Source organism: Paramormyrops kingsleyae, unplaced genomic scaffold, assembly GCF_048594095.1.
Source record: "Paramormyrops kingsleyae isolate MSU_618 unplaced genomic scaffold, PKINGS_0.4 ups33, whole genome shotgun sequence".
Classification (NCBI taxonomy): domain Eukaryota; kingdom Metazoa; phylum Chordata; class Actinopteri; order Osteoglossiformes; family Mormyridae; genus Paramormyrops; species Paramormyrops kingsleyae.
In genome coordinates, this window is record NW_027325971.1 from 306799 (window position 1) to 378887 (window position 72089).

The 72089-nt window shown below is 41.2% G+C and overlaps 4 protein-coding genes across 7 annotated transcripts in view; 2 read left to right on the plus strand and 2 right to left on the minus strand.

Moving 5' to 3' along the window:
* Positions 1-146, plus strand: part of LOC140585578 (paraneoplastic antigen Ma1 homolog) — a 1812-nt gene extending 1666 nt beyond the window's left edge. Inside the window, exon 3 of the mRNA XM_072708031.1 lies at positions 105-146. Within this exon, the coding sequence (XP_072564132.1) occupies positions 105-146 (42 nt within the window). The remainder of the gene's footprint in view (positions 1-104) is intronic.
* LOC140585585 (uncharacterized) overlaps positions 1-2795 on the minus strand; it is an 11125-nt gene extending 8330 nt beyond the window's left edge. The window contains exon 1 of the mRNA XM_072708064.1: positions 2380-2795. The gene's annotated coding sequence lies outside the window, so the exon portion shown is untranslated. The remainder of the gene's footprint in view (positions 1-2379) is intronic.
* Positions 2796-22682: 19887 nt separating this feature from the next.
* Positions 22683-33557, plus strand: LOC140585583 (uncharacterized). 2 transcript variants are annotated; one of them, XM_072708060.1, is made up of 7 exons: positions 22683-23472; positions 29642-30441; positions 30566-30822; positions 31478-31668; positions 31775-31868; positions 32252-32445; positions 32873-33557. In XM_072708060.1, exons 2-7 carry the CDS (start codon positions 30355-30357, stop codon positions 33061-33063), a joined length of 1014 nt encoding a protein of 337 aa, XP_072564161.1. In that variant the 5' UTR covers positions 22683-23472; positions 29642-30354; the 3' UTR covers positions 33064-33557. The 2 variants fall into 2 exon arrangements, with proteins under 2 accessions (XP_072564161.1, XP_072564160.1); XM_072708059.1 differs by lacking the exon at positions 22683-23472 and having other exon boundaries at positions 28682-30441.
* LOC140585581 (uncharacterized) lies at positions 33543-41062 on the minus strand. 3 transcript variants are annotated; one of them, XM_072708055.1, is made up of 6 exons: positions 37358-41062; positions 37156-37260; positions 35877-36070; positions 35601-35748; positions 34255-34459; positions 33543-34156 (listed from the first exon to the last, which is right to left on the minus strand). In XM_072708055.1, the coding sequence occupies exons 1-6, from the start codon at positions 37568-37570 to the stop codon at positions 33852-33854; spliced, it is 1170 nt and encodes a 389-aa protein (XP_072564156.1). In that variant the 5' UTR covers positions 37571-41062; the 3' UTR covers positions 33543-33851. The 3 variants fall into 3 exon arrangements, with proteins under 3 accessions (XP_072564156.1, XP_072564155.1, XP_072564157.1); XM_072708054.1 differs by having other exon boundaries at positions 37156-37284; XM_072708056.1 differs by lacking the exon at positions 33543-34156 and adding an exon at positions 34640-34692 and having other exon boundaries at positions 34325-34459; positions 37156-37284.
* Between the last annotated feature and the right edge of the window lie 31027 nt (positions 41063-72089).

Here is a 72089-nt window from a genome sequence, read left to right on the forward strand (position 1 = left end):
CAGAAATGCTTATGAACAGGTCATTGCTGTTGGAAAGGGTGATCTTGACAACCGAAGAGGGACAGTCTGGTATCTTCATCCTAAGCCACTGAAATTGCCCCCAGGGAGAGGCCGAGCGCTTGGAGAAAGAAGCACAGACCGCTTAGTCCGACACCAGGATGACGAGCACTATGGCCGTGGAAGGTCTGGGCATTTTGGGCTTTTGAAAAACCGTGTTGCCGTAGAAGTGAAACACGGTGTCGAATGCGGGGCGAAGAGCTGTTTGGCTTTGCGCCTTTCCCGCTCCGGCCAGATGAGGAGTAAATAAAAGGTTGAATGCTGCGCCATGAAGAGAACGCTGCGCAGGGAGGAGGCCGGGTCAGCCTGGGGCACCCCCCCGACATCTCGGCGATGTAGTGCCCCCCCCCTCCCGGCCCAAGAAACTTGCCACCCACAAGTAGGCGCCCTTCAGATGGACCGCAACAAGCGCAACTCGATCGCCGGCTTCCCCACACGGGCCGAGCGGCTGGAAGACCAGGATGGCGGCAGAGGAGCAGGCGAGACAGGGCCTTCACAGGGCAGCCGTGTCTGCAGCTCGTCCTACCGCGCCCTCATCAGCGCCTTCTCCCGCCTCACGCACCTTGATGACTTCTTCTGTGAGTGGATTGGCTCCGGCTTCTTCTCCGAGGTCTACAAGGTGCGACACCGGACTTCTGACCAGGTGATGGCACTGAAGATGAACACGATGAGCAGCAACAGGGCCAATATGCTGAGGGAGGTGCAGCTGATGAACCGGCTATGTCACCCCAACATACTGAGGTTCATGGGTGTCTGTGTTCAGGAGGGGCAGCTCCACGCTCTGACTGAGTACATCAAAGGGGGAACCTGGAGCAGCTTCTGGACAGCAACAAGCAGCTGAGCTGGGGGGTGCGCGTGAAGCTGGCCAGGGATGTGGCCCTGGGCCTGGCCTACCTGCACTCCAAAGGCATCTTCCACCGAGACCTCACCTCCAAGAACTGCCTGATCAAGACGGACGAGCCCCCACAAATGTAGCCCTCTCCTGTTGAACAGCTGAAATAATAAATATGTCTAGGGAAAATTGCAATACAAATAAAATAAAATTCCGAAAGGAGAGTTACACATTACGTACCTTTAAATCACAAAGGACAGTTCACATCTAAGCATTAAAACATTTATCTACCACCCCGGATCTCAGATATCAGTATACAGTTTTTCAGAAGTAAATAGATTATTGAAGTGGTTTCTTACTGCCTTCTGTTACCTAGAGTAAATTAAAATCCCACTGAAATTACTCCCTAATTTTCCCTCACATGAAAATCACAAAGAAAACAGGTATTCGATAAACGTTTACATTTATTAAATGTTGACCCTTTTTATCTTTTGTTATTTTCCTAGGATTTAACTCCCTTTAGGGCAGGGGTATTCAACTAAAATTTAAAGAGGTCCAGTTAGAGAAAAAATCTTGAAGCAAAGGTCCAGAAGATCATAATGTCTAAATATTTAATAGTGTGATATATATTTAAGTAGCCTATTAGTTGCATCAACGTTGTATGTAATCAATACCTGACTGTCAAATCAAATTAATTCAATACAATTCAAAAACGCTTTGACATTATTTATTGTCACGTGACATAGAACTTCGGCCAGCTGGCTGGAGTGAGATTTTCAATTCGAGATGTCTGCACACATATAACAGTTCTTACCCTTGTAAATAGTCTGCTTTTGTATTTAACCGTGTAAATACACATTTGACGTAGCTAATTTTAGGTTTTATAATGGAATAATATAGATTTGCCGCAAGATTTCCAGCATGAGTCTGAAAGCGTTTCACGCCAGTTGCTTGAGATTTGGCAATATTTATATAACAGGTAACATTACTTTATACATATGTTAAAATGCAGAAACTTCAACGAACATGAAATCAACAATAAACTACGTCTATTTATCCAACGTGTTATATATTTACATATTGTATTTGAAAACTTTTCAGCTTTACGATTTCAGGTTCTACTGCTAAACCACTACCGAAAAGACTACAAACGCTGCGTCGGTTAAAATAAAAGCGCCCCGTCAGTTTTGAAACAATAACTAAATGTTTTGGCTGTCGGTCCGGGTCCGTATGGGACAGCTTCTGGGTCCGGACCCGGACCGCGGTCCGCCTGTTACAGTGTTAGTGACCGCTGCTTTAGGGCATATGACCCAATCTACAAATTATAAACAAAATCAACCTCAGTTGAAACACTCGTAATAAACAAAGTTTCACAACAACATAACATGAAAAATACCCAAATTAAAGTAATACCCAGCATGGGATTTTAGTCTTTCGATGGCGCGCAACGTTGGAGCTCACGTGAATATGCAACAGGTAGTAGTACTCACAAATTCCCATGAAACGACGAAGTTCAAAAACACAGCACCATTTCAGGAAACAAGATGAACTGATAAGCAAATCCGATCGTCACTGATATCCTCTTGTGGAACGGCAAAGAAGCATCGGGGTATCACGTCCACGCGTATCCTCAGTTCGCGACCACACAGGCCTCGTTGACCACCGGAACAGCCTCCATCTCACAGTCCATCTCCCCGTCTTCATGAGTTCCATCCGAGTTACTCACTCGCTCTCGCTGAACTCTCTATAACTCTATCAACCCTTTGTCGTTTGGTGAATGTAGAAAATAAAACAGCTTTCAGTTCTTAACTTTTTAAACCAAAAGATTGCGAGTATTTTAACTGTTATCTCCTCAAAAGAAAAAAAAACCCCACACGTCTCTTTCCCCTCCGTTGCCTCACCCCTCCCCTTCCGGGGTCATTTTCAAGACGTGTCATTGGTTAATGGATAACCTTTCTTTTAAAATAAAATACAAACTTAGATTTTTTTTTAAAGATCACATCAATTTTAAACCCATTTTTTCTTTATGTAAAACAACAAATATGAACTTGAAGTCAAACAATAATAAAATTAAATAAATAACCAAAAAAACTTTATTTTAATAGACCTTTTTAGTAGGGCTCTACAGTAAGATTCTGATAGGTTTATTTTTTTTCCATTACTGCAATATGTCACTCATGATTATATAACAGAATAGATGAAACCCTGCCTACATCTAGCTTTCCCCCAGGGGATTCACTATCCCAGTGTAATTCAATACAGTCAGTATCTACTGAGATGCTTGATATATTTTCTTTTTCATTGCATTTTTGATGGACATAGAGGACAGTATTTGGCTGAGACAGTATTAGCTTGAAATTTTTATTTTATAATAAATACAGTTTAAATACAGCTCAACCTCATGACAGTGAAAAAGTCTGCAGGCCATTGCAGAGGTCTTGGATGATGTTCTCATCTATGGAGGTCTTTGGTGGCTGTCGCAACCAGTGTCTCTGCCTAGGCCAGTGGTGGGTCTCATATTGAGGTACAGAGAATGGGTCCTTCCGCCTTGCGGATTCCCTCTTTCCCTGAGCAACAGCTTCCCTCCAAGATGATGGGGGGAGTGCGGTGGACAGAACTGGGGTTTCTTCCCTGTCATGCACTTTCTGGACCACTGGCTGAGGCAGGACACACAGATGAAGTTGCATCCTCAATGTTAGGCCTCTGGAGACCAATTTCTTTAGCTGGCCTGTTGCACAGAAACATTTCTCTTTATTGTAAACTGTAAGATGATTACAGCAACTATTCTGCTGTTATTCAATCAGTGAGAATAATTTACATAGTACCGACCAATTTTTTAAACTTCAATTAACATCAGACTGGCTCAAACTCATGTTAAAAAAAGTTCTGAAATACATACGTTTATATACGGGCTGATGATAATGTTCCACCGCCCCAGCATCCACGTCTCCAGTACAGGTGCCAGCCTGGTTAGAGGGAGGTGATGTGGGTGGAGATTCGTCATCTCCCCAATCAATCACCTCATCCTACTTATTCCAGGCTGCCCAGTACTCATTATCTGTCCAGCTCACGGCTTTTTCCAATCGCCTAGTGCTGAGAGGAGAAACAGGTTTCAGTCAGACAGGTTGCACTACAGCTCACCAGACAACAGTAAAAACCTCTTAAAGAGCAAATACATAAGCCGGTTCTATCTAATAATTGTATTTAATAATAAAACAGTACAATCATCAAAGTTTTATCAATGTAGATGGCCAGAAAATTTTACTGTCACATATATATGTACTTGTTACTGTGGCAGTACACTTGTTAACAATAATGCTAATATACTCACTGCAGCTACAGGATATATATATATATGGGGCATATGGCATACCGAGCATTCTCCGGTATGGTATTAATTCTAGTGGCACCCCCCTCCCCCAGTCAATAAAATGTATTGCTTGGCAAAAGTTATCCACTTAATGCCAACAAAGGGAAGGGTGAGTGCACTTGACCTTCTGAACATGATAACTGGTATTTGTTGCATCTTTTTATCACTTCACATAATGTCAAACGTTTAAATGCAGTTTTGGGTGTTTTTAGAAATCCATATTGCTCCCTCTCACGAGAGAGTAAAAACCACTATCTCTGTTGGGACCAGTGGTGGGTCTCGTACTGAGGCACAGAGAATGGGTCCTTCCACCCTGTGAATTCCCTCATTCCCTGAGCGACAGGTTCCTTCCACGCTAATGGGGTGACGGTGGTTTCCAGAACTGGGGCTTCTTGTTCCCTGTCATGCACTTGGCTTTGCTGGACCAATTGCTGAGGCTAAGAATGAAGTCGTATCCTCACCATTAAGCCTCTGGACAGCAGTTTCTTTTGCTGACCTGTTACATAGAAACACTTCTCTTTATAGTAACCTGCAAGATGATTACAGCAACCATTCTGCTGTTATTCAGTCAGTGAGAATCATCTCCCTGCTGGTCCATTCCCGGGTGGGGGGGGCTCTTTGTATGGGCCCCCCTTGGATCATCCTGCAGTGTCGGGGGGGAGGTGTGCCGGGTCGCTGCGGTGGGCGGCGGTCCGTCCTGCTGGGGGACGGGCTGGCCCCCCCCGGTGTGTGGGGGGCCGTCTGCCTGGGAGGGTGGGGTGGTGGTTCCGGTCCCTTCGGCCCTGGACCCGCCTGCCTCGGTGGGGGGGTTGCGGGTGGGGCTGGGGGGCTCGCCGCCCGTCCTCCCTCTGCGGGCCTCCCTGTACGGGGGTTGGTGCCCCTTTAGTCCCTCGCGGGCTGCTTCCTGGGTTGGGCGGGTGGTTATCTCCGGGGCACATGGCCGTGGGCCCTTGTGCTGGGGGGGCGGCAGGGTGGCCTCGGTTGCCTGGTTTCTCCTGCCTTCGCAATTATTATTATTATCACTGATGTTGTTATAATTTTTGTTGTTTGATGAGTGTTATGTTTCTTATGGTTGTTTGTATTCTGTATTCCCCTATACTTCATTTTTTTCCATCCCACCTACATTATTAGTGTTATTATTTCTGTATACCTTTTTGTTTCTTCTCTCCCCATGGTGATTGATGTCTGTTATTGTTACGCTTGTTGTTTCTATATCCCCCCCTGTTTTTTTTTTTTCCCCTTTTCCACGGTACTGGTGAGTTCGGAGCAGCCACACTCTTTGCTCTTGAATTTAGTGTAAAATAACGTTGTCCTCCGAAGAGGGGGGGTGGTGGTGGGCAATAAAAATAAAAAAAAAAGCAAGTACTATATTGATGGTAAAATGTATAAATAAAATTACATGAAAGCATGCATATAAGAAATAAGAAAATAAAAATTTATGGAAATGTAGTACAATAAGTAACAGATGTAAAGAGTAAGAGGTTAATTAAAATTAAATGAAATGTGTCATTAAAAACTTCATGACAAAAACCATAGGAGAACCTGGAAAGCAATAGAGAAGGTGGATCTTTAATTTAAGATTTATACTCTTCAATAGTAGTGCAGGGCTTAATGTGGAGACTATTCCAAAGTCAGGGGGCAGCTACAGAGAAAGACCGGGGGGGGTTGAATATGGAAATAGCAGATCTGAAATGTATTGTGGGGCTAATCCACTGAGTGCTTTAAAAGCAAATAGCAAAGTTGTAAGGAAAGCACTGCAGAGAGAGACCCTGGTATTCCAGTGAGGAATGGATACAGATTAAATAAAACCAAAATATGACACAGAAGGTGAGACTGAACTCAGACCTCAAGCTGATGAAGGAGGGATGTCTGCCTCTGAGCTGCACACTCAGCCCACTGAGCCAAGCGGCGGCCTGACTAAGGCAACATCAGACAGGGAAAAGGCACAGAGTACAGGGCCAGACGGGCACCGACCCTGACAAGTAATATTACAGTGTCAAACTCATGATGATGAACCATGAAAACCTGGATATAACTGAGGAGGACCAGGGACCCCATTGTGTACGAAACATCATTGTTGTTGCATCACTTCCTGTGTGATGTGTAAAGTGACCCTTCCCTCTTTACTGTGACTGCTGTATGTGAGCATAGAGAAGACAGAGAAACAGTGAAGTTACGGAAAATTGGGACGTGAGTGTCAGTCTCCACAGATCTGAGGTCAGTGAGACACATAAAAAGGCTCCTCTGATGCTCCTCTTCATCCTCTGATGGGCCACCAGGTGAGAATCACTTACTTTAGGATGGTTATTTTTTCACTTCCTGTTTATAATGACTAACAGCAGACATCCTAGGAAAATGTACAAATTCACTATAATTTGACATTAACTGTGTATGAGCCCTCTGATGGACGGGCATCTCCTATGGATTAATGTCAGGTAAGAGGTTATGCTCAGAGTAAAGACGTCTGGGCTGACTGACTGATTTTAGAATTGACTGCAGTCTTTTCTGTGTCCACCATGTGGCAGCAGTGCACAGAAATGTTCTAATTCTATCCTGTCTGAGTTGGGTGAAGTAAGATCTGTTTCGCTTCTGCTTATGCCCCCACCCCCCACAAAGCTCATTCTTCCTGGACCTCTGTAGCCATATCCTTAAACTCCATGATTATGAGTTCATTACAGGAACAGATGCTAATGTTGTCCATGACCCAGTCCTGGATAAATCCGATTCTCTCTTAGGTAGTCAGGTATCCCCTCTAGTCACCAGTATTGATCAATGAAGTATCTATTGTTAGAAGCTCCTTTTCTATCTGAGCATATCCTTGCTAAGTTTGCATGAGTGCTCTGCTCCCAAAAGCCACTGGTTTTCTGCATTGTATCACAGCTGCACCCAAACTGGTGTCTGAAGCATCACACTGGAGAATCAAGTCTTCCTTGGGATCATAATATTTCAGTACTGGTGCATTCACAATGGACTCTCTGATTTTGGAGAATGCAGCATCCTGAATGTCTGTCCACTCCCACAAACTGCCTTTATGGGTCGGCTGTCGCAGAGGCTCACACTGGTCTGAACGGTGGCTGCAAAACTTGGCTAAGAAATTTACCATTTTTAGGAGTCTTTGCCTCCCTTACCATGTGTTGGGCATCTGCTGGATTGCTTTGCCTTTTTCTGGATCAATTTGAAGTCCATCCACTGTCAGTAAATATCCTATGAATGGAACAGCGTCTGTCTCACTCTTACTTTGCATTTAGCCTGATGTTTTTCTCAGTACATCTGTTCATAAATTACGTCAGTCTTCTGTCACGATCTTTCTCTGCCAGTTCCATTGTGTCTCCCTCACCTGTGATCGAAATGCCGTCTGTAATCACATGACCTCCCTCCAAGCCGTTCCAGGGCTCAGTCATCATTGGAAAATCTCTGGTGCTGATGCCCATAGGTACTGTATGCACAGCCGCCTGTACCTGCCACAAGGGGGCGAGAAAGTGGTCGGGTAGCTGAAGTTTTCCTCCAGCTTGACAGGCCAACAGGCATTTCTGATGTCACACACTGAAAAGCTTCTTTAGATCTAGCAAGATGTCATCAATGGTAGGGAGAGGAAAATGGTTCCTCTTCAGTGCTTTATTCAGTGGTTTAGGGTCTGTACACACGCTGAGCTCACCGTTTGGCTTCTTTGTGAGGACTAGGCTGCTCCACTCCATGCTTTTGTCCACAGGTGTTACTATTCCCCTCCTCTTTAGGTGAAGCAGCTCTTCCTTTAAAGCAGACATGATGGAAAGCAGAACCTGTCTCTCTGATAGCTTGATTGGTGTTGCCCTCCTGTCTACTTCTATCTCATATTCTCCATCCAAGCAGCCATCGCCTTTGAAAACATCAGGATATGTAGCTTTAATGTGCTCCACTGTCCATGGCCCTTCTGTGGAATCTTCTGTCACAGCACTGTCTAGTGCCAGTATATTCTCTTATTGCACCTTCAACAGATTCATAGTCCATGAAGACTACATCATACCTTTTCATATTTTTAGGTTCTTCAGTACGTGTTTACATCAGACGAAGGCTACAGTGTACTTTTGTTATACATTGCTAGTAACTGATTTGTCTTTTCAGTCAGAATGTCAGGAATTACTATGTGTACAGAAACAATATTGCAATTGGCCCCACAGTCTACACTAGTGGCCAAAACTGTGGAAACACGTAACATTTTTGGAATTCCGCTCTAAAATAGCTGTTAATTACTATAGGAATTTTGGTGGTAATGTCTATTAAAGAATGTTTACAAATATCATACATTGGATTAAATTAGTAACTTGAGCAGTTGAATAGTTCTGCAATCTAAGCAGGATGATCCCCAGACTCTGTGACACCCCTTGTGCTGGGATTCGTGTCCTTTGCTCCTGCAGGTGACCCAGTGGTGATGGGGTCAGAGCCCCAGTCCTTGGTATCTGTTTTGGCCCCAGCACCCAGCCTCCTGCCTTGGCCCAAGCCACTGGCCTGCACACCTCAGTGGATCGTCAACAGTACACTAATTGATCCATGGAGCGATAGCGACTGGAGGAGCCCAAGGAAGAGGAAGACCTTACTGGGCTTCTAGTAGTGACGCAGACAACCTGCCCTTACTGCTCCCTCTTGTTGCCCAGAAGGTCCGGCTCCCTGGAACTCAGCCATGGAAGGCCACTCAACACATCACTTCTCTGCGACATGGTGCCTCGAAACTCTCCACAAATTCTTCCATTGACTCCCCAAAGCACACAGCTGCTTTGCTCGCTTTCACTGGACATTGAAAGAGGAGATGGCGGAAGGCAGCTGACCTGATATCACTGAACCCAGTTCAGTTAGTGCCCAGTCCCAGTGAAATTGCTGCAGCTTCGCCCTGTGGATGAATAATTAGTTAAAATTTACTGAACAGGTAATCAAAGTTCCCTTCAAATGACTCAATTTTTCTTGTACGTGATTGTGTAATCACCTGGGTTACTCCCTTAGATACTCCATCCCATAATTATCGTCACCCTGACCTTCTGTAGGTATTAATCCCATGTCAGATGTCTGCACAGCTATTCCCTACCATTCTCTCACACAAAGTGCATCACAGAGCCTCTTTTGTTCAAACCATGGCTACCTTGTTTAATACTACAAATTCTATTGTCATCATAAGCAAATATATATGCCTTGTGCATAGTAAATCTTTTAGTGTCCAAGCAGCATAAAGAAAAATTATGATGCATTTTATTATAAGTTTTACACTGTATATAGTAATAATAATAGAATGACTTGCTGAAGTATTTGGTGCTAAATATTCAGCCTTGTGGTTTTGTCACTTCCTGTTTAAAGTGTCCACTCCCCTTTCACTCTGCCTGCTGTGTGTGAGAATAGAAACGACAGAGTCAGTGAAGGTCCAGAGGATAAGGAAGTGAGGGTCAGTTTTCCTCAGATCTGGGCTCAGTGACACACACACGTATGGATCCTCTGATGCTTCTGTTTCTTCTCATTGCTGGGCTCACAGGTGAGTGTCTCTCATTACAGTGGTACTGAGTAGAGATCTCTCTCCTGCTCCTCACACACTGTCAGCTGCAGTTTGGAGATCATGGTGTCAGATGTGAATTATGGCAGTATTAATAAAAACATCTTTGTCTTGGAAATTGGAAATACATATTATATTCTTAGAAATGTACCCTGAATCAGGTAATTGAAACTATATACATAATATCTAAATATACTGCATGATATATACAGTATAAAGAACATAAGAACATAAGAACTATACAAATGAGAGGAGGCCATTCGGCCCATCGAGCTCACTTAACTGATAGCTCAGAGTTGTTAAAATCTTATCTAGCTCTGATTTAAAGAAACCCAAGGATTCAGCTTGCACTACGTTATCAGTATTCCATACTCTGACTACACGCTGTGTAAAGAAGTGCTTCCTCAAATTTGTTTTAAAATGTTCTCCTGCTAATTTCCACCTATGGCCACGAGTTCTTGTATTTGAACTAATGCTGAAGTAACTATTCGGTTGAACAGCATCTAAACCTGTTAGAATCTTATAGACCTGGATCATGTCCCCCCTCAGTCTCCTTTGCTTGAGGCTGAACAGATTTAGTTCAACTAACCTTTCCTCGTATGACATTCCTCTAAGACCAGGAATCATTCTTGTGGCCTTTTCTAAGGCCGCAATGTCCTTTTTAAGATATGGTGACCAAACCTGCACACAATATTCTAGGTGAGGTCTCACCAAGGAATTGTATAATCTTAGCATTACCTCCCTTGACTTAAACTCCACACACCTGGAGATATACCCCAACATCCTATTGGCCTTTTTTATTGCTTCCCCGCACTGGCGAGAATGAGACATGGAAGCATCAACATACACACCAAGGTCTTTCTCATAATCAGCTACCTTTATTTCAGTAGGTCCCATAAAATACCTGTACTTTATATTTCTGCTCCCTACATGGAGTACCTTACATTTGTCTATGTTAAATTTCATCTGCCAGGTATCGGCCCAGTCACTAATTAAATCAAGATCCCGCTGTAGCTGCTGAGCCGCTAGTTCAGTATCTGCTACACCACCCACCTTGGTGTCATCTGCAAATTTCACCAGTTTACTGTATATATTGGTGTCTATATCATTTATGTAAATTAGGAACAATAGTGGTCCTAAAATTGAACCCTGCGGTACCCCACTATGAACGCAGGCCCACTGTGACATTGTGCCTCTTATAACTACTCGCTGCTTCCTATCTGTTATCCAGTTATCAATCCAGGTCGCTACAGATCCTAAAATACCTGTCGCTTTGAGTTTAAGTAAGAGCCTCTTGTGGGGGACAACATCAAAAGCCTTTTGGAAATCTAAGTAGATGACATCATAGGCCTTCTTATCATCAACTTCCTGAGTAGCTTCCTCAAAAAACTCCAACAGATTTGTTAAACAGGATCTACCTCTCCTAAATCCATGCTGGCTATCCCTCAAAATGCTATTTGCGTCCAGGTAATCTACCATTTTCTCTTTGATTATAGCCTCCATAACTTTACCAGTTATACAAGTTAGACTGATTGGCCTATAGTTTGACAAATTACTTCTATCCCCTTTTTTGAAAATGGGTGTTATGTTGGCATGCTTCCAATCAGAAGGTACCACACCTTCAGATAAGGATTTTTGAAACAGTAAAATTAAGGGTCGGCAAATAATTTCCCTCATCTCTTTTAACACTATAGGTAAGATGCCATCAGGGCCCTGTGATTTATTTATTTTGAGTTTAGTTAGGCTTTGCAAAACATCAGCTTCAGTTATATATATATTAGTTATAGACGATGCTGGATTTGTAATAAGAACTGGTAAGTTACTAGTATCCTCAACAGTGAATACCCGTGCAAAACTATCATTGAACTCATTTACAATATCAATGTCGTTTTCAATTATAAGACCCTTACTATCCTGCAGATTAGTAATTTCAGCTTTTAGAGTTCTTTTAGAGTTAAAATACTGGAAGAAACTTTTAACGTCATCCTTAGCCTCCAATGCGATCTTCCTTTCGACATTCCTTTTAGCTCGTCTAATGGCATTTTTTAACTCAGCCTGTAGATTTAGATACTCTTGCTTTATTTTGTCGTCATCAGTTATTTTCCATTTCTGGAACAAAGCCCTTTTCCTCCTTACTTTATACTTTATTTCCCTAGTGAACCACCTAGGTTGCAATTTCCTAGATTTATTCTTGCTGGAAACAGGTATGAAGTCCTCTTGCACTTGCAATAATGTGCTTTTAAAAAATTCCCATGCCTCTTCAACAGTTTTGTTATTTATCTCCATCCAGTTCACAGTTTCTAGTTTTAATCTCATACAATTGAAGTTAGCCATCCTAACATTATATATCTTTGATTTGGACTTTGCTCTTCGGGCACTAAACTTAACCTCAAATTTAACCATGTTATGATCGCTACTGTCAAGTGGTTCTAAAACGTCTAATTTACCAATCCTGTCCTGGTTATTAGAGAAAACAAGATCAAGAATGGCATCTCCCCTGGTAGGGGTGTTAACAAACTGAGTAAAAAAACAATCCTGTACTAATTCCACCATCTCCAGTTCATTTTCAGAAGAGCCAGCAACAATGTCCCACTGCATCCCCGGTAGATTAAAATCACCCATAACTACCACATCATTTTTATTGCTCATAATCCTAATATCACTGTATAACAATCTGCTTTCCTCGGCAGCTACATTAGGTGCTCTGTAACAAACACCGACAATTAGGCTATTTGAGTTTTTAGCATCTAATTTTACCCATATAGCTTCCGTAGTTTTACTTATATCAGTAAGCTCCCTTGCCTGCAAGTTTTCCTTTACATACTGTATACTGCAACACCACCTCCCTTCTTACCGGTCCTTACGGAACAACGTGTAACCATCCATATTATATTCTTGTCCATCCTTTTCTCTCAACCACGTTTCAGTTATTGCTATAATATCATAAGAGTCCGATGAGATAAGAGCCTCTAAATCTTGAATTTTATTCCTAATACTCCTGGTGTTTAAATACAGACAACAAAGGGTAGGCCTATTACGGTGCCCACTTATAATATGATTTTTTGGGGCTTTCCGTTTCCCCCCAGTTACATACTTAACTGACCTCCCTGCCCCCCCAGTCCCTAGTTTAAACATTCCTCAACTACTCTACAAATACTCCTTCCCAGTACACTGGTTCCCCTCCGGTTCAGATGCAACCCATCCGGCTTGAACAGGTCCCACCTGTTCCAGAAGGTCCTCCAGTGCCCCATAAACCTAAACCCCTCTTTCCTACACTATCCTTTTAGCCACGCATTTAATCTCCTTATCTCAGCTAACTTAGCCTGACTTGCGCGTGGCACGGGGAGTATTTCAGAAAATACCACCATGGACGTTCTGCTTCTAAGCTTATTGGCGACTTCTATAAATTTATCCTGCAGAACAGCCCTTCTACCCTTGCCTATGTCGTTGGTGCCAACATGCACCACGACAACTGGATCCACCCCAGCTGGGGCCAAAAGCTTGTCCACACGATCTGGAAGGTCTCCTACCTTGGCACCAGGCAGGCAAGACACCGTACGGGACCCTCTATCACGCGTGCACACATAACTGTCTACTCCCCTAATAATTGAATCCCCCACTACCACAACCTCCCTCTTCCTGGGGGGAGGGGGCTCCTCAGTGCCCAAGGGCCCACCTGCCTCCCCAGTCCCTTCCGGCTCTAAAGCTGGAAGCACCTGAAACCTGTTAGACACAGACACCTCAGGTGATGCCGCCTCTGTAACGTGTGTACGCCTTTTCCTGCGTCTACGACCTACGGTCACCCAACTCTCTCGACCTCTCTGCTCTTCATTCTCCCTCCTCCCCGCTAGTGGCGTACACACCATCTCCCTAAACGGCGTATTAACTAGCTCCTCTAGCTCACTGTTGCATTGGATGAGAGCCAGTTGCTCCTCAAGGTCGCGAACCTTGACCATGAGTGAGTCCACTAGCTTACATCGCTCGCAGATGAAGTCCGACTGGACACTAACGTCCAGAAGGGCAAACATCTTGCAAACGCAACACTGAGCCGGGCCCATAATTAACTAACTCACTATGACCCCGTACTCCCAGCCCAGTAAATTTATATAGTGTATTTAACTATAAAGATTAATTTGCGTAACGATAAATGCAGTAAAGTGCCGAGTACCTAAAATAAGTTATTACTTGTGTTAAAACAGAACTTAATTATTATTTTTGTTTAAAATTGTATTTAAAATTTTAACCTGATAAATTTACTACTACCTACCAGAAGAACTTCTGCTTGAACCAAGTATGAACTAAAAACAAAGCGAAATCGAAGTTGCTCTTGGGAGGTCGAAAAACCACAAAAACCCCCCACACAGCAGGCTACTGCCGGAGCGGGAAAAAAGTGGAAAATGTCCTCCCGGCCCCGACTGGCGACCGAGCAAAGCTCAGGAGCAACTGTCCTTTTCCGACGCTGGGTAGCGATACCGACGTTAGATATTATTAGTTATTATCGCCCCGCGGGTGTTTAAACGCGTACAGAAAACGCCGCTCACGCGACACCCGCAGCTCAATGTCAGTAATAATCACGCTGGTAATTAACAGACAGGACAGACAAGCACTCACGCTGACCGAAATAAGAACAATAAATAGAAATAAAACAGCCACCCACGTAAACAGGTAAAGCACACAAACACTCAAAATATACGTTCAAAATACGTTCAAAATACGTTCAAAACACTCCAAAAACAATCCCAAACAATCGCTGCAGCTCAACACCACTCTCTCGCAGCAATCAGTCAGTGCAGATAAACTGCCCCTGTCTCTTGTACCCTTTGGTTTTCTATGAGGCCTGTGATTGATCTTACTGGTGTCATTTCAGCAGCACAGGTGGTTATGTGAGCAGACAGCCGGGATGCCACCAGTCATTTCTGTGTGTACAGTCAGAGGGGTCTAAATACCCAGCTTCATGTATTACTGCAGAAGGTCTCAGTGCTTATCAGGGGGCAAGATCAGTGTTAGGGGTCAAGGCTAAACCTGGTTGTCTTTCACTCTGCAGCAGATTTGCAGAGCTAGTTACCCTCTAGCTGGTAGAGACTGGGGGCAGCCCTGGGGGCCTCACACCTCCAGGCTTGTGGTTTCGGTATCTGGTCCAGCTCTCTGTGGGCAGTTTGCATGGTCTTCCTGTATCTTTGCTGGTTTCCTCTCAGTTCTCCGGTTTCCTCCCACAGGTCAATGTTTTTCCATGTAACGGGCAGCCAATAGCGACATTTTTGCCTCTCTAGACGGCACTTCAGTGCATTCAGTCACGCTACATGACACCTTTCTTGATGGTGAACGTGCCCTGTGTGCACACTAGGGATGGCACGGTTCATGAAAAAAAACCGAACCGTTCGGTTCGCTTGTCTCGGTTCAGAGCATGCATGCGTCGCACGGTTCGACGGTTCATGACATGCGCAATGTAGCCTCGTGCCCCGTATGTGACGTCAGTGTGTTTCCCTTTCGCGTGAAAGAATAGGCTATATGGTGCGTTCGATTATTTCTCTCCAAGTCGGAACTCGGATGAAAACGTCACGAAACGTCACGAAAAACATCACTTCCCGTCGGAAACACGCCCCTTTTATGACGTTGAAGTCGGATAAGATTTTGTTGCCCGAGTTGCCCTTGTGACGTAATTTCAACATGGCGACTTGGTTTGTTTGTAGTTTATTTACTGTTCGAAAAAAGAATATCGCTATGAATGTACTAAAATATTTTATAAAGCTTTTAATGTGGTTTGACTAGTTCGTGTTTCTTGTTTGTCTCTCGGAAAAATCTAAATTTCTCCATTTTCTTCATTTGTAAAATTCCAAATCTGCTAAAATATAAAGCAACAACACACAGCAACGTGTTCATGGAGGCAGCCATGTTTGTTCCGAGATGTGGGTAGCTCGAACGGGAGATTGTCGGACGTGATGTCACTCAACTCGGAATTTCCGAGTTCCGAGAGAAAAACGAACGCACCAAAACTGTATGCACAGAGCGTTGTGACGTAGTTCCGGTAAAAGTTCAGCCAGCTAAGTAATTTCCGGTAGCCTTTCGTTTGCTGCGTTTAGCTCGTGTTTTCGGCGTTACCACCGTCTCTGAAGAAAACGTTTAAATTTCAGCCAACCGATAGCACAACATCTGAACACTGTTGTGCACCTTTGTTGTGTGACTTTATTTAATGTGCGGTTAGGCACTTTGTTAAAGAAAATTACTGTAAGTTATCTGTGACAAAGCACTCCAGTGAGTGTCATGCCTCGATCGTCCGCTCTTTCCGTGTGCCACGCCCCATCGTTAACCCTGTGTGGATTCCCCGTGTTTACCAGCTGTTCCTGATTGTTGTCAAATTTGTCATTACTCCATTGTATTAAGTCCGCGTTTCCGTTTCTTTCTCCAGTCCGGTCATTATATTGCAATTCTGCTTTACCGCTCGTCTGTGTTCCTTTTGCTCATTAAACCCCGCATTCCCCTGATCCTAGGTCTCCTCGCCTCTGCTTCCCCGGTCAGCGTTGTAACAGTGAGCCTGCTTCCATGCTGCAATGTGAACATTTGCCATGTTCCTAAAAATTCTGTTTATTGCAGTGTCTGACCACACAGACCTACAGGCTATTGCCAGATGATCATACTAGACATATCAACTGGACATATTTTGAACTATTACAGATTGATGTCTTGTACATACACAGAAACTGGATTTTATCGATTACTCAAGAACATTCAATATAATTAATACCAATTTTTTTCACGTTATATATATATATTTATATATATAACGAACCGAATCAGGCTTAATCAAGATAGGTGATCTATCATTTTAACGATCCCCAATTAAATTAACCCCGTGGACCGGACAAATACAAAACGAATGATTAAACATTATATGCGTCTCTTTTTGTATGTTTTCTAAATAAGACCGCGTGCCCATACCCAACTGTAATAGCGATTAAAGCGATCTATTCTTTTAGCATTTATGTTAAGGCAAGACTTTTATTTTATTACTGTTCTGGGATTAATAATGTTTAATAATTTTAATAATGTGCTTTAAGTCAAGTCAAATTCAGTTTATGCATGATTACATGATATAGCTTTTTTAATACTGTATCCTAAATTGTGGATAATTAAGCTATATATCATATGCTGAAGTACATTTCTGGAGTGTTAAAGATTAAAAGAAAAAATAACAAGAACCGTACAGAACCGAAAACCGTGACCCTAAAACCGTGATACAAACCGAACCGTGGGTTTTGTGAACCGTGCCACCCCTAGTGCACACTCCCTGCACCCTTCGCGGTGCCCTCAGCAGTCAGTTCCTGCGTAGAGGAGTCTCCTAGCTGCTGGCGAAATGCCAGCCTGAAATCCACATGATCTTCAGATCATTTCCTCCCTCTGTTCTCAAAATTAGTTTCTTTTTATTCTTAACTGACTGTTTGGTAGCAGCATTTTTGCGTTGGGTAGGAGGTGCTGGTGCGTCTGTGTGTGATGGAGAGAGAGAGCTGGAGCACAAAGCAGCAAAATCAGGACTATAAACAGCACTGTCCCTCCACAGTGAGATGAATGTGATTTTTTTATTTTTTTTTGGGGGGGGGGGGGGGGGATGCAAGGCAGAGTTGGTGGTAGGTAGGTAAGCAGGTAGGTAGGTAAGTCTATCTGTCTAATCATGTCTAATCATGCAATATCAAAGAGAAGGACAGCCCCAGACAATTGATTTCATTATTGTGATAACTCAAAAAGTATTTGACAGATCTTTGGATAATAGAAGATCCGTGACTGATTTAATTTTGTGACGAAGCACTCCAGGATTGAAGCGGTGTCATGTAGTGATGGCACATGAAAGGACAGCCATAGGTGTAGGTTCAGTGAACCTGGTTACATTGAGACAAGTCGCCCAGTGTAGGGCTTTCAATAATAATGATTGTTGCATAGGTGGGAGGAGTGTGTGGGGGATACAGGTTGTTAAGGGTAGGGGTGTGTGAGAGTGGGGACATTGAGTTGGATTGTCATGCCTTATAGTCAGAAGCCCATGTCTTCTGTTACCCTTGCTGTGGTTCCCCAAAGTCTCTCTGTCTCTTTAGTTTATCCAGATATTAGATACCTGACTCATACCCCTGCCATCTCAGCACTCCTGACTGTTGGCTTTGAATGTGACCATGACTGCGTCTGTGTGCAGTTTGCAGGCTTCCTCTGTTCACATGGCATTTCTCCAGCTTCCAGTGCCCTGCAATGGACTGACATGCTGTTGAAGGTTTACCTCACTTTACACTGTGTGCTTCCTGCATTAGGATCTAGATTATTATACTAATGATTAAACAGCAATGGTGAAACATACGACTCTTTCAGGCAACAGTGATACCCAACTAATGTATAGCGTTTGTTTTTAAAGTGAAATGAGCTCAAATTAAAAGAGAGCTGAGTGTATCAATTGGCTAACATTCCCACAGTGCCTCTTCAGGAGTCCTTTTAGACATCAAGTTCTGTGGTTCCAATTAACACCATGAAGGTGCACAATGATATTCATGGGTACCATGGTCTGCAGCCAAGTCACAATTATTTAAGACGTTTTCTAGATTTTACATGTCTGCAGTGTTGGAACACACAATACACACAATATATATGCGGTGGGGCAACTTTTGCCCCCACTGTCTAAAAATGGGGGCATTTGCAATATATGGGGTCACTCTTTAAAAATTGTACTTAGAGAATAATAATAATAATAAATTTAATTTATAATGCACTTTACATTTTACATAGAAGATCTCAAAGTGCATACAGACAGTGAGAGAATGTCACATTAAAAACAACAATAAAAGAGGAATAAAACAGTTAGTTAAGCAGTCATTAAAAACATTGGTTAAAAAGAAATGTTTTTAGGTTTTTTTAAAAACATGTAACAGTCTGTGGAGCCCTCAGATGTAGAGGAAGGGCATTCCACAGCCGTGGGGCAGCACTGGAAAAGGCCCTATCTCCAGTGTTATGGGAGCGAGTCCTGGGAGGGAGGAGAAGGTGTGTATTGGTGGAGCGGAGAGTGCGCGGGTGACAGTGGGGAGTGAGGAGTTCTTTTAAATATGCTGGCGCATCACCATGCAGACATTGGAAGGTAAGCAGGGAAATTTTGTAGGTTATCCGTGCAGTAACGGGAAGCCAGTGAAGGGAGCGGAGCACGGGGGTGATGTGCTCATGTTTCCTTACTCTCATCAGGACCCTGGCAGCGCAGTTCTGAACATACTGAAGTTTTTGTATGTTTTTGCCAGGAATCCCGATGAGAAGCGCGTTACAATAATCCAGTCTGGAGGAGATAAAGGCATGCACTAGTTTTTCTGCATCAGAAAGGGATAGTGTAGGCCGGAGTTTAGCAATATTTCTAAGATGGAAAAAGGAGATTTTGCAAATGTGCTTGATATGGTTTTCAAAAGTAAGTTGAGGGTCAAAAATAACACCAAGATTGGTGACTGTTTTAGAAAGAGAGATGTTCTGACCGGAGAAAGAGATAGTGACGATTTTTTGCTGTTGAATTTGGTGTGGAGTGCCAATTTGAATCACTTCAGTTTTTGAGCTGTTAAGATGAAGGAAATTTTGCTCCATCCATGCCTTTATCTTATCCAGACAGGCGGTGAGTGTGGGTGGAGTGAAGGGCGTAGATATCGAAGGGGCTGATGAAGTGAAAGGGGCCTCAGACGCATTGCTACCCAGCTTCAAGTAGAGCTGAGTGTCATCGGCGTAGCAGTGGAATGAGACCCCACAACTGGTAATGATGCGCCCAAGTGGAGCCATGTACAGATTAAAAAGAATGGGCCCCAATACTGATCCCTGAGGAACACCACAAGTGACAGGATGGCTCAATGATTTAGCGTGTCCAATGGAGACAAACTCAGATCTGTCTGTAAGGAATGACTTAAACCAATCCAGGGCAATGCCGGTGAACCCTGCAAGGTATCGTAAACGATGGAGGAGGATGTCATGGTCAACTGTATCGAAGGCTGCTGACAGATCCAGAAGGACGAGGAGAGAGGAGGAGCCACGGTCTGCAGTGATCAATAGGTCATTTGAGACCCGGATCAAAGCTGTTTCGGTGCTGTGTGCCGAGCGGAAGCCAGATTGAAATTTGTCCAGAATTTTGTTGTCGTGTAGATGTCTTTGAAGATGAACTGAGACCACTTTTTCCAGAACTTTCGAAAGGAAGCGGAGATTGGAAATGGGTCTGTAATTTGCCAAGTCTTGAGGGTCCAGGTTAGGCTTTTTAAGGTGGGGTTTGATTATGGCTGATTTCAGAGTGGAGGGAACATAACCAGACTGGAGGGACTGGTTGACGATGGTAGTAATAAGGGGCCCGAGGGAGGCCAGATTTGCCTTGACTAGGACTGTTGGGAAGGGGTCAAGGGCGCATGTAGAGGGTTTCATAGCCCTAACAGCGGCCTCAACCTCCTTCACACAGACCTGAGGAAAAGACCAGAAGAGGGAAGGGTTCCCTAGAAGTGTGTTGACACCAGTAGTGTGAGCAGTGAGGGGAGTTGCAAGTGAAGAGCGGAGTGTTAGGATCTTATTTTGAAAGAAGGAGATGAATTTATTGCAGAGGTCATTAGTAGGGTCGGCGAGTGATGGTGTTCGAGGCTGGAGGAGGTGGGTGATGGTGGAAAAAAGAGTCTTAGAGTTACCCGGGTTATTGGAGATTATGGATGAGTAAAAACGTGATCGAGCATTTTTGAGAGCGCGTGCATATGATTTGCGGTGTTCCTGGTAAGCTAGCTTGTGGACTAGCAGACCCGAAGCTAAGAAGCGTCTCTCAAGCGCTCTACCAGCTGCCTTTAGTTTCCTTAGCTCCGGTGTATACCATGGAGCTGAGCGCAAAAAGGCAACTGTCCTTGTTTTAGCGGGAGCGTGGCGGTTCAAAATAGTGGAGAGGGTGGAGTTGTAGAAATCTACTGAATTGGTGGAGATTGGTAAAGAAACAGGAATGTGGTCATTAAGATCAGCTGAAAGAAGTTCAGGGTTAATGACTTTTAGATTTCGAAAGGAAATCTGCCGCTTTGGCTTCATGAGAGAACTTTGAAAGGGTAACTCCATGTAAATGGCTTTGTGGTCTGACACACCCAGGTCATATACGGAAAGATGATGCACAGGTAGAGAGTTCGTGATGACTAAGTCCAAGGTGTGTCCTCTAGAGTGTGTTGGAGATTTGACATGTTGTTTCAAGTCCAAGTAGTCCAGCAGTTGGAGGAATTCAGCAGTTTGATGATTTGTGGGAATATCAACATGAATATTGAGATCACCCAGTATGAGCAGATTGGATGAAGTGGTGCAGAATGATGACAAGGTCTCCGATATCTCTGAGAGGAAGGAGGGGGAATATTTAGGGGGCCTGTAGATAAGCAGTACTGTCATTGAGTGCGGTGGCTTGGAAGAGAAGGCCAAGCATTCAAAGGAAGACAGCACAGGCAAAGGCGCAGGACAAAGGCCCAAATGACCTTTAAAAATGACGGCTAAGCCACCGCCGCGACCCGAGCTTCGTGCTCTTTGAAGGTAATTATATCCAGGTGGACAGGCCTCATTGAGGACAGAGAAACTATTAGGCTGATGCCAGGTCTCTGTGAGGCAGATTATATCCAAATCCTTTTCCTGGACATGCTCTTGAATGAGACATGCTTTGTTACTCAAGGATTGAACGTTAAGTAGTCCAACTTTAAAAGGAGGCGCCGCCATATGCCTTTTAAAAGTCCTGAGAAGATTAAAATCCACTCCACGTTTTACTTCCCGCATCCGAAGAGCCACAGGAGTCACTGCAGTGATATTCGGACTACAAATCCCAGAAGCCGCAGTGTTCTGATGACGTAATCGCCGTACGCCAGAACATTCAGCTGACCAGATAACCGGCATGGAGAGTCCTGTCCGATGGAGAATAAACTTTCTTCGGCAACTTCTGTGGACATACGGACGTCGGCGAAGGAGACCCAGCCGCTTGATGGTGAGGATGTCCAGATGATCCACAGCGACGTTGCTGTTGTTAAGGCTCAGGAGGTCCGCTGCCGAGTAGGTTAGCATCGCGCTAGCCGAGGGCGAAGGCACGACAGTTCCCAATTACAGCAGCCGAAGTCGTAAGTCATAAAGATGTTTCAGGGCAAAGTCCGAGGGACTAGAGCATTAAGTGCTAATAAAGTTACTAAACTCGATCTTTACTATCTCACAAAAGTTTATGTTTTATGAGAGAAGAGCCCAGATTAAAATGCACACAGTAATCAGCACCTTGTGCCAACATGGGTAAATAAGAATAATATTCCTATCAGGGGTTTTGCGAGGCTGAGACTGAAGCTTTACCCTTTGTTTCCGCTGAGAGACGTGCGGCGTGACTCATTTCCCCAGGCGTACAAATTATCTGAGATCGGCGCTCACGGTTTGAGATTCAGATCGAGCTCTAGGTAATTTTTTTCGAACTGGTTGGTTCGACTTTTAAGAAATTCGAGTTCTAATGAGTTCGAGAACTGAGGTACCGCTCTACTAATAAATACAAAACACAAAATACTGTACATGTATGAAGTAATTGCCAGTTTATTGGTAAAATATTTTTGTTAAAGCTTTTTAAATATTACATAATAATATAAGTGATATAAAAACCTGTGAGAATCCAAATACTATCTACAACTTCATAGAGTATGATACTCAATGCAGCCTCTGCAAATGTTTCCAGAATCTAGCCGGGGCAATTTCTTCTGATGTAGCAGCAGATCTCCATCATGATCTCCAAACTGCAGCTGACAGTGTGTGAGGAGTAGGAGAGAGATCTCTACTCAGTACCACTGTAATGAGAGACACTCACCTGTGAGCCCAGCAATGAGAAGAAACAGGAGCATCAGAGGATCCATACGTGTGTGTGTCACTGAGCCCAGATCTGTGGAGACTGACACTCACTTCCTCATCCTCTGTACCTTCACTGTCTCTGTCGTTTCTATTCTCACACACAGCAGGCAGAGTGAAGGGGGAGTGGACACTTTAAACAGGAAGTGACAAAACCACAAGGCTGAATGTTTAGCGCTTCAGCAAGACATAACATCCATCCATCCATCCATCTTCTATACCTGCTTATTCTGTGCAGGATCCTGATGGCCCACAGTCTATCCTGGAAGCTATGGCATAAGGCCGGGAATAACCCAGGATGGGGCAGCAACCCACTGCAGGGCAAACACATCATTCACACACATGCACACTGTTAGGAATGGCTGAGGCCTGAGACTTCAGGAACCAGAGAAGGCCATGGAGTTCCAAAACGTGCAAAAATTTATTGTCCTTGTTCACAAAAGTGCACAAATACACAGTATTAACAACAACAAAATCTCAATCAAACAGGCTATACCCTAGCAGACCCTGGATCCATAACAACAATCTTTTAGCCCATTCTCCAGGGTTTATATAGATTTCTTAACCCCTCTCCTTAGGACAACTAATCTAACAATTATCATCCTCAAAACAATACATCCCACATACACAATTCTAAAACACACTATCCAAAACCACAATTTTATTCAAATTTATTCATAAAACCAACAAAGGCTAAAATATCAATTTTATTGTAATGTGCAAAAATCCCCTCCCCAACCACTTGGTTTAACCCAACAAATTGTGAACACCCTTCCCCTCCAAAATCACACAATTGTAATGGAAACACCCAGCTGGATAATCCTGGATCGAATCCATATCTACTACAAGGTAGAAGGAAAATACCAAAATATCATTTATAAGATATCCGCATCATGATCATCACTATGTTTAACTTAACATCGCGCCGACATAGTGGGAATATGGGCTCAAATGTTCGATGGTGATGTTTGTGCAACAGAGATGTTTGCCGATGGATTTTCAAGCACCGCGGAGATATAGTGCTAATGCATGTGTGCTCTCTGGGTACTTATATTACTTGCCTTTATCCATTAATATTTTCACGCAAGACAAAGGTAACGAGTCCGTTGAAATTTCAGTACCTTGCGTTTTTTAATTTGAAATGGTAATTAGTTACATTACTCCTTACAGACAAAAGTAGTGGGATTACAGTAAAGCGTTACTACCAACATTGCTAGGTAGCTAGGTTTGCTAATGCTAAGGTTAGCAGTGCAGCCTTATGCTACTTCCTCTCGCAAGATAAGACAGCCTTACTGTCACTGTGCAAATACAATAAGATGTCTTTGGAGTAGGGATGTTCATTTCGGTTAATTTTCCCAACCGACAACCGCCGTTCGTTAACCGAACATTAATCCTTAACCGATCGGTTTAGAACATTAAATTGGAATTGAATTAAATCAGAACTGAAGAGTGTCTGATTAAATATGCGAACTTTTTTTCAGTTTTATTTTAACATGTGCGAACAACAACACACAGAACATATAAAAAACAGAATCTGGATTCACACGTCGTCAAATTTTCATGCACCTGCAGCGTTTCCGACAACAGACAAAAACTAATTAATATACAGTCGACCCTCGCCACTTTGCGCTTCGACTTAAGCGGATATTCATTAAAAAGTTGATCGAGACAGTAAAAATCTACTTTTTGAGCGCTTGGCTGTGTGAAATTACAGTAAGAGTAAAATCTTTCCGTGCCACGGGCATATGCCACTCGACATGTCACCGCTACGTGCGCATGGCAGTGGCAGCTGCCACTCCACATGCCACCGCTACGTGCGCATGGCACTCGACATGTCACCGCTACGTGCGCATGGCAGTGGCAGCTGCCACTCCACATGCCACCGCTACGTGCGCATGGCACTCGACATGTCACCGCTACGTGCGCATGGCAGTGGCAGCTGCCACTCCACATGCCACCGCTACGTGCGCATGGCACTCGACATGTCACCGCTACGTGCGCATGGCAGTGGCAGCTGCCACTCCACATGCCACCGCTACGTGCGCATGGCACTCGACATCTCACCGCTACGTGCGCATGGCAGTGGCAGCTGCCACTCCACATCTCACCGCTACGTGCGCATGGCACTCGACATGTCACCGCTACGTGCGCATGGCAGTGGCAGCTGCCACTCCACATGCCACCGCTACGTGCTCATGGCACTCGACATGTCACCGCTGCGTGCACATGGCACTGGCAGCTGCCACTCCACATGTCACCGCTACGTGCACATGGCACTGGCATCTGCCACTCGCACGTCACTGGTACCAGTACAGCAGCTGCCACTGATATGTGCGTCTGTCATCGGTCTCAACGCGACTATACACGTCTGTATACGCCACTGGACTAGAATCCCTGAAACCTACGAAATACCTCGGACGCACCTCTCGTGGAGCCCCCCCCCCCACACACACACACACACACAAACTGCCCGCCCCCTCATCAGCGCCAATCAACACTTATTGTTTTACAAATGAAAGCGAGTTTCACGGTTTCAACCTCGGGTCTGCACAGAAACGTCTTTCTAACAGTGTGGTCTGAGGAATCGTAAAATACATGTAGCCTATATTATAATCAGTGAGAAAAAATAAGTGCAGGAACTCTAATTTTCCGTCATTTGACATTTGTGCGGTGAAAAAAAAAATCAAGTCTTTAGGATGTGTTGGTTCAAAAACTATTTTAATTTAATAATTCTTCCAAGCAATAACCTATAGGCATAGGCTACTTTTTTCTAATTCGCAAATGGAATACTGAAAACCATTAAAACAACATGAACCAGACCAGTGTGATACTTGTAGGCCTAACAATAGACTAGGGCTAAAGCTGATGCGATTGGTTGGGACTCAGTGGATGCTATATGATAGGGCACTGTCGTGGCTCGTGGGTAATGTAGTCTTTTATCGGTCTTGTGATATTGTCTATTCTCGGGCCTCTGTCGCTGCGTCGGATCAGTTTCAGTAAGTACCGGAACGCAGAAAAAAGTGGCGGAACCCAAAAGACGAAAATACAGAAGTTCCGGAACTGCGTTCTGCTGCGTTCTGGCCCACTTCAAGCACTGATTATAATTAATTGAATTTGAAATACAATTGAATCCCCATTTCTCGATTCAGCAATTGCGATTTCAGTTTCCCGAAAGTATTTGAAAGAATAAATAAATGCATTTGCTTACTGTCTGTAACAATCGGTGCTAATCTCTTTTTCAGTTTTAAAGTTCGATCAGGGCTAAAAGACGAATTAATTCATGTATGTCGTTAAAATTACCCTGGCATGACATTAATGCGATATATGCATTATAAATGTGCCGACAGACAAAGCATTTTTATAAGTAATGAAGAAAAATATGGAACTTGCAACTTAGAATTTGTAAAAACTGTATGAAGTCCAAGCACACAAAAGACTACTGATTACTATCTCAATCTCTTATGAGATGGCACAATGCGCTTTGCACGTAAACACTGATGACGCTACCTTCGAAAAAGATTGCGCAGGTATGAGCACACGAAATACTATAAATTACCAGTAAGGGTCAGTCCCAAAAAGGCAGCTGGCAGGGGGAAGTGACGTCACAGGCACCCGTCAAGGCAGGTAGCGGCAGCTGCCACTCCGTCACAGGCACCCGTCAAGGCAGGTAGCGGCAGCTGCCACTTCTGTCCGTCGCTAGTGGCGCTAAACAGTGACAGGAGCCGTTCGGGAACAGTGCCTGCCGGTAGTGGGAGGTCTAGTGGCAGGTGCCGTTCAGATACAGTAGAGAGGCACCTACCAACCGCTCATGGAAGTAAACCAGAGATTCTGTGAATCGGCTAGGATAAACTGGGATACGGAAATAAATTGAGGACTTGTTTAATCGTTGTATGACTATGCATGATGTTATTGTTGTTGATTGCAAAACTCTTCATTGTCATATTTGAGAAGACAATGATTGTACTGTTTATATTTATTATATTATATTTATTTATTTTACAATGTAATAATATTTCTTATTACATTGAAACATCTCTAGGTACTATTGTTATTTGGTATGTACATTATTTAATTTCCTCAACTTCTATAGCTAAGGAAGCTTTGTATAAAATTACGTTAAAATTCCTGCATTTAGTTGTACTATTTATAATTATAATATTCACAAAATGATCATTAAGCCGATGTACAGAATCTCTGGTTTAGGCTACTTCCAGGAGTGGCGGGTAGGTGCCTCTCTACTGTATCTGAACGGCACCTGCCACTAGACCTGCCACTGGACCTGCCACGGGACCTGCCACTAGACCTGCCACTACCGGCAGGCACTGTTCCCGAACGGATCCTGTCACTGTTTAGCGCCACTAGCGACGGACAGAAGTGGCAGCTGCCACTAAGAACTGGCACGTCACTTCCTCCTGCCAGCTGCCGTTTCAAGACTGAACCCCCTAAGTAAATTACTCCGGACGTGTGTGCAGTTATGTATTGGATAATTCATGATGTACTTGTGAAACAGGATGGGCAGTTATGAGCACACAAAAGTGCTAATTACTAGAAACATATTGCGGTCTAAGTATATTACGGTACAATAAAAAAGACTTTCGCGTTCATCATTTATTTTTGATCATAGAAATGCAAATAGGGAACATTATAGAGGTCTTATTAAAGAAGTGGTTGGTGTGATTATATATATCGTGTTTCTTGTCACTTTATTTCTGTCACTTTAGGTTGCTGTTACTATATATTAAAAGCAACATAGTATTATAATTTAGATTGAAACGTATTGCTTAATTTAGCCTTGACAGTAGTCTTAATATTAATGACAATTTTAATTTTCTTGATCTCCTTTGGTTGTTTAATAGTAATTTGAGAGAATGTTGTGACAGATGCATACAGAGAATACCAGATCAAATGACTAGTGTACAAATGAACGGTGTAGGAAATGGGGTCGTTATAGGCCTCTGAATTTGTAAAATTTGATAAAACACTGGTGCTTAAGGTATGAACAGAAAAATGGGTGAGGGATAATTAAAAATAAAGGGGTATTCAGAAACAATTTAAACTTTATGCAGATTTGCAAATAGTTGGTGTAACTAGGCTACATAAAACAATGTATTGAAATGTGACCAAAAACAAACAATACTCAAGGACATAAACAAATGTCAAAGATAACATGCGTGTGAATTCCCATCTCGACAAAAATACATAGAAAAACGAATGTTTTTATATAGTCTCCGACAATATTGGGTAATTTACAAGTGCTCTGAAAGCTTATTCCTGCTAATCCTCTGCTAACCTCCGAAGTTACAAAAAATACAGTGCCCACCACCACGCAAAATGACCCACCATGCAGTCATTTTCGCCGCGCGCACCTCTGCGAGTATAAACCAAGCTTTAAGTGGTGACAGTCGCACGTAGCGGTGACAGGTCGAATGACAGCCGATATGTGAAGACACCAGGTCAAGTGACAGGTTCCTATGGCGGTGCCCGGTCCCCTGAAATGCGCAGATGGCCGTGCCGGGTCGGTTGCCATGCGCATATAACAATGAAACATCGAGTGCCATGCTCATGTAGTAGTGACATGTTGAGTGGCAGCTGCCACTGCCATGCACACGTAGCGGTGAGATGTGGAGTGCCATGCGCACGTAGCGGTGAGATGTGGAGTGGCAGCTGCCACTGCCATGCGCACGTAGCGGTGAGATGTCGAGTGCCATGCGCACGTAGCGGTGGCATGTGGAGTGGCAGCTGCCACTGCCATGCGCACGTAGCGGTGAGATGTCGAGTGCCATGCGCACGTAGCGGTGACATGTCGAGTGGCAGCTGCCACTGCCATGCGCACGTAGCGGTGACATGTCGAGTGCCATGCGCACGTAGCGGTGAGATGTGGAGTGGCAGCTGCCACTGCCATGCGCACGTAGCGGTGAGATGTCGAGTGCCATGCGCACGTAGCGGTGGCATGTGGAGTGGCAGCTGCCACTGCCATGCGCACGTAGCGGTGACATGTCGAGTGCCATGCGCACGTAGCGGTGACATGTCGAGTGGCAGCTGCCACTGCCATGCGCACGTAGCGGTGACATGTCGAGTGCCATGCGCACGTAGCGGTGACATGTCGAGTGGCATATGCCCGTGGCACGGAAAGATTTTACTCCCTCTGTGAAATTACTGGCTATCCTATCCTCTTCCTATCCGGCCCACTGATTGGCTCAGTTTCACGCTTGTTGCTTTCTCTCATACACGCGTCTACGTCATTATGCATCGGAACCGTCTTTGCTGTTGTAAGTGTTTTTGGGGGGTCCGGCAAGATGGGGGTCGAATTGGTCGCACTGTTTTGTTAAGGAAAGTTAAAAGTGTGTCACAGTCAGCGATGTTGAATAATATAGTTGCATAATTCTGTTATCAGGTGTATATAGTTATTTATACGATATTTTACAATTCTTTTGGTTATACTGACAATTATATCTCGGAACCTGTGAGAATTTAATATGGATGGAAACGCGACGGTTGAATCGTGTGTGGCGGAAAAAATGGAGATAGTTACCATCAAAGATAAGAGAGTGATTCAAGACACACACTCCTATTCCTGCGGGGCTTACAAGGAAAGTAATGGAGCCTGTGACTCAAGTCCCAATACACCGGATAAAAAACTCTCTAAGAAAGCGCGCAAAGAACAGATGCAAGTACGTTCTGAACCATTTTTGGCCGACTTACAAGACAATATCATTCGCGTCATCACTGCCAAAATCAACGAAAGAGCGGACCAAACTGATGAAGCTGTTAAACACAACACACTGCAAATTGAGGGTCTTAAAAAATCCTTGGACTTTTGTCATCAAGAAGTGGTAGACCTAAAAAAAGAAAATGCTACGATGAAACTGAGAGTTGAACAAATGCAAAAGAAACTTTTTGAAGTGGAGCAAAAGGCGAATGATACTGATCGATATAGTCGGCGGTACAATCTTCGTCTATATGGAGTAGTTGAAGAACGCGATGAAAACATCAAGTCTAAGGTTAAAGAGTTTTGCAGCGCAGCAGTTCCTGGAAGTGAGGGTGAAGCAATCGTGGCAGCAGTGGATGTGGTTCATCGCATCGGCAGAATAGACGGCAGTGGGAAAAAGCAGTTTCCAAGGCAAGTGATCGTCAGATTTGCGTCTAGATCGGCTAGAGATGCTTTTTGGAAAGGCTCCAAGAACAACGAGTTACTCAAAAACAAAGGTGTTCAAGTGAAAGAAGACCTAACAGCTGATGACAGGGCAGCGCGCGCTCGTCTGTGGCCGTTTGTAGAAAAGGCTAGGAAAAATGGAGAAAGAGCTTACCTGGTAGGGAACAAAGCATTTGTGAATGGAAAAGAAATTAAAGGATGAACACCCTTTACGAATATTTAAAGACTCCAGCCAGTAACTGGTAAAGCTGTTGAATCCGTGTATCATTCGTCCTTTCCATTTTCAATTGATAAATGAAAATCAAAAAATGAAAATCTGATTGTTTTTTTTGTTATTTGATTTTAAATCAGAAACGAAAAATGAAAATTGTCTTGTATTTCATATTTTAAAATTTCGTTTTGGATCAAAAATACAAAATTGAAAAGGGTCCACACAACAGAATCTGTTTTAAATATTTAATTGCTGGGTTGTGCGTCACCCGGAAATTGTTATTTTTTGCGAGCTACTGTTTCAGTGAGCTAGCGAGCAGGCGGCCCATCACGACTCACGAGCCATTTCCAACCGTTATTCATCAAACATGGATAGTTATGTGCTGTTCAGGGGAACAAAACGGCTGACTCTAAAAGAAGACATGATCACCGAAAAAATAAGCAGGATCTTCCAGGTAATGGACTCTTATGTAGCTTCCCTAAATATTTTTGTCTTAAATTGCACGTGTTCTGTACTTTAAACCACGCAACATGTGCAAAAATTTGTTTTTAATTAGGCTACTTCGTACTTTTTTAAAGGTTCGTCCACTCAGTCTTTATATTACCGATGATTCCAATGTGGCCGTATTTCCGGCAAGTGATGGGCACTTCAGCACTTGTGACCTGATGTTAAGGGGTCATTACGAAGTGCATGGGGAGAGCTGTGATGCCGAGGAGGTACCCGGGCCCGTACCATACAACCCCACCCGCTTTTCCTTCCACCGACCGCCGAGTGCAGCTGCGGGCTCAGCGGCGAGACCTTCTTCAAGAGCTACAGTGGCAAAGGCATACCAAAGGTGACTGTTGTAGATTAGATACTTTAATTATCATGAAAGAAGTTAAGATGTGGAGTAGCTTGTACACATAAAAACGCAGAGACACAAATACTAAAAAAATATATTTTGAAAATACGTCTGTAGTTCCATGTCAGCAATCTTCTCCTGTGTACATTAAAAGGCTTGATGGCCCTGGGGACAACAGATCTCCTTAGATTAACTCTCAAAACAAAGGATAGTGGCCACAATCTTGCCTAGCATGTATTCATATGTGACTGCTGCATTTGCCAACAAATTTGTAATTTCTTGAAACTGCGACAATTACTCAACTACGTATTGTGATAGAAGTGTTAAAAGTACTGCTTTAATAACAGCCATCTTTATCCATCTGTATCCAAACAGTGTTAGTAAATAAAATAAATAAAATAAAATAAAAAAATCTTAATATAAAAGTTATGGCCAAAATTGCAGTGAACTGGCCACCGTCAACACTATCAAACTATTATGTGCATATGATTGGATCAGATTAATACGAGTTTATGAATGTGTATGTAGCATTTTCCTGCTATAGAAATTAAAGATTACAGTTTTTAACTACTTGCCATATTCCTGGATTGTCCCAAGAAATTTGTTTTTTTTTTTTTTTTTGTTCAACTAAAATATTTTTTGCTTTCAGGACCATCTTCATTGCTGACCTTGTGGATGGAAAATTAGAAACAAGCCGAGCCCTGACGGTGAGGTTCTCTGAATTTGAGGCTTCTGTCATGGGAATCACCAGTAAAGTGAATGAGGCCCTCGAACAAGAGGACTCCGTCATCCTTACTGATGGACAGGGTAACAAAATCTTGGAAACAGAAGGAACCAGAGGTAAGTTTGAAATTTTATAGCCATAAGGTTTTAAGAAAAACTACAAAATTTTATCAGAAAAATATACTTAATTAATGTACAATTAAATAATCTACTTCACTTGCAGGATCAGCATTTTGGAGGCAAAATGCAAGGAAAGTCTTGGCTGTGAAGGTGGAGGATTTCTTGCAGTTACAAGGAAATAAGAAAAGGAGGCTGAGGTATATAAACTGTATTTTCATTACTGTCTGACCAACTTTTTTCCTGGCTTGCTTACTTCTGTCAGCTGCATGTGTGCAGTATATTAGGATATTCTAGGAAGTGAGGACTTGCATTATTGTGATACTTTTTGCCAAAATAAGCCCTTCTAGTTTCTGCTATTTCCATTGCATTAGTTGGGATCACTATTGTTCGTCTGCTTAAATTAAATGAGTTTGGGTGACAGATCAATGTAAGTTGCAACAATACTTATTACATTTAGAATTGTTAAAATAAAATGACAATTAACATGACAACAGGACTAAAAAACTTGCAGATTTTATTTAAACAAAGGAAATAACTTTGAGAGAACAAATTGCAATGTTTTTTGCTTATTTTTTTTCAGTCGACGAGATGATAATGGCCTTGATGCTGTGTTTGATAAAATTGAGGAGGTGGTCCTGGCATCACAAGGACTTCAGGAGGTGTCAACAACAATGAAGGAGTTGATGGAGCTGGCCAGTTCCAACCGCAGAGTTTCCCTGGCAGCAGCTGAAGCAGCAACTATTAAAGATGCCTTTGCCTGTCTTATCTGCAAAGGTAATTGAAAAAAAAATCTTCTACATGCAAATTTCAGTGCAACTCATATACTGAAGTTAATTTCAGAAGCACTTTTCATACAAAGATTGCAAATCAGTGCATTCCTGATTAAAATAACCCCACACAAACCACATTCCCATCCCTCCCCCATAGATCAGGTACACCCCCTCTCCGTGACTCAGCTCCTATACAAATACATACTTAAGAGTAGAATTATTTCCCACCTTCTGGTATTAGTCAGGACATGTGCAGCTGAATTTTGTAGAAGCTGTGAACCTGAGATACTGCTTTTAGGAAGACCAGAAAGAAGGGCATTACAGTTGTCAATTCTACAGGTGATAAAAGCATGCATTAGTGTCTGTGTTGGAACAGTTACTTAGACAGTAAATTTTTTGTTCATTTACAATTGTTTTTATCAAATTTGCAGGTCCTTTGGTTGAGCCCATTGTTTCTTCATGCTGCCAAAGCCTTGTTGGTTGCAGAAGCTGCATCGATGAGTGTAAGAGAAATTCAGTGTTTTGCCCAAAATGTCGAGCCGATGACTTCCACATGAACACACAAAGACTAACTGGACTGTCTGATGCACTGGCTGCTCTGGGCAACATTTTGTGGCAGTAAAGGTGGTTAGTATGCCATTGGGCTGTTTTCAGCAGAGTTCAATGTTAATGTCAAAGTTCAATGTTATGCATTCAAAGCACTTTAGACTGTAAAATGTTTGCAAAAGATTTGAGAAGTTACTTTTATTTGTAAGATGCTGCAAGAGCCAAACTACCTGATTTTTACACAATTTTATGTGGAATGGTTTTACTGTTTTTTTAATTAAGTCAGATTCACATATGTTTACTGTAATGTTCCCACATTTCCTGTAAATGCTTGCAACTTAAGCACTGTTGGGTTTTTTTTTCCAACAAAGACTAATCTGTTCTTTGTGTTACAAAAATTGTTTACATTTTATAGCATAGGAATTATGTTCTGACAAATCTGAGGTCCACACTTAAATGGAACTAGTTAAAGGAAAACAGTATGTACAGTAGGATTTTTCATTGCTGCTGACTTTTTACCTCTGTTTTTGTACCTTAGTGAGGTTGAAATAAAAGTTCAAAGCAATAAAACTTTCTCCTTTATTGTCTATCCTACAACTTAGAAGTATGATAGTTGTGTATCACTGATCAATATCTACAGCCATAGACCAAATGCTCTATTTATTCAGCTGCTAGAGAACACCAATGTTTGTGAGGAAACACCGCTAAAACACTCAGATGCTAAACATCCATCCATTCATTATCTACACCCCTCTTTCCTGTGCAGGGCTGTGGGGGGCTGGTGCCTATCACCAGCAATGATTGGGCGAAAGGCAGGATACACCCTTCACAGCTCACCAGTCCATCACTGAACTCTATACACACTCAAACATATCTTACAGTTAAACGTATTAGGGAGATTAAGGCATCTTGGAAAGGAGCATAGTCATTGTTCACTACATGATTAAAAAGAAGAGAAATGTCAGGGTACATCTCTGCAAAGATTTCTTCTGCATGGCATCTATCTTCTTCAGATGAAAAGGGGTCAGTTCCAAAGGTAGACACCCATGTCAGGGAAGATCCCAGCTCCTGCTCATACAGGTTTGCCACGACAGAGGCACATGGCAGCAGCTCCTCTGAGACTTCAGCTCGACATCTGTTTGCAGCCAGTTCATTAGGAATTCCACGTCCTAATTTTTAAAAAAATCAAAACAAGACTGTTTATTTTTGCTGTATTTTCAAGTTTACATTTTAAATCTAATACATTTAAATATTGTGTTTAGCATACCTGGGATCCTGTGTGCATTCCATGACTGGACCACTCTGTCAAGTCCAATTTGACTCACTTGAGATGTCAGGTTTGATATGCAGAATTTTGTTAGGTTGTCCTCCATGTTCACAACCTCTTGGTCTAGTAGGTGCACCAGAGCCTGTTTCAGGGGGTAGTTCACACGGTTGTTCACCTCTGGCCACAACCTTTCCACTCGAAGGTTCTGTTGATTACAAGTCCAAATCATTTTTTTCACATAAAATATGACAGCAGAAACAAGTTAACAGGAAGATTAGATTATTGACATATTTGGAAATAGTACATTTTCAGTGTTAAAGGAACAACTACATTTTTTTTTTTTTAAACCTGGACCTTATAGCATGTAATATGTTCATTTACTCACCCTGGTATTTGTAGTCCTCTGGGAGATTTTGTAGATCTATCCACGATCAGCGTCTATCCATTTAATGGGAGTGGTACAGGCATCAACAAAACAGCCTCTAAATAAGGCCTTATTTGCCACAAAACCTCTTCCTTTTGAAATTTATGAATTTCTTATGAATTGCTAACACTATTCCTCTTAATTCTGAGCATGTCTGGGGTCTTTTACAACCATTTAGTAAAACTACGCTGGCACTCCACTTGCCGGCACTTTCAGTGATGTCATGGCTGCATACCACCTGAGTTGTAGTCTGAGCAGAACTTTCACTCTGTGCTCCATTTGATGGTCGGAAAATTTGGAAATTGGAAACAAGCAAACATGGACCATGTTGGTATTTGCATTAGCAAGTTCTGTGTAACTGACAGCTGTTGTCAAACACAGAGTGAAAGTTCTGCTCAGACTGCAACCAAGATGGTCTAAGGTCATGACGTCACTGAAAGTGCCAGCTAGTGTAGCCGAGCTAGTTTTATTTAACAGCTGTAAAAGTCCCCGGATGATAACATCTAAAGCTCCTCCAAGACGCTTCAAAATAACAGAGGAATAGTGCTAGCGATTCATAACAAAACATTGGCAAAATGAAGATTTGTGGCAGACAATGTCTTATTTACAGGCCGCACTTACTCTGCCTGGACAACTCCCATTATATCAATCAATCAAACTTTATTTATGAAGCGCTTTTCAAACTACATGGCTTCTCAAAGGGCTTTACAGATTAAAATGACCCCACAAAAATCACCCTTCCCAAACCCAAAATAAAAACATCGTCACAGCTATACCTCCCCCCCCCCCACCCCCCAAAATCAACCCAACCCAACCCCCATGCACACACACACATAAAAGCAACAGTAAACAAAAGCAACAAGGGGCTGAGTACAGATGAGAATGAGTTCCTATATTTGATTTCGTATTACCAAGCACTCACCCTTGTTGATGTGGTTTGGAGATATGGTGGCCTGCTGAGGTTGTGCCTATATTGTGACAGCTTTTCTTGCACGTAAAGACACAGGAAAAACTCCCTGCCATGGTCAACTCTGACTTGGTCCCACATGCCATGCTTCACAACTGCAGGTCTGGAAGAAACAATGTTCACTTGACTAAATGGACTTTAACAGATTACAGAGAAAGATGTATATACTTACAAGACATACAGGGGAGGAATGAATTATGACAAATTTTTAAGGTGGTAGTTATTGCTTACCTGTATATTTCCTCGTAAATGACAAGGTTGTTTTTTACTGGCATTGTGGAATGTGCAACAATCTTGCTGCTGTAGCCATCAACGGCCAAGACATGTGTTGCACCAAACATTACAAGCTTTTCATTCTGGTCCAGATGAAGTTTATGACCCATGTATTCAGCATGATAGGGAGCTGGATTTAAATTTCGAGCACCCTGTGTAAAAATAAAAATAATTTAAATTAATGCAAACTCTCAGACTAATAATGGCTCACAACGTTCAGGGAATGGTTTTTAATGACAGAACACTTATTTACAAACATAACTTGTAGAAAAAAATGTGTATTAAGCATTGTATTGTAGTTTTATGTCATTATCCTTTCCTTTGGTCCAAGAAGTTATTACTATTAATAAAATTAATAGTTAAAAGGCAACACCTCCCCAGCAGAAACAAATAACTTAGCTTAAATGTCAGTCTCAAATGACTTTTAGTGTCAATCTGGAAATATTTAAGAGCAAATGGTTAAAGATTAAAGGTTCAAGTTCATGCAGTGGCTTCAGAAAATCACAATAAATAACAGAATGGTGACAGATCACCTCTTCAAAATACCGTTTCTTACAGGTTACACATATCATCTGCTTTGCCCAATTTACAATCCTTAAAATATCTGGTGAGAAGGGAGATGGTTAAAGTTTCTAAAGAATAATAAGCAAAAGAAGACTGAATGATCCTGGTGGGTTACCCAATAAAAAATAAACATAGTTTTGAATGAAATATCTCTGAAAACCACGATTCCTGTCTGGTTTCTCCCACCAATGAGTATAGTTTTCTCAGCTCGCCTAATCTCTTAACTGTGAAGACAGTACATCGTCATCATCATCATCATCATCATCCCTGCTCTAGCCTCTGGTATTATGTCTCCTCCCTGACTCTGGTCTTTAGTATTGTGGTGTTAAAGAAAAATAAGAATGTGACAGAATTTTGACAGAATTAGGAGGAATAACAGCTATATTGCTGTGGAAATTATCCTTCTTAGTCCGACTTATTCCATAGATATTTTTTCTCAGCTTTTCACCTGTCAGACCCTCCCTGACCTCTGACCTGGCTGTGTTTATTGTAGCAATAAATATTTATTTCAAATATGTGAAAAGCAGCAGTAAAGTTCTGTACAGAAATATAAAAAAAGGGTTTATTCATAGCATGAACTATAACTAGCAAGGGATGTGTCGTAGATAAAAATTAGTGCTGTTAATCAGTTTAACATAATATATTGACATGTATTACCTACTAGTCATCCTACCTGACGCCGGAATTCATGGTATGGCTGATGGAGCTCCTTCAGGAATCTTCCGACCCGACCTTCTCCTGCATGAAGCCCCATTGATGCCAGATAGCCAGTCATGAACTTCCGGCCATACGATGGTCCAGTCTGTCACGGAATTGTCACATTATTAAAGGAAATATTTGCTAAATAAGCGGTGGGAATCGAAATATACACTTACTTCGTAAATCGACCGAGCCAAAATCCTCTCTAATGCTGCGTCTGCCAAAAGTCGTTTTCTCTTTAGGTCGTGTCCAGCACAAAATCTTCTGACGCTTCTTTCCGAGCAGTCTACGATATTCATCTGCTTCAGTGTGCAGGAAATTTCTGCGTGTGTCATACCAGTTTTGAACAACTCCATGATTAATGTGGAGTGTGGCTCCAGCGCTGCCATAGTGTTGCTAACTTTTTTCTTTTTTTAAAAGCTTTATTAACAATTATAGCGTTATACAATACACAAGCCCGCCTATTTGCTCGCAGAACAATTTCCGGGTGACGCACAACCCAGCAATTAAATATCAAAAACAGATTCTGTTGTGTGGACCCTTTTCAATTTTGTATTTTTGATCCAAAACGAAATTTTAAAATAGGAAATACAAGACAATTTTCATTTTTCGTTTCTGATTTAAAATCAAATAACAAAAAAAACAATCAGATTTTCATTTTTTGATTTTCATTTATCAATTGAAAATGGAAAGGACGAATGATACACGGATTCTGTTGGTCACTGTTTCTATATTTACGGCTGAAGTCAAAAAAAAAAAAAAGGAGTTCAACGTTATAGTTGATAATTGCAACGAGTATAATATGTGACATACTATGTTTGTACTAAGTGCACTTGGAATACGTTAAACTTTTACTTTGTTATTGTTCATGTCAATTTCAATTTTTTCTATTAATGCCAGAGGTATAAGAAACCAACTGAAAAGGAAATCTTTATTTTTGTATTGTCAAAGCAAAGGTGCAGACTTTTATTTTATTCAAGAGTCTCATGCTTGTGAAGCAGATGTAACGTTCTGGAGAAGTCAGTGGGGAAGTGAAGTTTGGTTCTCATTTGGTTCTAACAAATCCGCAGGGGTGGTTATATTAAAAGGTAAATTCAAAGGACACATTCACAGTAAGCAATCAGATACTGAAGGAAGATGGATAATTCTACATGTTAGTATTGATTTCTCACAATTCATTATAGTAAATGTTTATGCCACAAATAATAAGCAGAAAAATAATAATCTATTCTTAACAATTGAGGGTAAAATTGAGCAACTGTGTTCTAAATTTCCCTGTGCAGTGATTATTTGGGGTGGAGACTTTAATACAGTTATGGATGAAGAAATAGACCGATGGCCCCCAAAAAGAAAGGAAAAAACGTGTGTACTAAAAAATATATGTACAAGATTGGATCTTTTAGATATCTGGAGATATATTTACCCACAGCAAAGAATGTATACCTGGGCTAATAATGATTTGACTAAACAATCTCGTATTGATTTTTGGTTAATCTCTGCAAATAGTGCTAATGATGTTAAACTAGTGGGAATTGAAGTTTCAGTGTTAACAGATCATAAAGCTATCGTGATTAATATCAATAAAGATGCTGCAAGTCTGACTGGTCCCAAAACGAATTATTGGAAATTAAACAAATCCCTATTAAAGAATGAATTATTTAAAAATAATATTGCTAAAATTATAGAGAAATATTGGAAAAGGGCATGTGCACTTAATGAATTTGGTCACAACTGGGAACTAATGAAATTTGAAATAAGAAGCACAGCTATAGTTATAGGTAAAACAATTGCTAAGGTTAATAAAGAGAAAGAATACAAATTAATTGAAGAAATAATGAAATTATGTAGTAAACAAAATATAATGAATGAAGAGCTTAAGCAGTTGGCTTACTTGCAGTCACAATTAGACAACATTTATGAAAAAAAGGCTAGAGGTGCCTTTATAAGGAGTAGACAGAAGTGGCTTGAACACGGTGAGAAAAATACGAAATATTTTTTTAATTTAGAAAAACGTAATAATGAATTATCATCTGTACGTAGACTTATGATTAATAGTAAAATATGTGAAAATAATAAAGAAATTGCTAAATATGTCACCCAGTTTTATAGGAATTTATACATTCCAGAACCCTATGATGACAGAAAAACAGATTTGTTTTTGAATAAAATTACTGATACAACAACAAAAAAGATAAATGATGATTTTAAACTATTTTGTGACAAGGATATTAGTTGTGAAGAGATTAGAAATTGTATAGTAGGCTTGAAGGATAATAAGTCTCCAGGGAATGACGGGCTTACATGCGAATTCTATAAGATGTTCAGTGTTCAATTAACTCCTTTTTTAGCAGCTATGTTTAAAGAATCAGTTGCATGTGGGGAATTACCTGTAACTCTAAGACAAGGTCTTATCACATTGATCCCGAAGCCTAATAAGGATAAACTTTACATCGATAACTGGAGACCAATTACCCTTCTGAATAATGATGCTAAACTTCTTGCTTTAGTTTTTGCTAGAAGATTAAAAAACGGTCTGAATGAGATTATTGACGAACAACAATCGGGGTTCATGACTGGGAGGCATATAAGCAATAACATTAGGTTAATTTTAGATATGATTGATTACAATTGTTATATACCAACTGATTCATATATCTTATTCATAGATTTTTACAAAGCATTTGATACTGTTGGTCATGAGTTTATGTTCAGATGTGTTAAATATTTTGGTTTTGGGGAATATTTTCAGAAAAATGTTAGAACTATTTACAATGGATGTAATAGTTCATTCAAATTATCAGTAGGTACTAGTGGTAGATTTGAGATCAATCGAGGTATACAGCAGGGTAGCCCTTTGTCTCCATTTTTGTTTTTATTAGTTACACAAATTATGGCCCTACATATAAAAAAAGCTGAATTTGAAGGTATAAACATATTTGGAAGAATATTCAAATTATCCCAATTAGCTGATGACACTACTATTTTTCTGAAAAATGATTTAGAAATATCAAAAGCAATTAATTGTATCACAGAATTTTCCTCAGTGTCAGGGCTTAGAATGAATGTAAACAAATCGGTGCTGTTTCCAATTAAAACATGTAGTTTAACAGAATTACATGGTATTCCTGTTAAACAAATAGTTACATACTTGGGTGTTATCATAAATAAAGATGAAAATGAACGCAGTGTGCTCAATTTCCAGCCCATAATAAACAAAACTAAGACAAGATTTAATATCTGGCTTCAAAGAGATTTATCTTTGAATGGGAGGGTTTTACTATCCAAAGCAGAAGGGATATCAAGATCTGTCTATGTGTCTTTAGCTTTGGATATGCCATCTAAGGTGTACAAAGAATTAGACAAATTGTTGTTTAATTTTTTATGGAGGAATAAGCATCATTATTTGAGAAAAGAAATAATATGTAAACAAAAGAGCCAAGGTGGATTATCTGTGCTTAGATTTGAAACTTTAAATAATACATTCAAGGTTAATTGGTTAATTAAATTTATGAAAGAAAAGGATAGCATGTGGTATACAATTCCAAAACATGTGTTCGACATGATGGGTGGCATAGATCTATTATTGAGATGTGATTTTAAAATTGATAAACTACCTGTAAAGTTAGCCAACTTTCACAAGCAGGCTTTATTGGCCTGGATGCTGGTATATAAACACAATTTCTCCCCGAATAAACATATTATTTGGAATAATAGATGTATTAAATATAAAAATGAATCTCTTTTCTATAAAAATTGGTATGAAAATGATATTGTGTTTGTTAAACAACTTTTAAATTCAAATGGTAATTTATTAGCATATAACGAATTTTTGGAAAAATTTGGTTTTCCTGTTACTCCAAAAGAGTATGCAATTGTGTTTGATGCCATACCTCACCCGGTTATACAGTTTGTAAGATCTTGTGGAAGTAATTCTTTTGAGGTAATGTATGTTAAAGAAAGATTTTTTTTAGGAGGCATAGATATTCTTAAACAAAGTTATACGAATAAATTTCTAAGAAATATTATAACAGGAGATACAATTACTCATAAGTGTGTAAAGTGGACCAGTGTCTTTGGAGAGATAGATTGGAATAAAGCCTGGCGTGTCTGTGATATGTTCTGGCTAAACAATAAAGTAAAAGAGGTTACATTTAAAATTTTACATGGTATATATCCAGCTAAAAGTGTATTAGAGAGATTTAATTTGGAAATTGATTACTCTTGTGATTTTTGTTCGGGGGAAAAAGAATCTATTATCCATCTGTTCTGTAATTGTGCATTCACGAGGATTTTCTGGGTGGATATGGAAAATTTTATTAGAAGGAAAACAAATATTATTTTCATGTTAAATAATTTTGATATATGCATGTATTATTCTAATGAAATTAATGATAATAACTTCATTTTACTTGTACAACTCCTTATTATTCTGGGAAAATTTCACATTCATAAGAAGAAATGGTCAGGATCCAAGCCTAACTTTAGTCACTTCCTTCAAGAAATTAAGGACTACTGCACCAGTTTGGAAAACATTATCAACAAGAAAGCAATAAAGACCTATGGACTTTTTCAGAAATTCACAATTTTTTGATTAAGAAGAAATTATTTTTCTGGCATATGTTATGTAATTGGTTGTATAATGTTGTTTATAATGGTTTGTACAAATAAAAAAAAATTTCCAAAAAAAAAAAAATGTTGTAAGTGTTTGCGTGACTAAAGGCTGTTATTTCATGTCTGAAGGGCTCTAATAATGTTAAAAACCGCATTTAGAAGGTCTTAAACATGTTGTCTATGCTCTACCTATGGAAGTATTTCCCTTGTAAATAAAGAATCCTACTTCGCGGAAATTCACTCGTCGCGGTAGAAGGTACGTGTGGTTGCATGTGATAACGCCCCATGAGTTTAACTGATAGTAATAATCGGTCAAAATTCATTCCGACCGAATGAATTTTGACCGATTATTACTATCAGTTAAACTCATGGGGCGTTATCACATGCAACCACACGTACCTTCTACCGCGACGAGTGAATTTCCGCGAAGTAGGTTAGTAGGTTAACCGTTATACGGTCAATATGAGCATCCCTACTTTGGAGCAAGCCTGTTAAGGATAAAACCACAAGTAAAATACAATATGAAATAAAAGACATATTCACCAACAGTAAAGAAGAACAAAGATGAATAAAATACTGGTACTGGAAGCAAAGAAACCAGTAAAACATAGTCAGAGAAACATTGGAAAGCTCGGAACAGCTGCGAATGTGCCTCCATCATTGTTCATAATTCTTCAGTTGACGTTGCTACAGTGGAAGAGTGAAATGGCTGAAGATTAATTACAGCCCTGCTGCCTAACTGTCCGGGGGTCAGACAGAGCAGAAAATAAACCACCGCGGGAACCTTTCCATGAAAACTATTAATTAAAACCGATACCTGTACGAAAAACACAACATCGCAATAAGTGTATCGACATATCCCTAGATTCTTAGGAATATTAGCACTACACCAAAATTTCCAACTGTGCTAAATATTCAGTTGTAAATCAAAACCACAAGTGAGATAAGAACGTCTCCCGCTCATTCCCCTCCATCAAATCTTCCACTAACTGAATGGGTCGCTTAATTGTCGCTATGAATTCTGGGAGTATGTGGAAGGTCACGACCGCAGCTCTCGCGTTACTTGCTACCAGGAAGAAATTGTACTGTAATAGCGACCTAATAATTTTAACAAACGATCAAATTTTATATATATATATTGAAGGGTTAATTATTTAAGAAATACAACTAATAATTTTATGACTGTATGGCCTTTAACCCAATGAAGAAAATAGACAAGGGAACTGAGACTAGGATGAGGTGATCTTACCCGTAAATGGGAAAAAGCAGGAACTTACAGCAAGGGAACGGGTCAAGATGACCTTGTTCTAGACACTCAGAGAACAGGAACCCATCATATTGCTGACACTCATTTTTTACCCTTGTTTGGGAATATGCACACATACTAACTAGAGCAAAAGCTAAAGTATGATGTAGTCACGTAGATGGAAAAGTACAGACGAGGGGGGCCACACCCCAAAAGGCCTATAAAGACCTAGAGCCGACCCCTAGAGTTCGAGCGTCTTCTTGTACATGCTGAATGTATGTCGGATGTTTGCTCCCAGATTGCGCAATCTGTCAGAGAATAAACTGGTGACTTGCAACCACTCCTCAACTGTGCAGTGAATCTCTTCTCATCAACGGACCCGGCGGAGTTCTGACTCCAACAATTTATATATAAATATCAATTATACAGACACGACCTGTATTGTGTCATTCTACATCTTGTTTTGATAATATATTTGTATTGCGTAAACATATTCGATATACAGCCCAGCCACAATTGGTTTCTTTGTCACCCGGAAACTTAGCAACTGTGTTGTGAGCGGATCTGCAGCGCTTTTCTCTTTTTAAACGTGTCTTCTAAATATGCAGTGCTCCTATTATTTTTCCGCGCTTTTGTTAATGTACATCGTGTGTGTTGTCATTTGGTTAAAGTGTTTGACGACTTTGCAGCGCGCTGACACTAATTGGCCACAGTACCATAGCAACCGCATCATAACAATTGTAGTTGCACTTCGAGTTAATTTGATTTGAACATTCAAAGCAGCTCAGATTTGCAGCTTCCCAGCGAGAGACAAGACGTGATCGAGATTAGAGGTCGACCGATATTGAATTTTACCGATACCGATAGCTAGGTTGGTCCGTACTTGCCGATAACCGATTAATTAACCGATAGTTTTTAAAATGGATACTGGATTAAAAAAAAAAAAACTAAATTAAAACACAACACTACATGTAAAATAGTACTAAACTTTATTACAAAAACCAAACAAAAAAACAGTACTGAATCATGAAAATGTGCTATATGAAATAAATATGAATATATTAATAAATATTGAGGTAAATTAAAGACATGCTTTCAAACTGAAAGAAAAAGTAACACTCCAAATAAATAAAAAAAAGTTACATACAAAATGAATTATAATAATTATATAATTATATACTATTATAATTATATATAATATTAATTATATAAATGTATATTATATGTGTAGTCTCCCACTATATTTGCTTCTATTTTGAAAACTTTTTTCTCTCTCCATAGGCAGAGGTTGACCAAACTGTTTGTGTAATCTGTTAACAACGCTCATTATATACCCGTCTTTTTAGGCAAGAACCAGATAATGAGTGTCACGTCATGAAATGGTTTTAATACGAAGGGAGCTGTATTACGTGATAACAAATTTAATAAAAACATCGTAAGTTAGGCCTATAATAGTAATGATTTCATTTCAAACAACAAATATATTATATAGAGAAGGTGAGCAAAGTATCAACAGAGCTTTTTGAAACTCCGAATCAGTAAAACACTGCGTCGCAAAAAGATTCACTGTTTCTAAGCGCTCCAGTCGGATCCCCCCATCCCCCCGGCAAATCGCACCCTGTGCCTGAAGATAAAAAGAACTGAAATCGAACGCATTCCTGATGGTAACAATCATGACATTAAACATTTGGGTCGGACTTGCGTGTATTTTTGCCACATTATTTTAACCGCTTGATGTACTGCTAATGTTAGCGTCCTCTCAGCCTTGTCGACAAACATACTGCTGTTCTTTCTCCAATGCAGAATCTAATCAACAAATGAATTACTTTATATTGAGATGAAAACATGTACTGTAGTGTACTGTATACATACCTTTTCGCTGTCTGTGTTTTAAACGTGCATTTGAAGTGTCAGCGTGTCCGTGCACCGCGCTCTCTCCAGGCAGCTTGCGCTCTCCTTGCAACTAACAGTATCACGTGTCAAAACAAAAGCATGTGCTTTACAGCGATTTTCGCCTATAGAGGCGGCTCTTGCCATAGATATATATGTTGGCTCTCGCACTGTATAAGGACAACGTACCGTTCTCAGCCGCTTCAGCTCTGACGCAACCCGGAAAAACTATCGGCGTGGATTTTTGCCGATAACCGATAGTTCCGGGAATCAACTATCGGTGCCGATTAATCGGCAAAACCGATACATCGGTCGACCTCTAATCGAGATGTCTGCCCTGAACGCCACTGTGTGCCTCTGGAGAATCGACTGGCTCCTGCCAAATGGGGCAGTCAGTGTCCGGATTGCTCCGGAAGACATCCCCGGTTCAGTTAGCCATGGTGAGGACGGCAAAGTGATGCCCAGAATAGCTCAGCACTCGAAGAATGAAAGTCAGAATAGGGTTGGCTGGTCTTGTTGAATCTTGCAGTCTGTGATAACTATCTTATTTTGGAACTACATGTCTTACCGTGCGTTCACACCGTCGGCGGCGAGAGCGTCAAAATTCGCCCTGGCCGCCCTGCCAACGACGCTGTACAGAGATTTTTGGGCGCTTTGACATAGATTGAATGCTTGTCTTGTATTTAAAGGGGCCGCAAATCAAACAAGCTTGTTAATCTTGTGCAGACTGACCACAAGGAGGGTATAAGATAACCTCATGAAATATATTGAATGTGAAAGTAAGAACTTTTTTGTAGTTACATGTTTTCTTTCAATTAAAAGCCATTTGTGTGGTGTGTAATTTTTATGTTCATGGTTAAGTGCTAGTCTAATTTCAATATTATAGGAGACATTTACTAGTCTTGGTCTTTCACATTAATTAATTAATTAATTAATAATCCAATATGTTTTGATATGTCAGAATATTCTGCAGCAGTAACAGCTTTGCATGCTCTGGCGCTAAAGTCAGCTTGAAATTCCCGCTTATTTTCAGAAAATACATAACGTTAATGCACATTAGAAACTCACCAGGAACCCCAACAATCTCGGACACCTTGGTCCATGCATCATTTTTTTTATTTATGTGCCTGTATGCAAACAGGGACACGTCGTAAATTACTGGGAAACCCACCACAGCAATTATTAACCTCTCCTCCATTCTGCATGGGATCTTCTTCTTTGTTGCTTGATGGCGGTCGGCCATGGGAACTAATGTGGTCGGAACCAAAGTTTACAGGACTGTGTTATCTGGAATCTGCTCAAGCGGTGGAGTTTTACATTTCGATTGGTTGCCGCCTAACCGCGTCATAGCTCATTACCATAAAGTTGACCTGATTTCAACTCTCCTTGACGCTCTCGCCGTCTGACGCGCTGCGCCGCTGCTCGCCGTATCTCGCCGCCAGCTCACATTGAAAATGAATGACTTCCGGCCACTTTGACGCTCTCGCCGCCGGCGGTGTGAACGCACAGTTAGGATACTAGATAATGGTAAATGGACTGCATTTATATAGCGCTTTTCTACTCCTACGAGTAGAACACTCACATTCACACACCAGTGACGAAGGCTGCCATGCAAGGCGCCAACCTGCACACCGGGAGCAATTTGGGGTTCAGTGTCTTGCTCAAGGACACTTTGATGGGGTCAGGAGGAATAATAAATAATAAAATTAATAATAAAATGGTTGACTTTTAGGCAAACGGTGATTTGTTACCATGAAGCAGTAAAAATACGGGGCTCTTTTCGGCATGTCTGCTGTATTGTATAATAATGAAATCAGTAAAATCTGTCGCTATGATGTGTGGATGGATGAAGTTTTAACTTCTATTTTTTTGACTGGCTATATTTACCATAATATAAGCTGCACAGAAATGGTCCTCATATTGTTTTAAAGCTATTGTCCAGCTCTATAGGTTGAACAAATAATATGCCATCCCCATACGAATAATTACCATGGGTTATTAAAGTATTAAAAATTCAATAACAAAATAATCAATTTTTTAAATAAATCTAGCAAATAATGTCATGAACATCTCCAGAAAATTTGGTCTTTGGTTTTTACGTTGTTGCTGAGACATCATTACTTAATTATGTGAAATGTCTATCAAAACCACAGTTACTTACAATGCTGTTAGCAGTAGCAGAATAGCAGTTAGTGATCAAGGCATGGTACAGGGTTATTATTTTTCATGACAACTTCAACTATTGCCAGAACTAGCTGTGGAAATATAATTTAAATTAAAACATTTCAAATTACTATGAAAATTGAATAAAAAGACAATATTGCCAAAGTAACTGGGAAAAAAGAGAATTAATGGCACAGTCAGAATAGTTTATTTTCCTCTTAAGTTTACACCTTTGACTAGACACTGGCCTACTAAAAAGGGCCTTCATTTGTCAAAAAGCCTGAACAAAACAAAACTAAATAAACTAGATTGGCTTTTATGCTACTAGGGCGAGGAAAGCATTTCAACATGGTGTAATAATGCATAAGTTACGTCAGTTTCCAGTGTGGTTTTTCGCTGTTGTTCTGCATATCAGGGAATCTGTGCACTAACTGGTGTGTTTTTATAAGTCAAGTTCCCCTGTTGAAACGCAGGCGGCCCGATTCAAGACCAGCGCATAAGTCTCCCAAGCTTGCGTTTCCTGTATCCAATAAGATGGCAGAATTTTTCTCAATGTGCAATACTGACTGCCAAGTGTGATATCTGTGATGTGTGTGATGCAGTTTTGTTGTAGAGTGACATAAGGATTCAGTTTAATTAAATGTGCTGTCCCCTGTCTTTTTAACCCCAAAGGACGAACCAGCACCAGTGGTGGAGGCCATCGGAGGAAATGCCGCACTGGGCCGCCGGCACCCAGCTCCATCACCGTGTCTGCCGCCACTTCGTCTACTCCCTCCCCGGTGGCAACCAGCAGGGCTCAGGACGCCGTAGAAATACGGCGGGAGGCCGGTCAGGATGTAGAAATTGGTGTAAAAAACAAAAGGGGCCATTTACAAAAAATTTACAGAATCTACTACGCTTCAGTAACTGCAAATTGGGAAACCCGTTTGACTCAACCCAAGTGGGTGAGAAGATCCCATGTGAGGATCTCACCCAGAGTGACGACGAGGTTGCAACCATCCTGTGTCGCACTCCATCTATGTCAGAGCCTGAGCCTGAGCCCTGCTCACCGGCCTTCTCCTCCACTTCATTCTTAGTTCCGTCACCCATCCCATCCTCTTTTGTCTCCTCTCCATCTCCATCTTTTTTTACAGACTCTCCTCCTCCGTCACCACACGTAGTCTCACATGTAAGCCCAGCCCCACATCCATCTTCAGCTCCGGACATGGTTCATCCCACCCCTCCGTATCAGGTTCCAGCGCACCCCTCATCTCAGCTGGTTACGGGTCCGACACCCCCATTTATGTCCCCTTCCGTTGTTTTTGAAAAAATGGAAAGATTCAATAAGTTGCATAACTATTATCTTAGCAACTACCCTAAAATGACCTATGAGGCCAAGTGCTTTACTTACCATTGGTGTATTCAGTTTTGGAGTGAGTTTCTAAATGCAATTTCCATCTGCAAGCAGGGGAGGGACCAAAACCTAGAGGCTCACTACACGTATGTTGACAATTGGGTTGATGAAGCTGAGGTGATATTTCCTAATGATGCGCTGGATCAGCTGAGTGCCATCCCCGGGGTCCTGGAGTTGGCTGTGGAGATGGGCTATCTGTGTGATGTAAATAGTTTTTCATAGAACCTGTAAATAATTAGGTGAGAGATCTCACAAGTTCTTAGGATAAGATAAGATTAAGATAGTTTAACCTTAACTTACCCTAAGTTTGTATGACATAAGATTAGAATAAGATAAGACTAATATAGGTTAAGATAAGATTTTGTATAACATAAGGTAACATAAAATAAGATAAGACTAATATAGAGTAAGTTAAGATGAGGTTAAGATAAGATTGTATAACGTAAGATAACATAGAATTAAATAGGACTAAGATATAAATAAATGTGGATTATTTTGCATTTGGTTTGTGTCTGTGTGGTTATTTAAAACATTGTGAAGTTTGAAACAAAATTTGATTAGCTTAAATAATGATTGGTTAAACTCATGTACATGTAGAGAATTGTAGTGGACTTGCCATTGAATTAAAGGTTTCTTCAGTTCTCAAGTGCAATGCAAAAAACATAGAGGGGCAATTCATTAAATGATGCAAGCACAGGGACATGATTTTGGTGTTAAACCCAAATTGCATGACCGTTCTGCCGCAAATACAGGCCTTTAAGGTTAAAGGTGCCATCCAACTCTACTTTGAAAACTTGTGAAACTGATAAAGTACATCTTTCTTTGTTTTCTGCACATGCGTCCACCAAACGGAAGGGGCCTGAGAGTGGCATTAAGAGTCTGCAGCTGTATATTATTATTATATATGTATAAAATTATATTTATATTATAATATTATATTATATAAGCTAATTTCCTAGATTCTTAAATTTGCAAGCATAGTGGTGACATAGTTTCATGGACAAAGAGCAAGTCCTAAATGACCAACAGCAAGCAGTTACAGTATGAAACAGGAAAAAGAGAGAAAGAGTCCGACGGAGTCACCACTAGATCCAGTACCAGGGGGGTCAGCCACGTTTCTGTGAACCGTGATATATTGCAGTTTCTTGTATCACGCTGGAACCCCAACCTCGCTCTTAGGTCACCTAGTTTAGACTGGACGTTTGCGAGCGGGACTCTGGGCAGTGGCGGGCGATGTGCTCGTTTCCTCAGTCTGTTTCGGACGCCGCCGTATGTCCCACAGTGCTTCTTTGTTTGGCGCCGCAGTGTCATGCGGCCGTGTCCTTTGTTTGGTTTGTTTTACACAAACGTAAAAGCATGGACTATACCCCTAAAGGGAGGCCTTATTGAAATAATATGGATCATTTAAGGCCTGCATTCAAATATTACATTAAAATGACTAAATTAAAATGATTAAGTTTACCCATCTTTATCACTCTGCCTTAAACAAAGGAGACGCCTGAATCTCCTCGGTATACAGAGTACACTTTAGATGGGCAGTAAGTGCATTTCCCTGCCATTCCAGGGAAGCCGGTGTGGTTGTGCAGGCTAGCTGTTTGGTCCCTGTTTCAGGTTCATGCGGCAGAATCTGCTTGTCGTGAGTCTGGCCTTTTCCTCTTTTTCTCCATCTTCTTCTCCACCCGTTTCTTGGCAGTCTCCCGCTCCTTCTGGAAGAATTCTGTCTCTGCAAATTCATCTAAGGCCATTTTGGGGTTAGAGAGCCCCTCAGCAAAAAATGTTACGTTTGTAACCAAAAATCAGGTAACACTACTTAAGGCCATTGCTTTAGCAATTTATAAACACATTCATAACTAATAATAATGAATCCGTAAAGTATTAGAAACATGGCTATAATTATTTATCAAAAGGCATAACACATTATACCCATGTGTATTATGCATTATGAATAATTTATGAAGGTCTCATCTGGAATGCACTATAGATACCTTCATAATGCATTATGATGCTCGGAATAATACAGCTTTGTACCGTATTACAAAGGTATCTATAGTGCATTATAGATGAGAGCTTCATAAGGCAGTCATAGTGCATAATAAACATGGCAATTTGTTATGCCCTTTTAGAAATATAGCCATGTTTATAATGCTTTATGAATGCATTATAATGCATTGTCAATGTGTTTAAAAATGACTAAAACAAAAAAAAATGTTACCAAAAATCATTTATGGTTCTGCCTGTGATGCTATCAACACTCAAGCTTTTCTGGTCAGTGCAATTTATAATTGTTCAGACAGATAATATTCTACCATGTGAGCGATGCTCAGGTCACTGATCAACACAAGTTTGTCAGAAACGGACTGACAAGAATTTTTAACGTTATGACAAAAAACTATACAAGCCATGGACACATAGGCTATGCGGCAAACCTAGCTTCAGCCTCTTACCAAGTGAGCGATGCTAGCTAATTGGTGACACAAAATTACTGTCAATACCGTGCCGACAAGATTTTATCATACAGCAACATAAAAACCACACACATTATCAAATAACGGTCATGACAATTCATTATTTAGCGCATAATTACAGGGAACGTATGAGAGACAAAAGTCTGTCAGTTCTCTCTCGTCAAACAAGTGAAATGGTTGCTAGTGATAATGTTACTATAAGCAAGCTGTTATGAAAAAACCTGGCGGTATAACTGTAAATTTATCCTGTAGTTCTACATTTATCTCAAACAACGTGTCTTACCTTTGATAGACGAACATTACGTGTAAATAACTGAAGTGAGAAGCTGGTGACTCGTCCTGCCTCCACAGAAGTTTGTCCCTAGAATAAAAGTTTTCTGAAACTATTTCCCCTCAGCACCTGGAAAGCTGAGCTTCATGTTTGGGTCATTTCAGTGCCCCTAGGCAAAATCTGCACAGGTGTACCTCTGTTTCATATATGTGCCCCATCTTTGGATCTGTGTGCTCTCAAATTCCCGGCCAAGGTTCAACAAACAAGCCATGTCATGTCATTCTGACACTGATATGTCTTCAAGCCATCATTAGTGGCTCCCTCATCTGGCCTCAGTAGTGGTTGCATCCCAGAGCCACCAGCAGCCTGCTGGTCTTGGTGGCATCCCAGTGTTTGCTTGTAGAGGAGATGCTCAGTGGCAGTGGCAATTCTATTTAAAAGAACAGTTTAATTTCTTTAATTTCAGTTTAATGGCCGTGTGACCATGAAATGAAATGAAATGCCGACAACATTCCTGGAGCCTTCAATTTAGCATACACAGTGCCCTCTACAGGATTCCGTCGAAACTGCATCCCCTTCAGCCTCGTTCACAAAACGTGCGAGTTGTTTTCAGCATACGTTTTTCTTTATAAATCCCAAAACCTTCTTACAAATGTGCCTATGAATGTTTGGCATCTTTTTCGGTCACACGAAGCCTTTATAAATGAATTCCCCAATTAATACGTTTACATGGCTAGTGTTGTAATTGTATCCAGAGTGCGAATTACCCCTCCATAATTGGGGGGTACTGCCTTCATAACACTTCTATGACCATTATGGTCCGCTACCGCGTCAATACGAATAGTCGCCACACAGGATCAATGTTAAGAGTGCAAGATGCGCTAGGGGTGTTTACTAACATATATGCAACACACGGTCATGGTCTGGACTAGAGGTCGACCGATATGGGTTTTTCAATAGCCGATGCCGATGACGATATTTAGGAGTCAGGGTCAGCCGATGGCCGATATATGCTGCCGATATTTTTTGGCCGAAAATTGGACGTTTTCCCCTCTATTTGCATGATAAAATATCACATTAATAATAACAAATGATACACAAAATTTCTCAACTTAGCATTTATTGAATACTGACTTGTGTAAATTTAAATATAAACTTAAATAACAAAAACACAATACAACTTACAAACAACTTAAACTTATAAACAATAAAGATAGCAGCATCAGAATCTCTTTAGCAGCAAACTCATTCTTCAGCTCCCAAGCTGAAACGTCTGTGAGCCCACCAATAAGCGCACAAAACGAACTCTTTTAGAATCAATGATCCTTAATGTTACTTGTAAGCTACAGTTGGTTGAAGGCTCATTATCATTACCCCAGTTCCCAATAGCGTAATTCGGCCGGCCGATATATCGGTCGACCTCTAATGCCTGACGTAGAGTTGGAGGCAGGCATTGGGACTTTAAGCTGTCATCAAATACATCCTTGAGTAAAGGGTTTCATTTTGCTGCAGACTTTTTATAAAACTCTGTAGGAAAGCCGTCCAGGCCTGGACATTTCCCACTCTGCATGCATGTGATAGCTTTATGAATTTCATGTAAGGAAATAGGATTCTCTTACATTCTCATCCACGGTGGGTATATTCAGGTCTTCAAAGAACCTATCTATTAAACTCAGATCAAAAGTTTTGTTTAGTACAAATTAAAATAGAAATCACTAAACTGCTTATTAATATCTAAGGGATCTGATAATAGTCCTGTGTCAGAATCAATCTGGGCAATTACTTGAGTACTAGATGTCTGTTTTAAACTATAAGCCAGAGCCCTGCTTGGTTTCTCCCCATACTCATAAAACATGTGTCTGGTTTTTAACAGAGCCCGTTCCGCCTGTCCAGTTGAGAGCAGATCAAATTCAGCCTGATACATCATCCGCCGTTTATATAGCTCTGGAGATGGACCAGTGGCATAGGCTTTGTCTACTCTAGAGATGAATTCCAAAAGTTATGTTTGCCTAGCTACCTGTGCTTTATGAACAGAGGCATTGTAGGAGATAATTTGGCCCCTCAGGTAAGCCTTGAGCGTCTCCCAAAGTAAGGAAGGGGAGGTCTCTTCATTTACATTAGTTTCTAAAAACATATCTATACCAGCATTTACGAAGGCAATAAATGATTCATCTGACAAAAGAAGTGAAGTGAGCCTCCATCTGAATCTGCTAGGTCTATGATAGGGGAAGGTCAGGACCAGTGTTACAGGTGCATGATCTGATATTACTATACTGTTATAAACACATTCTTTTACCAATGGGAGTAGATATGTATGTATGTATGTACAGATCTGGCCATTCAAATTGCGCGCCGGAAGGAAAGTGATCTCGCGTGACACCGCAGTATTTCCCGTGAACACGGAAAATGCATTGACACAGGAAAGACATGATCAGTAGGGGGCAGTCATGTAACGCACTGAACTGAAGCGGCAGCGAACATCACCGCGAGCTGCCTGAGGACACAGTTGTTCAAACAATTGTAATGTTGCATTCTCTTCTAAAATGTTTTATTTTTTAATCTAATATCATGTCTTGTGTATCGTATTTATTTCCATATAAAAGCAACAGAACTGAAACTATATCTTGTTTATCAGCAACACAGCACGTGAGCGTGAATAACGCGATACTGTATCCGCATTTGATCTCGTAGGTATCTGTTCCGCTTCCAGAGCTCTGTTCCACTTTTTTAACTTGACATAGCAACCTGTTCATTATCAAAAATCGAATATAGTTAAAGGAACAACAAACGGTTGCACTGCTCAATTTAAATAGTCCATACAGTCTGTGCTTTAAGCCTGTAAGTGAAGATGGTGGCGCAGGGGGTAGTGCTATCGTTTGGTAACTGGAAGGTTGCAGGTTCGAGCCCTGGTTCCTCCTGTCGGATTTAAGGTGTACACTGTGATTAGGTCTGTAAGTACTCTTTTACCAGCAGTAATTTAAAATAATACATTTGTCTATGCTAAATATATTTATTTACATCTGCATATTTATGCTGGGTTCATTCGCGAAAGAGCGGTGACTGACAGTGATATCGAAGCAATTGACGGGACAAAAATATTTTCCCCGTTAGTTCAATTTTGTATGTATTGGCAAAGTGATTATATTTAGTCTAATTTAGTTTATTTTTTTTAGTTAATTTAGAAAAACGTTTTGAGCATTTTTTTATCGTTAAATATAAGGGGTATGTTGGGGTGTATTATTTCCTGTTAGAAAACATACATTTTAAAAGCTGAAAACCCGTTAAAACATTCGCTATAAGATGGAGCTTAACCATCAAACATTGTTTATTTTTTTCTGTATATGAAAAAAAAACACGGGTTAATAAACAAACATAACATAAAGCAAGCCTTTATGGATTCTTTTAATTCCTATATAGCCTATTTCAAGGACAATGTAAGCATTATTTTACAACGAATCAATCAATGAAATGGTATAAAACAGAAAAAAATATATTTCGCGAAATATTTTACAGTTTTGAATTATGTTTAGCTTCTGTCTGTATGACCATAAATTACAGAGTAACCGTCTCTTCTCATAGAAGGCTAAAAAATGCAGTGATCACGCAGGCTCCGGTACACGCAATATATTTTGCTAACTTGACAACCTGTTCATTATCAAAATCAAATATAGTTAAAGGAACACTGCTCAATTTAAATAGTCCATACAGTCTGTGCCATTCAGCATGAGCACCACCTCATTGTGATTAGGCCTGTAAGTAGTATTTTTAACCAGCAGTAATTTAAAATATCTTGAATTACATTTTAACCCCCCCAGAGCCAATGGCGATTTCCATTTGCCTCGGGATCCGATTTTCAGAATCCGAGATTACTTCACATCCGGTAAAAACTCGGAAAAACCGAGTCGGATGCGTTCCATTTGCCCCAGAAGTAGCAATACCATGGATCCATATGGAAAAAGCAAGATTTTTTGCTTAGCCGGACAACTTGTCGGATTTAAGGTACCTCAGTTTAAATGGCCTTTATCTTCGTTCACTTACAATTAGCCCGAACTACCTTAAATCCGACAAATAATCCGACTAATCATGAAATCCAATTCTAGAACGGTTAATTTGGTAGCCATTGTTAGCAATATCACTTGATAACACATTACTCGCGGTGCTTCACGTATAAAACTCCGTAGCAACACGTCCACAGATAAATTGGACGATATAGTGTGTGCGACCGATTTAATGAGCCACAAATGAGAAGTAGTGCTTAAACAGGATAAAGCTACAACTTTCCCTTCTATTGAGAAAGAGCGCAGCCATCTTCGATTCTGAACTCGGGATCCTCTGCGTTATCCGAGATCTCCGAGAAACGGGAGCGCGCATGTCATCACTTCCGGCTTCGAAACTCGGAATCCGAGTTCCCAGGGCAAATGGAACGCACCACGAGCCTGCTCTTCTCACCTTTATTCATAGGGTGGGGGAAGGTGAATTGGCACGTTTAAAAGTGACACGAACGACCCCCTCTCATTAACATTTCTGAGGTTAGATCTTGTAATTTGAAGGGTTGTGAAAGCCATAAGGTATTGCTAGGGTGCAAAGTCCAAGAAGCAAGGAATATCTGCGCTGTGTTACTCGTTAGTTGCGCAGTAATAGTTTATGAATCACAAGAATAGGCCAACATGCACTTAGGAAATACAATGCTCTGCAGTTTTTAATTTAACTTCTGAAGGCCATTTTGCGATCTCAATCGTCATACACCAGCATAGACCACCGTTTTCTCAATTATTTCTTAGATTTTTGTTTTAATATGCCACTCAAACGCACATAATGCTATGCCTTTATTCTCAAAATAGACTATTAGGATCTCATATTGCTACAACTTTGTACACAATACGGCAACAACTTTACAACGGGACACGTTATTTTTGTTATGCTGTTATCAAAAATATATAATATTCTCAACAACAACAATGCCAAAAAAGCTTATTTATTCAAGTGATCAGAAATATACGATCATCAGAAATGTGTCATACATATTGTCTCAATAGAATTCTGGCAAAGAGAACAAGCAGAGTCCACAGACCAAAAGTAGAACAGGGACTACCCGGCTTGTAAAAAAGAAATCAGTGGGTATTTGCTAATTTATTATTACGCAAGCAGTGCCATGTGCAGTATAGCTTCATATGCGTCTGCGGTGTGAACAGAATATTCACAACTAATTTTAATGTTACAATCTACAGGCTGTTCTAATTGAACGTAGATGTCCTGCTGCAGTCGCAGTCACTGTTTCCAAGCCACAGATATCAGAATTCACAAGAAGGCTTCTGAATTTAGAGGCAAGGATTGGTTTGTTGGAGGCGCGTTTCAGTGAGAAAACTCATCCTCCGACAGCGGATCAATCCACATCCACAGATCCATCCGTTGTTCCTTCAACGTCTGTGGATACTCAAATGGACTGCCAAGTCTTTTGAGATGTGGTCATCTCCTCAGTCTGCTCACGAAGACCATTCGCTGTCAGCGCACCTGGGTAATGCCGATTTTGGTGTTCCTTCTTCAGCCTCTACACCATTAACTGTCCGGACTCTCAACCTACAAACCAGTTAGGGCTCAGCATCTGTAGGATAAACCAACAACCCAGTAGTGACGAATTCCATGCTCCATAGTGAAAATTCGCCGAATCAAGATTATTCAGCATTTTCTCATCCTTCCGTCATGACATCATTCCATTTGAGATAGCCTGAAACACCAAGAAACACCTCCCGTTCTCATCACCATCATCATATTCGCCGGTCTCATGCAGGGGGTAATCCTTCCAGATGTACTTTTAAATCATGTTTCAGTAGAGACCGGGAATAAACTGTATCTGGACTCAACAGGACCAGACGGGGAACCAAGGGCAGATAGTTTCGCTGTTCTGGGCAGGTTCTGTTAACTTTGACGGCTCCAGGGGGAAAAATGCACTACCCAACAACCTTCGTCAAGCACTTTCAGATGCTGTTGGTAGGAGATTCAACCCCGCAGTTCGTGACTGGAAGCTGATAAGACAGACTTAACGAACTTCTCCGAAATAGAACAACAACTTTTCCACTTTTTAAACAAAAAAAAGTTTTTAAAAAAAAAACACTTGCAGAACTCACTGGAGCACTTTTTGTTACGATTCGTGCGTGCGGGGGAGCGGGCAGGCAAGCGAAGCCGAAAGCGCAGGCAAACGGGTTTTACTAGGCATAGACAGGACCAACACGGTAAACAACATCGACTAACATCAATGACGGACACCCAACTAAGGAAGACGTGGACTAATATACATGAAAGAAGCCAAAATAACAGGGAACAGCTGGGCACAATTGTGGAAGCACACGTGGATAATGAGGGGGCGTGGCACACACGAGGAGCGGACGGAGCTGGGCGTGACACTTTTGATACTTGTTACAGTTGTATTCGTTGTCAGTCATATAATAAAAACTTGATTGTTTAGGATATCGGGGCGGCATGGTGGTGCAGTGGTTAGCACTGTTGCCTCACACTCGAGTTCGAGTCTCTGTGACATGCTGAGGCTAATTGGGGATACTAAATTGCCCGTAGGTGTGCATGTGTGAGTGAATGGTGTGCGAGTGTGCCCTGTGATGGGCTGGCCCCCTGTCCACGGTTGTTCCCTGAAAAAGACGAGCTACCTGTCAAACATGCATATCTTCATTTGATGTTGCTTTAAAATGTTGAAATTTATAATGAATTTCTGATCGCGCTTGCGTCATGTCCGAAAAACGTGTTTTAGCTTTCACTCTCCGCACAAATGATTGGATATGCACCTAATAGCGCACTATTTATATCTATTATTTTACATCTATAGATTTCATTTTAGTCAATTCGTGATTTGAGAAGGCAAATTGAAACAGAGTAGGTCAACTCACTGTCTGCCGCTTGGTCTTTACTTTAAGAAACAAAAATCTTACGTTTAACGAAAAAAATGCTCCAAACTTTTTTTTTCTAAATTAACTTAATAAAAAAGAAACGAAATTATAAATACTTTGCCATTACATACAGAATGAATTACCGATATGACATAATGACGATATGGCGCGAGAAACAATGACACCGGGAAAAAAATCTGCTGTTTTTGCAAGCCATATTGCTTGCCATACCAAAGGTGATGATTTGTTTGAGCAAGTTGTTTTGGCAATGAACAAATTTGAATTACTGTACCATTTGACAAGTTAAGTGGCCTTGCCACCGATTGAGCTTCAGCCATGCTTGGCCAGCAAAAGGGATTAACTGCATTGTTTAACTCTTGGGGGTCCAGTGCATCGTCGTCGAGTTTTCGCGTCTATTTCAGTTTATATCTCGCTGAAATCTTACATCTGTACAATCATGAAAAAAACGCTGGCTAAATCCGTAATCTGTCTCCTTTTCAAAACGTCCATTGTCGGAAGTATTACAGTTTTTAAAATTAGGTTAAATCGGCATCGGGGGCGTGTAGTACCGCTCTCACCCGAAGATCGCTATTCACATTCTAAATAGCCGCATTAGTGCGTATTCAGATCGTATTCGCATGGTAATTTGATTAACAGCGCAGCGGTGAAACGCGATCCAGATACAGTACGTCCCCATCAGCGCCATAAAAGGGGGGTAGGGACGTGGCCAGGTGACAATGGCTCATTCATACACATGAAAGTTGCTACATATTCAATGAAAGGAGCCAGAAATAGTTACGAGTTAGCTTTTTCTTATTTATTTATCCAAATGAATGTTGTGTCGCAGCGCTGGGCTCAGAGTTTGGGGGAACCACCCCTTAAGACACCAATTACGCCACCCTGGGAATTGCGCCCAGGGAAATAGTTCCTAGGCTAAGTAAAACTCCAAAAAGGCACTCAGGTCCGTTATACAAGGCAGCAAGAGACGTGACTCCACTTACAGTCTTTTATTAACAATCACAATAAAACACCATCCACACCGCAAATTAAAACCTCTGGGCTGGTCCACACAGGGTAGAAGGTTAAGCAGTCAGGCAGAAGATGGCAGCCTGGAACAAAAACACTACAACTCCCCAGTCAGCACAAGTACGTCGGCGCCACGTCGCTGATACGCCGTTCCATAATGCAGACTCTAAAAAACAGAACGGACACAACGGTCACTTACATTGACATTAACCATTTAATAAGGTCTAATCATAAACAGGTTATTCCTTTAGAATTTGATGGTTCAATTTTTACCTGCAGTCTGACAGAAAAGCAACTTTGGGCATTAAAATCAATGAAAACCATGGGAAACGTGCATGGGGAGGTTAAACCCATATTGTGTTCAAACAATAAGGATAAAAATCCCAAAAGGTCGATTTTTAATTTTGGTTAAACATTGGTTTTACTTACGAATAATCACATTGACGATTTTTGTATTTTTCATTGGTGTTTTATCCCCTCTGCCACACCAGTTAAGATGCACAGCCAACTGGGGATCAAACACCTTCCCACAGATCATCCAGACTGTTTTCTTCAGTGTTTGTCCCCCAGCCAGTGACAGTTTGGATACCTGGAGGTGACAACAGATGTTTGGTTATACAAAATTTCACATACTTTTGGGTAGTGTATGTATGTGTATGTATATAAGTATATATTATATTTTAGTATCCATGTATTATCTATGTACAAGGTAGTTTTCTTAAACCATAATCATACCAGTTTGTTCTTAAATTCAACATTTTCCAACTGCATTTCAACGTTGTTCAGTGTCTTGCAGTGGAAATCTCCCATCCTCTGCACACTAAAAAAAATAATAGATTCTTATAGAAAGACCTGGGTAACAGTGTGCACAAAGATCAGTAAATCTAGTAAGCTACATCGCAAAGTATTTAAAAAATCTCTGTAATTGAGTTAATAGTAATTCACTCAAATGTTATTGATATGAAATATAAACTTATACACCTTGAAACTATTATTTATACTAGGAAAAAAAATAAACATTTCCAAAATCAATCTAAAATAATTTGATTAAAATAGATCATAAAGCAATTTGTACAGTGCACTTGCCATTGTTAATGGTGCATTTCCAGGACTGTAACCCAACAAGGTAGGTATCTGGGTGACAATTTCAGTCATGTGTTGGACCTGGCTCTGCAACTCCCCCAACATCTGCAGGAGGATCCTCTCGGTCGCTGTAAGGACAATAGAGAATACAGCATTAAATATTTAGACATACATCGAGACAGATGTGGATGTAGATTTGTTTACAACTTACGTGTGCATTGACTCGGTACAAGCTGCCCCGTGGGTAGCTGAGTCCTCGAAGGACTATCTGTAAGAATAAGACAGTAAAAAATTACTCTAAAACCCTAAGTGATCATAATTACTATCTTGTATCGTATTCTGATTCTTTATGATTGAGTGCAATACTGCACTCTCTAAGTTACCTCTCATTCACACAAATAGCAATTCCATAAAAACAAACAAACACGATTGTTCTGGAATCTTACTTTGTTCTCCTGATAGGTGCAGAGGGTGTGGGACAGCCGGAGAGGATGTTCTTTCTGTAGGCGTATAATTCAGTGTTTAATTCCTGTGCAAGCGCACACATGAAACAGATTACCATATCATTGCACGCATCTTACGTGCACATTTTCTACTGTGTTAATAATAAAAAAAAAAAACTTATAAGTTATGCAGTTTATGTTACTAACTTTGTTCCCTGAATGTTTGCATGTTGGTGTATTCCAGTGATTCTCCCTCAGTCTCTGGGTGACTATTCAGTGTGTTGGATGGTCCCGGAGAAACTAGATCTGCTTTTGTTGAGGATAAAACAGAAACAAAACAGTGGTAAGCATTTGGATTATGTAACCGAGTAATTCAGTAAAATGATGTTCGTCTTTGTACCTTGGAAGTGGTGTGTGAGACAAGGTCGAGGTGGAGGTGTCGGTGGTGGTGGCAGGAACGATAATTTCCTCTTTCTGTTAAAAGTATTCCCGCTCTGAGAGTAAGCCGAGGGACGTTTCCTCAGTGGAGAACTGTCCAACAAGGCAAATTGCCTTTTAGGTCTGGAAGTACATCAACAAAACACAAAAAATTAGTTCTGCAAATTAACCCAATACATCAAAATTGTCATGTGTGACAAACTTCTTTATCCCCATCCTGGCAAATATTTCAATATTAGATGCCCCTTATTCATAAGTAAATGTTTTCAATATTTGAAAAACACACTGCTAAACTGAATTTTCAGTATGCACATGTATTTTGAGAGTGATCTCACGCCATAGTAATACAACTCAAATTAATAGTAACATACAAACGCATCAAACAAAAGGTCGAGTATGGTAACCTTAGCATAGCCATATACATTAAAATGGTTAAAGTGCGATAAAAAGTTTGTAACAATAAATAATCAAAACACGATTGTTAACATTAATTTGTATCATCAAAAAGAAAAAGAAAAAAGATCATTCTGAAACTATTTATTTAAGAAAGAAATGATTTTCAGCCAACCTTTCCAACTAATCGTACGAGACGAAATAGACTTTTTTTTCTGTTTCTCTTTTAAAACAGGGAACAAAATATGTTTTAAAACACGATCCGTTTTCTTCCACACACACACACACACACACACAAAATTAAGAACAATGGTAAAAACTTACCTCACTTATCGGCGACTGGGACAAAGGAAGACTCCGAGCGGGAAAAAACGAAGTCTCCGGCTACAAACACCCACTGAGAGTTTCAGCCACTTACAGGCAGGAAGTCTACTGTGGGCCCGGAAATGACGCTCTCGGAACTCGGACATTCGGATTTGGTGATAATTAAGGGGACACATCAGATATCAGAGACACAGCAGCACATTGCCAAGTCTTCACTCACAGTGGGACATCTCTCAATAGATCTTCATGCACACATGCAAGTGCGCACTCTTATTTAAAATACAGTCATATAAACAGGATATCTTTAAACATAATTATCGATAATAAGAAACATTTAATGTCCAGTATATAAAATAGCTATGTAAATCATACCATGCCCTATATGACAAGTAATATTACTACATTAAATAATTTTATTACAGTAATATTACTACTTCCAGGGTCAAACAAACCCTTTTCTAAAAAAGATCCGACGTGATGCGTAGTTTTCCCTACCAAAAAGCGACCTTCGACTTAAAAGCGACGATCCGACGTTTAAGCAAGCAACGCTTTTCAACACCGCGACGATCCGACGTTTTCGCGAGTAAAACGCGATGCTTCGTAATGGAATGCGATCTAATTGCGACCATCCGCCGTTTATGCGACGTATTAATAATAATGATAATAACAGATACTTTATTGATCCCCGTGGGGAAATTGTTTTTACGCCTCCCTCAACTTGCTCTTTGCAGAGTAAGTTGTCTGCGAAGGGCAGCCACCCGTAGCAGCGCCCAGGGAGCTGGGGGTTAAGAGCCTTGCTCAAGGAGCCACAGACGTGCTAAGGCTGGGTTTGAACCGGCGACCTTGTGATTACAGGCACACAGCCTTAGCCCACTGAGCCACATGCTGCCGACGTACTTGTGCTGACAGGGTTCCAGGCACACATACCAGCGCCCTGCTGCTGCACACAATACAAAATGCCACCACAAAGTTCCCTTCCTCCCTAATGGCGTCCCAACCCAAAAACAGTCTTAAAACACACAGAAATAATAAAACCCCTCGCTCTATACAATTAATCCTGGCAGTGAAACAGGGAATGACAATCCACCGATCCCCACATTCATAGTAGAGAGAAAGAGGCAAAGCAGCAGAATCCGTGTATCATTCGTTCATCCGTTTTTAATGTGAAACCAAAACAAGAAAAACGGAAAACCACTCGTATTTATCAGTTTTTGTTTCCAAAACCAAAACGACAAAACGGATAATGGCTCGTTTTCCGATTTCCCATTTTGTTCTTTTGATCAGATTGATCAAAATTTTATTAAAAAATTTAAATTGATCAGAGCTGCTTCGAGACGCAGACGCTTAAGTCAGTCACTCTTGTTCTTTCTATTCGTATCACGAAGCTGTAAAAATATATTTAGTTTCTACCTATATATATTTGGAAAGTAGAAGGTTTCTGAGGGTGTTTTTTTAATGTGTATATGACAATAACTTGCGGAGTTATTTAAATGGTCTCGCGAGAATTCTGTCAGATCCCGCGCTGGCGCCCCCTAGAGCTGGCCATGGTGTTTGGCTAGAGAATGTTGTTCCTTGCGCCACCTGGTGGATATTATATGAAGCGCAACAACGTTTTAAAAAAATCTGAAAAAGCGCCTGCAGGGTGCCGCGTGATCACGCGTGCCGAATTGCAGGATGCCGCGTGAAAATAGACGCATTTCTAATGGCCAGATCTGTATGTATAAAGAAATAATCTATACGTGAATAATACAAAGAGTATTCCCTCTTTGTAGGATAAAGAAATCTCCATGGGTCAGACACCTTGCAAGATTGTAAAAAAGTCTCTATGCATTCAGCTGTTTCTGAAGCACCAATTGGGCGATTGGAGGATCTATCCAATACTGGGTTAATTACACAGTTACCGTCACCAGCTAAAATAAGCTGATGAGTGTCCAGGTATGGTACGGTCAATAGAAAATTGTTCATGAACTTAGAATCGTCCCAATTTGGAGCATATACACAAGCTAATATCACAGGCAAACGGTACAGTTTACCCACCACAATAACAAAGCGGCCATTGGGGTCCAATATTGTTTCAGACGCTTCAAATGATACTGATTTGTTGATCAAGATTCCAGCCCCCCTGGCCCTACTCCGAAAGGTTGAATGGAATACTTGTCTAACCCAGCCTCTTTTTAAACTCAAATGATCTGACCTGCGCATGTGCGTCTCAGTTAAGAAGGTTATATCCGTTTTTAAAAACTTAAGATGAGCAAGGACCTTGGTGCGTTTGATAGGATGATTTAGGCCTTTCACATTCCAATTAGTAAACTTAACTGGCTGGCCACTCCTCCCAGGAGCCATATTTGAATTAGCCATATTTAATACTGGTAATATCCAGTAGACATAATCTGAGTTGCAGTAAATTAATTCTGTCACTCTGGTAGATGTCATGTTCGAAACAAAGTGTAACCACTAATGGACAAAATGAAAGACAAAAAAAACAACAAAATAAAAAAGAGACTTTAAGTACAAAAACACCACCACCCCCACCCCCCAGCACTATCCCGAACACAGTGCATATCCCAAGAGCAAAACACTGCAAAATTCTAACTTGGGTCTCTAATTTAACCAAAAACGACCCAAAGCACAGCGAGCAATCACATTCAGAAATATATATAGTGGTACCTCGGTTCTCAAACTCACTAGAACTCGAATTTCTTGAAAGTCGAACAAACCAGTTTCACCTAGAACTCGATCTGAATATCAGAAGTCGAACCATGAACACTGACTTAATATAAATTGTACGCGCCAGGAAATGAGTCATACGACAATGCAATTCTTACTTGAATGCCTTCTTCACAGACTGGACGATTAACCAAATAAAACAGCGCAATGTAAGGAAAAGCAGTAAAGATGCCCCAATGTTCTTGGTTGATCATTTGGATACAGACAGTGTTAGCAATTTATGATCATGGGGGAATGAACATGGGGGAAGTCTGGGAGAGAATAGGGGTTCCATTTGGCACCATTAAGGTGATAAGGAAGATAATTCAATTGACAGAGGCCAGAGAAATGGCTGAGCTACCATTTGCTCTCATGGGAAATCTCCATCCTGTCCTGTCCCGTCCCTGTCTCAGGATCCTCACACTCCAGGGGGTCACTCTTTATATGTAAATTTACTCACAACACCTACACACAGCACCTTGGCAGGGAGGGTCTTTTGGGGTATAAAGGGGGGTGAAGAACTGCCCTTAATTTGTATTTGAGCTGCCTTTCAGTACCCAGTGTATGTCTACACTGTATTACATTATATTATTTTTACTGTTCAATAAACCACCATTTTGCTGAAACTGCGGAGACTCTGCAAGTGGATTCCTTACATCTTATTGGCGAGCCAGCCAGGACAAGGGGCTAACAACTGGAAGAATCATCTGGGAACCTTTTTTTTGGCTGATATTTTCCTCAAGAAGAGAGAAGATTTCTTGACCTAAGAGAGAAGACTGACCAGAAAGCTTAATTCCAGACGTGCCACCTTCTTCTGCGAACCGAAGGACCCAGAAAGAATCACGCTTGTGAGTATAACTGGTTTGTGATATCAGACGTCCGCTGAGATGAACAGTAAAGTAATATAGGAAATAGGGAGTAATTCAAGACTTAGGCATGAGAATTCTCCTGGTTTGACCTGTTTATTAGTAATAGAGGGTAAACAGGAGGTGTGTTTGTAGAGGAACTGGGCTTTGGTAAGAAAGCACCAGCAGGGTTCCCCACATTGTACCCCTGTGTCCTTGAGATAAACCACCACCGTAGGTATATTGTGTAAGTTTATACTGTGAGAGTTTAAATTTATACTCAGAACCTACAATGATGGGGTGGGCCATCGAATATGTTGCAAAGCATTGCAAGGAGGGATCATATGGATCTCTCATAGATAAGCTAGACCCCCTAGAGTGGGTAGAGGAGGCATGCAGGGAGAGGAACATGAAATGTTCCAAGAAAAAGCAGAGGCATGCTAACGTGTTACAGGCCTTGCTGGAAGGACAGCAAGAAATTAACAGCAGACTGGCAAGTTCGCAGTCTGAGTGTACTCAGCATAGGAGTACAATCGGTGAATTGAGGAACAGAATAGAGAGTCTCGAACAGGAGAACTCTGCTAGTCGAGCAAAGCGTCGGCTAGCTGCAGAAAACAGCATTGAACTGAGGCAACTAGTAGCTTCTCTTAGGCAGGGCCTGGAAGCAGCTAAGGAAGCTAATGCATTCCTGCAAAAGGAACTGGAGAAGTGTCAGAATGCTTATGAGGCACTTTGGTCCAGAAGCATTAGAAACCCCGAAGTGCATAAAAAGCGTGCTGGGGATGAGGATACTGTTCTAAAGAGCAAATCAGAACAGGTTAAGGGACATGTTGCAGCTTTGGGCATTAGTCTGCTGGAAGATTCTGACAGTGATAGTAAGACTTCAGATGAGGGAGCTAATGTGAGCCCAGTTAAAGTTGCACCAGTACGTGTGAGAGAGCGCAAGACATGCAGAAGGGCAGCTGCCGAGGTTGACGGGCAGCCTGCCACTGCACAGTATGAATATGAGGAGGTTTGTGAGCATATTCCCCTGGCTGTGTCTGAACTGGGAGATTTTTGTGCTAATGTGGGTAAATGGGATGGCGTGTCTGATCCTCACTCCTACTTAGCTGAGTTGCAGAGACAAGCCAGAGCAAATGGTCTAGATGACCAAGATTGCTGTCTAATAGTTCAGTTAACCATACCTGCAGATCTAGTAGAATTGCTCCCTGACAATTTCAAGATGGCTGTTAATGGTGAATGGGCAAATGCACAGCAGAGAGAGGCAGCATTATTGGCCATGATTGGCAGTCCACAGCCAAACTGGGGGAGAATTCTGGAGACTAGGCCAGAGAGAGGGGAAAATCCTGTGGCCCATATGAATCGCTTATTTAAGTGTTACACTGGGAATTCTGGAATTCCAAACCCACAGAGGAATGACCCAGCATTCCTAGCATTGGTCATGCAGCAGTATGATCCAATAATAAATGATGCTGCAAGACTAATGTTGAATTTGAAACAAAAAGAAGGTAGTTTGACCTTTGCCTACATCTGCAATCTCCTCGGTAGCTGGAACGAGACAAGCCGAAGTCCCTTAGGAAAGGTGAAAAAGGTTTCAGCAGTAGCCACTAAGGAAGGTAGGCTTAAATCTGCTAGGAAAGATGCTTGTCATAATTGTGGTAAGATAGGTCATTTTAAGAAGGATTGTTGGTCAAAGGGTGGAGGTGCAGCAGGACACAGGCCAAGGGTACAGAGAGATGGGGACTCTAGATGGAAGAAGGAACCAACCCCATCAGTACCAGCAATGACTTATGAAGATATGAACAAATTATTACATGAAATCAAAGAAGTGGTAGCACATCAGCGTGCTATTCAGACTGATTCATGTATCAAATGCAAGGGGAATGCTTATTTGAAGTCACAGGGGTACCTGGCCTCTGTTAAAAAATTGGATGATGTGAAATCAGATGAATTTGCCAGACCCAGTGTTGAAATTACACTTAGGGGCTACTGTGACAAGTGGCTAGCAGACACGGGCCCTGCAGTCACTGAAACACAGCAAAGCACTTCACAACTCATCCAAGATTGGGCAGAACATGACATGTTCTCAAAAAATGTCCAGAGAATTATAGAAGATGATTTTCTGTCTGAAAATCATACCATAGGAAATACCTACCAGGGGAACAAAAGACAATGGGATGATGTTGTAAAACACAACATTGCCAAATTTACAAAAGGGGAACAAGTATTGGTCAAAAATTGCCTCCAGAAAGGGCTTTGGGATGCAAATTGGACAGGGCTACATGAAACCGTGGACACCTGTGGGGAGGGCAATCTTAAGCTTAGAATCAAAGAGAGGAATGGACCAGTAATGAAGTGGTTCCATGGTGACCAATACAGACTGATTCAGAATGTAAGATGTTAACCTGACATAAGAATGAATGCTGCACTTGATGTCTTTCAGGTTACATACTCCAAGTCTCACTGAAAACCATGGCACAACAGAAGAAATGATCAAGTGGGCAGATGCATCGTACACAGCAAAGGAAAAGCATATGTCCAGCGCAGGAACAACGATGTAACCAGCCACATTGGTGCCATAAGTGGGATAACTTCCTCGGGACAATGCTAGGACTCTGCAGACCTCATGCGAGGAAGAGAACCACCTCGCATGTCAACCAAATTTGCATTAACACATATGGGAAACTACAAGTGTGACTGTAAGCTTGGGTTGAGAATCGATCAAAAGTAAATGTTTGTCTTAGAATGTGGTATATTCTAGATATTTGTATAATCCCTGTTACCACCACATACAGCCATATTATTGTGCAATAGGATCTGAAGAACTTACACACATAATTGATTGATGCTATAAGCTGATTTTGTTGGGAATTGTGATTCAGAGGGAGAGTATTCTTGGGGATTTGGGAGGTATACATAGTTTGTAGAGATCTTTGTGTAAAAAAAATAATAATAATTTGACATAAGTAATCTATGTAACATGGGAGCATGGGATGACAGTACAGGATGGAATAACAATGTTAGCAATAGAAAGTTTTGAGGGTTGCAATATTGGTAGGAATAGCACCATGTATTCAGGTGATCTACCCAATGAACACTGGAGGCAGAAAATTGTACTATACCAAGAATAGGATTGACCTTTACTTAGACGACCCTTATGCAGAATTCCTCCGGCCTGAACCTTTGCCTGAAACAAACAGGATTCAAGACATGCAAGAGGTTGAGCAGCAACTGAAGGTTCAGCTGCTTAAAATGCATGAGCGTGAGAAGGAACTGACAGAGCAGGTCAGTAACTATATCAGTGGAATGTCGACGCTGAAGGAGAACTACCAGGACATGTACTGGGATGTACAGTTCAAAGCAGTTATCACTGCATGTGTCGTGGTACTGCTGCTGGGTGTGGCCTTGATGGTCCATCTCAGATTCCTAAGGGAACAGCGGAAAAGGGACCTTGGATATGTGGAGAGGAAAGTGTGCATGACACAAAGTAGGGTGTAGGTTATGGAGACGGACAACCACACCGCTACGACCTCCCCTATCCGACCCTTGTGTGTCGACCACTGATCAGTGTGATGCTGGTACTGTGCTCTGGGTAAACCTTTCACTGCTCTTGCACTAAGGCTCAAGGTATAAGGGGGGATTATGTAAGGAAAAGCAGTAAAGATGCCCCAATGTTCTTGGTTGATCATTTGGATACAGACAGTGTTAGCAATTTATGATCATGGGGGAATGAACATGGGGGAAGTCTGGGAGAGAATAGGGGTTCCATTTGGCACCATTAAGGTGATAAGGAAGATAATTCAATTGACAGAGGCCAGAGAAATGGCTGAGCTACCATTTGCTCTCATGGGAAATCTCCATCCTGTCCTGTCCCGTCCCTGTCTCAGGATCCTCACACTCCAGGGGGTCACTCTTTATATGTAAATTTACTCACAACACCTACACACAGCACCTTGTTGGGGAGGGTCTTTTGGGGTATAAAGGGGGGTGAAGAACTGCCCTTAATTTGTATTTGAGCTGCCTTTCAGTACCCGGTGTATGTCTACACTGTATTACATTATATTATTTTTACTGTTCAATAAACCACCATTTTGCTGAAACTGCGGAGACTCAGCAAGTGGATTCCTTACAGCAACATTACAGTAACTAACAATAAATAAACCACTAACTTACGTGTACTATTAGAGCATTTATGTCATTTATTTAAACTTTATTTTACCAGGTAAATTAACTGAAAACCACTGCTTTACGTGATATTCGGGAGAAATAGCAGATTACGCATCGGAACTGCCTGGGATACAAACGTCATGCATGTAACTAAACTCTTCAGCCAATAAGGGCAAAGGTGTGTTGTCACGGAGGCGGTTCCAGTTTGTGCAGCCGGGTGAGAGGTCGCAATGCATCTAACCGTAATGCATTGCGTCAGGATCAGAATGCGTTGCTTTAAGCCAGCGCTGTAAGCAAGTCGAACGCACCCAATGACCAGACTGGGGAAACAAAATTTACAAGCGGACTTAATACAGAGGACTAATGACAACAACCAGAAACAGCTGATCACATGGGGATCCCACACGAGCTTAACGAGGGGGCGTGGCACACGGAAGGAGCGGACGATCGGGGCAGGACAGGGGTAATGTTGGGATAATATCTTTATCGTTTTGGAAGCCATTAAGAAAAAAAATGCTCTTCTTGTTTTATCCTGTTCATTTTGTGTTGAAATGCTTAAAAACACACATACACACACATATTTAGGTGTCATTTTGGGGGGCCGGGAACCAATTAATTGGTTTTCCATTATTTCTTATGGGAAAAATTAGATCAGAACTCAAACTTTTTAGGATTCGATCTGGAGTCCGGAACGGATTAAGTTCGAGAACCGAGGTACCACTGTATAGTGCAAAATACCATGTATTTTGTAATGTCTCAAATGAAGTAGGCCTAAACTAATATTAGGCCACTAAACATAGTGTACTATCAAAGAGCAGCCCATTGGTTTTCAATTCAGTAGCCTAATATGAAATACTATGGTTTAATGGTTTAAAATTATAGTAAACAAAAGCAGCTCAAGAAAATCAACTATTCATATGTTATAGCCTATTTATATGAGGAAGAGAACAAGAATTCCCGGCATGTTGAAAAAAGTGCCTACACCAAACCTTTCCATATAGACTAATAAGAACCGAGAGAAAAAAGGGAAAATAAATGTCTTTCTCATAAATTGAGCAACATAGCACTATCTGCATTTAGTAGGCTATAGACCTGGTTAATTCAACTTTGACACTGACCTGTACAGTTCGGTCACTTAAAAAACACTGACCGTTTTTGAAAGTTATGTCTGTACCTGATCATGATGGAGGAGAATGGTAGTCTTTATACACGAGATGGCCCGATGGGGATCGGTAAAGGTTTTTTCCTCGCCATCAAATGTGATACGGAATGTAGCTGGATAACGGAGACCAAATCTCACATCCTTAACAGTTCTAAGGAGCTGCTTTGCCTCTTTAAAGGCAGCTCGCTTCTTTGCTATCTCCAGAGTGAAGTCCGGAAAGATGTGCACACGCTTCTCCTTGTAAAACAGCTGCTTCTTCTGGCTGGAGAGGCGAAGGATGCGATCCTTCACGTCACCATGATGTACACGGATTATGAATGGTCTTGGCCTCTCCCCTTCCCGCAGCCTCGGTGCTAATGAACGGTGGCCCCGGTCCAGACGTGGAGTTTCCTCCAGGTTCAGTATCTCCTTCAAAGCAGTCGCGCAGAATTGCCGCGGGTTGGTCCCCTCTTGGCCCTCCTCTATTCCAACAATGCATTTAGTTGTCAGGTTACACACATCTGACTGCAGTTTTTTCGCAGCAGTTTCCAAAGTAAAGACTGTAGAGCTCCACGCCGTGGTAGACTGCTCGAGGTCGTCCAAACGCTCGGAATGCTGTGCATTAGCAGTCTGTAAGGAGCTAGCCGTAGAATGCAACTCTTGGCGGATAGAAGTTATTTCTTGCCAGAGGACAGCAGTTTGTGTATCTATTTTCGTGCCCAATAGTTCAATCGCTGTCATAATTTTCTCAACCGAATCCGAAGAAAGTTGCTGTGCATCACCCTCAGTGGTAGCCTTCTTGCTAGCTGTAGCAGGTTTCTGTGAGCGACTAGCCATTTTTAAACGAGGAGGAAAACAAAACTTTTAAACGCGTTTTCTTGCTGCCTCAGTCCTTCAATTAGTGATGTTAAACTTTTCGGATAAATATTTATCTATCAATATGGCTTCTGCAAGTATGTAAATATAATGAAAATGAAATTGCTCGCTGAGCTCCAGGACCTCACAGCCTCACGTGTTGAACGTCAACCGGAAGTTCCCATGCAATTGTTTCTTAAACATACCTTTACCTATCTTATCTTATCCTATGTTATCTTACGTTATGTGAAATGTCGCTATTTACATCTGACAGATAGCCCATCTCCACAGCCATCTCCAGAACCCCAGGGATGTCACTCAGCTGGTCCAGCACATCACTAGGAAATTTGACCTCATCTTCATCAAGTCTCGGTCGCAGGGGCACCCTCATTATCCCCGTACGAATAGTGAGCCTCAGAGTTTCCATTCCTCTGTTGCTTGCAGATGTGAGCTGAGCTCATGAAGTCGTTCCAGAACTGCTGGCACCAGTAATGAGCATAGCACTTGGCATCATAGGTCATCTTATTGTAGTTGCTTATATCGTAATTATTG

What these genes read in the sequence shown, in the direction of transcription:
- LOC140585583 (XM_072708060.1), top strand. Translation starts at nt 30,355, where the DNA reads ATGGATAGTTATGTGCTGTTCAGGGGAACAAAACGGCTGACTCTAAAA. An exon ending in AAATAAGCAGGATCTTCCAG is followed by an intron (nt 30,442 to 30,565) that starts GTAATGGACTCT and finishes ACTTTTTTAAAG; the next exon opens with GTTCGTCCACTCAGTCTTTA. An exon ending in GGAAACAGAAGGAACCAGAG is followed by an intron (nt 31,669 to 31,774) that starts GTAAGTTTGAAA and finishes CTTCACTTGCAG; the next exon opens with GATCAGCATTTTGGAGGCAA.
- LOC140585581 (XM_072708054.1), bottom strand. Translation starts at nt 37,570, where the DNA reads ATGGCAGCGCTGGAGCCACACTCCACATTAATCATGGAGTTGTTCAAA. An exon ending in TGGCTCGGTCGATTTACGAA is followed by an intron (nt 37,285 to 37,357) that starts GTAAGTGTATAT and finishes ATTCCGTGACAG; the next exon opens with ACTGGACCATCGTATGGCCG. An exon ending in ACCATGAATTCCGGCGTCAG is followed by an intron (nt 36,071 to 37,155) that starts GTAGGATGACTA and finishes ATTTTTACACAG; the next exon opens with GGTGCTCGAAATTTAAATCC.